The 69,927-nt window shown below is 51.8% G+C and overlaps 2 protein-coding genes across 5 annotated transcripts; both read right to left on the minus strand.

Moving 5' to 3' along the window:
- Nucleotides 1-10,102: 10,102 nt before the first annotated feature.
- DHX34 (DExH-box helicase 34) lies at nucleotides 10,103-44,181 on the minus strand. 2 transcript variants are annotated; one of them, XM_030807798.1, is made up of 17 exons: nucleotides 44,110-44,181; nucleotides 39,732-40,713; nucleotides 38,117-38,428; nucleotides 35,393-35,647; nucleotides 33,420-33,522; nucleotides 30,832-31,049; nucleotides 25,746-25,920; nucleotides 19,564-19,757; nucleotides 18,796-18,897; nucleotides 16,732-16,974; nucleotides 16,338-16,511; nucleotides 15,875-15,992; nucleotides 15,231-15,337; nucleotides 12,393-12,668; nucleotides 11,386-11,562; nucleotides 11,041-11,179; nucleotides 10,103-10,400 (listed from the first exon to the last, which is right to left on the minus strand). In XM_030807798.1, the coding sequence occupies exons 2-17, from the start codon at nucleotides 40,434-40,436 to the stop codon at nucleotides 10,267-10,269; spliced, it is 3,432 nt and encodes a 1,143-aa protein (XP_030663658.1). In that variant the 5' UTR covers nucleotides 40,437-40,713; nucleotides 44,110-44,181; the 3' UTR covers nucleotides 10,103-10,266. The 2 variants fall into 2 exon arrangements, with proteins under 2 accessions (XP_030663658.1, XP_030663657.1); XM_030807797.1 differs by lacking the exon at nucleotides 44,110-44,181 and adding an exon at nucleotides 42,039-42,078.
- A 7,731-nt stretch (nucleotides 44,182-51,912) lies between these two features.
- C5AR2 (complement component 5a receptor 2) lies at nucleotides 51,913-63,392 on the minus strand. Of its 3 annotated transcripts, none has more exons than XM_030807788.1 (2): nucleotides 53,397-53,523; nucleotides 51,913-53,224 (listed from the first exon to the last, which is right to left on the minus strand). In XM_030807788.1, the coding sequence occupies exon 2, from the start codon at nucleotides 53,207-53,209 to the stop codon at nucleotides 52,196-52,198; it is 1,014 nt and encodes a 337-aa protein (XP_030663648.1). In that variant the 5' UTR covers nucleotides 53,210-53,224; nucleotides 53,397-53,523; the 3' UTR covers nucleotides 51,913-52,195. The 3 variants fall into 3 exon arrangements, with proteins under 3 accessions (XP_030663648.1, XP_003277710.2, XP_030663647.1); XM_003277662.4 differs by lacking the exon at nucleotides 53,397-53,523 and adding an exon at nucleotides 63,190-63,392 and having other exon boundaries at nucleotides 52,193-53,224; XM_030807787.1 differs by lacking the exon at nucleotides 53,397-53,523 and adding an exon at nucleotides 57,963-58,046 and having other exon boundaries at nucleotides 52,193-53,224.
- Between the last annotated feature and the right edge of the window lie 6,535 nt (nucleotides 63,393-69,927).

The raw sequence follows: 69,927 nt of genomic DNA on the forward strand, positions 1-69,927 counted from the left end.
GAGCTGTGATTGTGCCACTGCACTCCAGCCTGGGCAATAGAATGAGACCCTATCTCTAAAGATAATACATTTTTAAAAAGAATTCCAGGAACCCACCCCTAACACTAGCCCCTCCCCTCCCTCTGCAGAACAAAGGCCCCATCAGAGGGGACATGCTGGGCGTCAGGGTTGGCTTCCAGGAGGAGGAAGGAGGGTGGCGAGGAGGGGAGGAGCACAGGGAGGGAGGGGCTCATCCAGGGACTGCAGGAAGGTACATAAAGGATATTGGGGCCCAGCACGGTGGCTCATGCCTGTAATCCGAGCACTTGGGGAGGCCGAGGTGGGAGGATCAGTTAAGGTCAGGAGTTTGAGACCAGCCTGGCCAACATGGTGAAACCGTGTCTCTACTAAAAATACAAAAATTAGCCAGGCACGGTGGTGGGCATTTATAATCCCAGCTACTCTGGAGGCTGAAGCAGGACAATCATTTGAACCCAGGGTCGGTGTACGGGAGCTAAGACCTGAAGGATGATGAGGCGTCGGGTGGGTGGAGGGGAGAAACTCAGGAGACGGGGAAGGCAGAGGTGCAGGGAGCCGCCGAAGAGGGCCGGCCTGGTGGAACCTTGGGGGAAGGCAATGATCCTGTGTCCCTCCAGGAGGCGCTGGAGAGCCGTAGATTTCTTTTTGTTAACAGCTTCATTGAGACCTGATTCATACATAAAATTCACCCATTTAAAGTGTACAGTTCAGTGGCTTTTAGTGTATTTATAGGGTTGTGCACCTGTCACCACAATCAATTCTAGAATATTTTCAACATCCCCAAAAGAAACTCTGAACCCCCAACAGTGATCGCCGGCCCCCAGTCCTTGGCAACCACCAATCTTTTCTGTCTCCATGGGTTTGGCTATTCTGGACATTTCACGTAAGTGGAATCACGCTACTCTGCCCTTTGTGACTGGCTTCTTTCAGTAGCATGTCTTCCAGCTGCAGCACTGCTGTAGTGTCTGGCAGTCATTTCGTTTGTGTGTGTGTGTTTTGTTTTGTTTCTTTTTTAGAGACAGGGTCTTGCTCTGTTGCCCAGGCTGAGTGCAGTGGTGTGATCTCAGCTCACTGCAACCTGGATCACCCAGGCTCAAGCGATCCTCCCACCTCAGCCTCTTGAATAGCTAGGACTACAGGCATATACCAGCATATCCAGCTATTTTTTGTATCTTTTGTAGAGATGGGGTCTCACTATGTTGTCCAGGCTGGTCTCGATCTCCTGGGCTCAAGCCTCAGCCTCCCAAAGAGCTAGGATTAAAGGTGTGAGTCACCCCGCCCAGCCTGTCATTCCTTTTCATTGCTGAATGATATCTCATTGTCCTGGAAGAACTTTGAGCAGAGAAGGGACAGAGTCAGGCTAGCGCTTTATCCCTCCAGTGGATTAGAGGGGGTAGGACTGGTTGAATTGTGTCCCGCCAGAGTGTGTGCTACATTCCTCTTCCCAGCGCCTGTGCATGTGACCTTATTTGGAAAAAGGGTCTTTTCAGGTGAGGTCATAGGGTGGGCTCTGGTCCAGTATGGCAGGTGCCCTTCTACAAAGAGGGACTGCCGGCAGCGTGACAGAAGCTGGAAAGAGGCAGGGAAGACTCCTGGCAGGTTCCTGAGGGAGCTCAGCCCGGTCGACACCTTGACTTCCAATTTCTGGCCCCCAAGAATGTAGAGATCTGTTGTTTCAAGTCATCCAGTCTGTGGGGTTTTGGTACACAGGGAGGCAGAGTAGAGGCGAGAGGGTGGCGAGGAGGGGAGGAGCACAGGGAGGGAGGGGCTCATCCAGGGACTGCAGGAAGGTGCATAAAGGATATTGGGGCCCAGCACAGTGGCTCATGCCTGTAATCCCAGCACTTTGGGAGGCCGAGGTGGGAGGATCACTTGAGATCAGGAGTTTGAGACCAGCCTGGCCAACATGGTGAAATGTGTCTCTACTAAAAATACAAAAATTAGCCAGGCACGGTGGTGGGCATTTATAATCCCAGCTACTCAGGAGGCTGAGGCAGGACAATCATTTGAACCCAGGAGGCAGAGCTGCAGTGAGCTGAGATGGTGCCACTGCACTCCAGCCTGCGTAACAGAGCAAGACTCCGTCTTAAAAAAAAAAGAAAGAGAAGGGATATTGGGTAACAGAGCCAGGCATTTTGGAGATGAGGGTGTCACCAAAATGAGCATGTGTCACCTTCCAGGGATGGTCAGTGTGTGGTTACTACAGCAACTGGCAGGGGGTAAACGGCAAAACATGGCTGGATGCAGTGGCTCACGCCTGTAATCCCAGCACTTTGGGAGGCAGAGGCGGGAGGATTGCTTGAGCCCAGGAATTCAAGGCCAACATAGCGAAACCCCATCTTTACTAAAAATACAAAAAGTTAGCCAGGCATGGTGGCGCACGCCTGTAGTCTCAGCTACCTGGGAGGCTGAGGCACAAGAATTGCTTGAATCTGGGAGGTGGAGGTTGCGGTGAGCCGAGATTGCACTGCTGCACTCCATCCTGAGTGACAGTACAAGACTCTGTCTCGAACACACACACATACACACACACACAGCAGAAGATAGAGGGAGAAAGGACAGGGCCTACGGACTCATTGGGTGCAGTAGGTGAGAGAGAAAACCTATACCCATATTTCTGACTTGGGAAGTAGCCCTATTTGTCTCTGATGTCACAGGAGAAGAGTGACCGTCAAATGTTGGTCACTTTTCCTGTTGCCTTAGTGATCACTGTAGCTGATGTTTGCTGAAAACCTGTTATGTGCCAGTCCCTGCTCTAAGCACGTGGACTAATGCATCAACTCTCAACAACAATTTGTGAGGTGGGAACGATCTTTAACTTCCTTTGGCAAATTATAAAGCAGACATATAAAATGAGGATGACAACATTCTCCTTGCCTACTCCCAGCCCATGGGGCTCTCTCTGATTCAGCAATGGTTGGCTCCTGGGGAGGGGAAACTGTGGCCTGGGCGCTTGCACTATGTTTGTGCAAGATCTGTATTCTGAAAATTACGAAATATTGCTAAATTAAAGAAGAACCGGCCAGGCACGGTAGCTCACGCCTGTAATCCCAACACTTTGGGAGGCTGAGGTGGGCAGATCACTTGAAGCCAGGAGTTTGAGACCAGCCTGGCCAACATAGTGAAAACCCGTCTCTACAAAAAAAAAAAAAATAGTTGGGCGTGGTGGTGCTTGCCTGTAATTCCAGCTACTTTTGAGGCTGCAGCATGAGAATCACTTGAACCCAAGAAGTGGAGGTTGCAGTAAGCTGAGATTGAGCCATTGCTCCATTGCACTCCACCCCAGATGACAAAGCGAAAGTGAGAATCTGTCTTTTTTTTTTTTTTTTGAGACAGAGTCTCACTCTGTTGCCCAGGCTGGAGGGCAGTGGCGCGATCTCGGCTTGGCTCACTGCAACCTCTGCCTCCCAAGTTCAAGTGATTCTCCTGCCTCAGCCTCCCGAGTAGCTGGGATTACAGGTGCCCACCACCACGCCAGGCTAATTTTTGCTTATTTATTTATTTATTTATTTATTTATTTATTTATTTATTTATTTATTTATTCTGAGACGAAGTCTCGCTCTGTTGCCCAGGCTGGAGTGCAATGGTGCGACCTCAGCTCACTGTAACCTCTGCCTCCCAGGTTCAAGTGATCCTCCCGCCTCAGCCCCCCAAGTAGCTGGGACTACAGGCGCATGCCACCACACCCAGCTAATTTTTAGATTTTTCATAGAGACAGGGTTTCACCATGTTGGCCAGGCTGGTCTTGAACTCCTGACCTCAAGTGATCTGCCCGCTTCAGCCTCCCAAAGTGCTGGGATTACTGGCGTGAGCCACTGCACCCAGCCTAGTCAACTGATTTTCAGTAAAGGTATCAAATTAATTCAATGGAGAAATGAATACTCTCTTCAAAAAATGGCTCTGGAACCATTAGACATACATATGCAGAAAAATGAGCCATGAGTGTTAACTCACATCATACACAATGCCTAATTGGAAATGGACCATAGACGTAACGGTTTATATTAAAAATCTAAAACTATTAAACTAGAAGAAAACGTAAGAAAAAACTTCATGATCTTGAGGATAGGCAAAGATTTGTTAGATAGAACACAAAAAGTAGAAATGATAAAAGAAAATGATAATTTGAAATTCCATCAAAATACAAAACTTCTCTTGTCCAGGAGCAGCAGCTCACGCCTGTAATCCCAGCACTTTGGGAGGCCAACGTGGGAGGATTGCTTAAGCCCAGTTCGAGACCAGCCTGGGCAACATGGCCAGACCCCATCTCTACAAAAAACACAAAAATTAGTTGGGTGTGGTGGCATGTGTGTCTAGTCCCAGCTACTCGGGAGGCTGAGGTGAGAGGATCGCCTGAGCCCGGGCAGGTCGAGGCTGCAGTGAGCCATGATCACACCATTGCATTCCAGCCTGGGCAACACAGTGAGACCCTGTCTCAAAAAAAACAAACTCTGCTCTGCAAAAGATACTGTTAAGAAAATGATAAAGACGGTCAGGCGCAGTGTTTCACGCCTGTAATCCCAGCATTTTGGGAGGCTGAGGCGGAAGGATCACTTGAGGCCAGGAGTTTGAGACCAGCCTGGGTAACATAGCAAGACCCTGCCTGTCTCTACAAAAAAATAAAAATAGAAATAATAAAATGAAAAGGCAAGTATAGACTTGGAGAAAATATTTACAATATGCATATCTAACAAAGGACTTGTTTCAGGAATATGTAAACAACTTCCCTTTTTTTTTTTCTTTTTTTTTTTTGAGATGGAGTCTAGCTCTGTCATCAGTGCTGGAGTGCAGTAGTGCAATGTTGGCTCACTGCAACCTCCACCTCCTGGGTTCAAGCGATTCTCCTGCCTCAGCCTCCCAAGTAGCTGAGATTACAGGTGCCCACCACCACACCTGGCTAATTTTTGAATTTTTCATAGAGACGAGGTTTCACTGTGTTGGCCAGGCTGATCTCAAACTCCTGACCTCGTGATCCACCCACCTCAGCCTCCTAAAGTGCTGGGATTACAGGTGTGAGCTACTGCACCTGGCCTGGAAAACAATTTTTTTTTTTTTTTTTTGAGGTAGAGTTTGGCTCTTGTTGTCCAGGCTGGAGTGCAATGGCACAATCTCAGCTCACTGCAACCTCCGCCTCCTGGGTTCAAGCGATTCTCCTGCCTTAGCCTCCCCAGTCGCTGGGATTACAGGCATGCACCACCACGCCTGGCTAATTTTGTATTTTTAGTAGAGATGGGGTTTCTTTTTTTTTTTGAGATGGAGTCTCGCTCTGTCACCCAGGCTGGAGTGCAGTGGCACAATCTCAGCTCACTGCAAGCTCCGACTCCCAGGTTCATGCCATTCTCCTGCCTCAGCCTCCCGAGTAGCTGGGACTACAGGCGCCCGCCACCACGCCCGGCTAATTTTTTTTGTATTTCTAGTAGAGACGGGGTTTCACCATGTTAACCAGGATGGTCTCGATCTCCTGACCTCGTGATCCGCCCACCTTGGCCTCCCAGTGGAGACGGGGTTTCTCCATGTTGGTCAGGCTGATCTCGAACTCCCGACCTCAGGTGATCTGCCCGCCTAGGCCTCCCAAAGTGCTGGGATTACAGGGGTGAGCCACTGTGCCCGGCCTCTGGAAAACAATTTTTAAGAGTCCACTAAAACGAAACATATATGCATGTCCTATAATCATGTCCTATAACCCTGGATACATACAGGATGGAAACGTACAATGTGTTCATCAAAATCCAGGTACTGTGTCCTCCTAGTAACATTATTTGTACCTGGAACCAAGCCTGTGCACCTCCACCTTTCCGGCCTCCTGAGCTTCTCCTCTCCACCCACCTGATACCTCATCATCCTTCAGGTCTTGGCTCTGACCTTCCTCCTCCCAGAAGCCAACCCTGACACCCAGCATGTCCCCTCTGATGGGGCCTTTGTTCTCCAGAGGGAGGGAAGGGCTGGTGTTAGGGGTAGGTTTCTGGAAGCCAAATGTCCCTGGACAAAAGAATAGATATATTGTGATGAATTCATAGAACAGAATGAATGAACCAAGCCCATGCAACCTCATGTTGGGTAAAAGCAGCTAGACACAGAGAGCACACTGTTGTGAAGTTTTAGAGTGGCCAGCACTAGAGGATGGATTAAGAATGTTGGTCACGGCCGGGTGCAGTGGCTCACGCCTGTAATTCCAGCACTTTGGGAGGCTGAGGCGGGAGGATCACCTGAGGTCAGTAGTTCAAGATCAGCTTGGCCAACATGGTGAAACCCCGTCCCTACTAAAAATGCAAAATTAGCTGGGCATGGTGGCGGGTGCCTGTAATCCCACATACTCGGAAGGCTGAGGCAGGAGAATTGCTTGAATCCCAGAGGCAGAGGTTGCAGGGAGCCAAGATTGCACTATTGCACTCCAGCCTGGGCGACAAGAGCAAAACTCCATCTCAAAAAAAAACAAAAAAAAATTGTAATCCCAGCACTTTGGGAGGCCGAGGCAGGCGGATCACGAGGTCAGGAGATCGAGACCACGGTGAAACCCCATCTCTACTAAAAACACAAAAAATTAGCCAGGCGTGGTGGCGGGCGCCTGTAGTCCCAGCTACTTGGAGAGGCTGAGGCAGGAGAATGGCGTGAACTCAGGAGGCAGAGCTTGCAGTGAGCCGAGATTGCGCCACTGCACTCCAGCCTGGGCGACAGAGCGAGACTCTGTCTCAAAAAAAAAAAAAAAAAGAATATTGGTCACGGAGGAGCTGGGCTGCAGCAGGTGGAGGGCTGCTGGTGTTTTATTTTTTTATCTGGATGCTGCTGGCACAGGTATGTTTCATCTGGGAAAATTCACCAAGCTGTTTACTTATAATTTGTGCATGTTAGTCTTCAAGAGGAACATTTTAAAAGACTGTTGAGGCTGAGCGTGGTGGCTCATGCCTGTAAACTCAACACTTTAGGAGGCCGAGGTGGGCAGATCACCTGAGGTCGGGAGTTTGAGACCAGCCTGACCAACATGGAGAAACCCCCATCTCTACTAAAAATACAAAATTAGCTGGGTGTGGTGACACTCGCCTGTAATCCCAGGTACTCGGGAGGCTGAGGCAGGAGAACCACTTGAACCCGGGAGGCGGAGGTTGCAGTGAGCCGAGATTGAGCCATTGCATTCCAGCCTCAGCAACAAGAGCGAAACTCCGCCTCAAAAATAAATAAATAAATAAATAAATACTGTTGAATGAGCCGGGTGCAGTGGCTCACACCTGTAATTTCAGCATTTTGGGAGGCTGAGGCTGGCAGATCACAAAACACAAAATTTAGCCAGGTGTGGTGGTGCATGCCTATAGTCCCAGCTGCTCGGGAGGCTGAGATGGGAAGATCACTTGGTGTCAGAAGGCAGACATTGCAGTGAGCTGACATTGTGCCACTGCACTCCAGCCTGGGCAACAGAGCAAGACCCTGTCTCAAAGAAAAAAAGTATATAAACCCCTAGTTTTAGTCAGGGAGATGGGTTTGAGACTGATTTCCCATCTCTTCGGCTGCGCATCTGATTAAAGCCTTCTTCCTTGGAAAGAAAGGAAGCCCGGTGGTTCCAGACCAACCTGGGCATCATGGCGAAACTCTCTCCACAAAAACCAAACAACCTATTCACACACAAAAATTAGCTGGGCATGGTGGCACACGCCTGTAGTCCCAGGTACTTGGGAGATTGATTTGGGAGGATCACTTGAGCCCAGGAGGTGGAGGCTGCAGTAAGCTGAGATTGCACCACTTTACTCCAGCCCGGGCAACAGAGCGAGACCCTGTCTCAAGAAAAAAAAAAAAAAATTGTTGAATGAATCTGTTACCAAAAACCAGGGGTTCAGTCCAGGTCCTGCTGCTGGTCGCACAGAAAGCCAATCACAAAGGCAAGTATTGCCAAGGAAGAAGGTTTTAATCAGATGGGGAGCCGAGGAGATGGGAAATCAGTCCCAAATCCATCTCCCTAAAACTAGGGTTTTTTTTTTTTTTTTTTTTGGAGACAGAGTTTTGCTCTTGTTGCCCAGGCTAGAGTGCAATGGCACAATCTCGGCTCACCGCAACCTCCACCTCCTAGGTTCAAGCGATTCTCCTGCCTCCAGAGTAGCTGGGATTACAGGCATGCACCACCATACCCGGCTAATTTTGTATTTTTAGTAGAGACAGGGTTTCTCCATGTTGGTCAGGCTGGTCTCGAGCTCCTGACCTCAAGTGATCCGCCTGCCTCGGCCTCCCAAAGTGCTGGGATTACAGGCGTGAGCCACCGCACCCAGCCAAACTAGGAGTTTATGTACTTTTTTTCTTTGAGACAGGGTCTTGCTCTGTTGCCCAGGCTGGAGTGCAGTGGCACAATCTCAGCTCACTGCAATGTCTGCCTTCTGACACCAAGTGATCTTCCCATCTCAGCCTCCCGAGCAGCTGGGACTATAGGCACGCACCACCACACCTGGCTAATTTTTGTGTTTTTTGAGACAGGGTCTCGCTATGTTCCGCATCCCAGTCTCGAACTCCTGGACTCAACCGATCCACCCTTGTGGGCCTCCCAAAGTGCTGGAATTACAGGCATGAACCACCATGCCCAGACTATTTTTTTTTTTCTGTTTCTAATATGGTGAATCAGATTGATTTTCAAATGTTAAATCAACCTTGCATTTTTAGAATAAGCCCCAGTTGGCCATGATGCTCTGTATTTATATATTGCTAAATATGATGTGCTGAACTTCTATTTAGGGTTTTTGTGTCTATGTTCATGAGGTGTATTGGCCTAGAGTTTTCTGTTCTTGCATTGTCATAGCCTGGTTTTAGCAGCAGGATAATGCTGGCCTCATAACATCAGTCAGGAGGCGTCCTCCCCTATGTTGTGGCCAAGTGGGTATGGGCGAGTATAATTTCCATGTTTGGTAGAGGTCACCAGGGAGCCCGTCTGGGCCTGTTCTCTTTGTTAACTATGAATTACATTTCCTTAATGGAGTTGCTCCCGTTATCTGTTTCTTCCTGAATGAGCTTTGGGTAGTTTGTGTCTTTCAATAATTTTTTCCATTTCAAATGAGTGAATTTCTGTGCGGCACGTTGTTGATCGTATTCCCTTCTCCTTTTCGCATCTGTAGGACCTACAGGTTGTCCTCCTCCATTCCTATGCCATGCCTCCTTTTTCTCCTGAGTGATTTTATTATTCTTTTCATTTTCTTTTTCTTCTTTTTAGAGATGGAGTCTCTGTCGCCCAGGCTGGAGTGCAATGGCACGATCTCGGCTCACTGCAACCTCTTGGGTTCTAGCAATTCTCCTGTCTCAGCCTCCCGAGTAGCTGGGATTACAGGCACACGCTGCCACACTCAGCTAATTTTTTGTATTTTAGTAGAGATGGGGTTTTACCATGTTGCTCGGGCTGGTCTCAAACTCCTGAGCTCAGGCAATCCACCTGCCTCAGCCTGATTTTTTTTTTTTTTTTCTGAGACAGAGTTTCACTCTCATCGCTCAGGCTGGAGTGCAATGGCGTGATCTCAGCTCACTGCAACCTCTGCCTCCCAGGTTCAAGCGATTCCCCTGCCTCAGCCTCCCCAGTAGCTGGGACTAAAGATGCCTGCCACCACACCCAGCTAAGTTTTTGTATTTTTAGTAGAGACAGGGTTTCACTATGTTGGCCAGGCTGGTCTCGAACTCCTGACCTCAGGCGATCCACCCGCCTCAGCCTCCCAAAGTGCTGGGATTACAGGCGTGAGCAACCATGCCCAGCTCGGCCTGTTCTTTTCTTTTTATATTGTGAGTGGGTCTTATGGTGCAGCCTGTGTCCCACATGAACACCAGTGCCCACAGCCCCCCTGCACAACTCTCAAAGTGACCCAGGTGGATGGGCAAATTCAGGGTCCCCCTACTTCAAGGAGAAGCAGAGACTGAGGATGGACTCGAGAGAGCGGCCGCGGAGGTGCTAAGAACCTGCACCTGGAATCGGGAGACATGGGAGGTCCCTGCTGGCTCTAATGCCCCTCCTACCCAGGACCCCTCAGGCAGCACCCTGCAGCAGGAAGAAGGAAAGCTAGACCCTGGGGAGGAGTAACAGGGCAGCTGCTAATTTCTGGATGGGCAGGTGCAGGCTTAACAGTGCGTGTCGGCAGGTAAGGCTTTATTCACAATCCACGCTCCAGGCCCTCTGCACTGGGACAGGACCACAGGGCTAAGCCCAGGCTGGGGGTTCAGGCAAGAGTCCTGCCCCTAGTCCTGGGCTGGAGGGCAGGCGGGCTGCGGGGAGGTGGGCAGGGCTCCTGGCCCGGCTCACACGTGCTGCTTCCGGTGGCGCAGCACCTCTGTGGGTGTGAACAGGAAGTCCTTCCCGCAGGCCTCGCAGTGGTAGGGCCTCTGCAGGACAGACATCTTCTGGAGGGTTTCAGGGGCAGCTTCCTCAGCCCCTAAGGGAGGAAAAGGAGGAGGCTGTGAGGTGGGTGTTCCAGTGCACAGATCTACCCGCACCCAAATGCCAGGCACTTGTGGGGCTCAGGTTCTCTCCTGGCCTTTGGAGAACTCAGTTTTGCCTCCTCCAGGAAGCCCTCCCAGATTAATAAAAATACACAGGTCTGTCTTTACTCTGCATCCCTGCCAGTGAGAGAGACAGAGAGAAAGACACAAGGAGAGACATGGAGACTGACAGGCAGACAGAGCCAGCCCTGGGGTGGGGGCATGTGGCCCCAGTGCTGTCTCCCCCACTGAACCCCAGTGTGTGGCATCCCTGGGTGACAACAGGGTGGACGTGACCAAGGCAGAGATAGCTGCAGGACAGAGAAAAATAACAAGAGACATAGCCACAGAGAGACAAAGACAGCAACACAGAGACACCACAGGGGACAGGCAGACAGAGGTGGCACTCCAGGCCCTCCCTGCCTTGGGCTCCTGATCTTCAGGAAAAGGCCTGTGTGTGGCACCAGCCAGGGCCAGCGGGTGGAGGTTGTCAGTCCTCAAAGCTCTAGCAAGTGCCCACATGCACAGGAGACCATCATGGGATGGAGAGATGGCCGGGCAGAGGTGGCCGGGTCCCCACAGTCCTGTGCTTACCTGGGGGTCCACCCTGTGGGGCCTGGGGGCAGGTGTTCTCATGGGCAATGCGCTCCAGGGGTGTGAGGGGCGCGTGCAGGCCACAGTGGGGACAGGTCCAGAAGGTTCGGAGACAGTCGCTGTACAGGTCTGTGTCACTCTGCAGCAGGCCAGCTGTCAGGGCTGGGCCCCCACCAAGTGCCACCCCACCACCCAAGTGCCCCCCTGGGACCCTTCCCAGAAGCCCTCAGGGCCACGGGCCCCACTTGGGAACCACGTCCCTCGACTAAGGTGAAACGGGGCGGTGGGGTTAGGGGTGGGGTCTTCCTGAAATCCCACCTTCAGGGAAGGAGGGTTCATGCTCACCGTGAGGCAGTTGTAGGTGAGGAAGTCGGTGACTGCGTAGCCCCCCTTGGTGGGGTGGGGGGACAGGGTGGAGCTGCCAAAGAGGCCAGGAAGATGGGGGGTGGCTGGGATGGTCTGAGGTCCCACATACATGTTCTGGGCTTCTAGCCCTGTGAGCCGCCGGAGGCTGTAAGGAATCTAAGGAAGAAGAGACAGGAAATCAAGACAGAGAGACTCAGGGAGATGCCGTCAAAGCACCTGGATCCAGCTGTGCCTGAAGCCCTCCCTCGGGCTTTGCAGTTATGTGAGCCAAATGCTTAAGCCAATCACAATTTGGTTGCAGACACGCATGACCAGGGGTTTGTCTAGAATATACCTGATAACCCACTCCCATCTAAATTGCCTTCCCCAGGCCCCTCTTCTGCCCCTGTCACTGGTGGGACCCCATTCAGACCTTGAGTCTGACCTTCAAGTCTGGCCGCCTCCCCCCTCCTCCTCCTAGCACGTCAGCCTTGGTCCCCTCTCCATGGCTCACTGGGTTCCTGCCCCTTTGTCCTCAAGCCCCTCTACTCCAGGAAGTCAGCCTGGATTGCACCCTTCTCCCCACCCCACCCACATGAAGTAGAACCAGGAGCAATTTCCACTCCCCACCTAAGAGTCGGGGGCTGGTTTCAAGTCTGCTCAGTTCAGTTCTTCCCATCCAAAAGCAGACACCCAGGGCTTCCCTCTCACACCCTGCCCGTCCTTGACTATTAGCAAGGGGGGATCAGCCACGCTTGCAGAAGGTGCTTAGTAAACAGGGCAGCAGTGGGTAGCGTGGCCTCTGGAACCAGGCTCCTGGGATCAAATCCTGGCTCCACCCAGACCAGTGGAGTGCCCTTGCGTAAGTGACTGAACCTCTGTGGCCTGAAAACCCCCAAATGTGCCCACGTGGAGTGAACGGGAAGCCAGGCCTTCCCGAGGCTCGAGCCCAGTGGCGGACGCCCCTTCTAGCCATAGGCAGGCACGGGCACCCTGGTGGAGGGTACCTTGGATGCTGTGAATTGCAGCAGTTCCTTGCTCAGGGTGGCCACCTCCTTGGGGCTGACTGGCGCATCCTGCTCCTCCTCCTCCAGCCGCCGCTGGGCCTGGTGCGCCAGCTGCCGGTCCAGGGCACTTTCCCAGCGGGCACGGAGCTGCAGGGAAGCTGCCAGGAGCCGGATGGCACTTTCACTGTCTGCCAGCTGCAGCTCCAGCCAGCTGTCGGCCACCAGGCGGGAGCAGTCACCGTTGGTGTCCAAAGACCGGCTAAAAAGCAGGAGGGACTGGAAGAGACAGGGCAGAAGACAGGGAGTAGGTGTGAGGGGCAGGGCGCTGTTGGAGACAGGCCCTGCCCGGCTGGGCTCCTGCCCACCCACCAGCCCTGTCTATGCGAGGCATCCACCTACCCATCTACCCGCTGTACCAGGCACCCCTGCGGGTGCTGGGGATACAGCATGAACAAGGCAGCCGCTGAGTCAAGGAAGGGGGCTGGGGTGGCAGGGCGACAGATGGGAGCGTGCTGGGAGAGAGACAGCTGCATTCTCAGGCAGGGTGGCAGAGGGACAGCAGGCACTCAGACACACATGACGTGCAGGGAGAGCCCAGACCCTGAGCACATGCTCCTCTGTGAGGACAGAAGTCAGCGCTGTAATTACCGGTGCTGTGGCTCATAAGATGTTGGGGAAAATTCTCAGGGCTGGGGCCAGGGCAGAGGAAAGGGCAGGACTGGCCATGCGTGGATGGTTTGGAGGCCGGGGATGGTACAGGAGGGCTCCATATAATGTTCTGCCTGCTTATGTGAATGTGAAGTTTCTCCATCTTCCTTCCTTCCTTCCTTGCTTCCTTTATTTATTTATTTATTTGAGGTGAGTCTCACTCTGTTGCCCAGGCTGGAGTGCAGTGGTGCAATCTTGGCTCACTGCAACCTCCACCTCCCGGGTCCAAGCAATTCTCCTGCCTCAGCCTCCCAAGTAGTTGAGATTACAGGCACTCGCCACCACACCCGGCTAATTTTTGTATTTTTAGTAGAGATTAGGTTTCACCACGTTGGCCAGGCTGGTCCCAAACTCCTGGCCTCAACTGATCCACACACCTCGGCCTCCCAAAGTGACGGGATTATAGGCATGAGCCACCACGCCCGGCTTATTATTTTTTGAGACAGTGTCTCACTCTGTCACCCGGGCTGGAGTGCAGTGTCAACAATCACAGCTCACTGCAGCCTCGACCTCCCAGGCTCAAGCAATCCTCCTGCCTCAGCCTCCCAAGTAGCTGGGATTACAGGCACACAACACCACGCCCAGCTAACTTTTTAAAATTTTTTGTAGAGATAGAGTCTCCCTATGTTGCCTAGGCTGCCTTTGAACTCCTGGGCTCAAACCATCCTCCCACCTCAGCCTCCCAAGGTGCTGGGATTCCAGGTGTGAGCTGGCCAGATTCTCTCAACAAGCGGTCCAGTGCAGGAAGAGAGCGCCTCAGGTAGCAGGTCTGTTCTGCTTCCTGCGGCCCGGCTGGTCGCCAATCCTGTCCCTCGGCCTGCGTGCTGCCTGCCTTCCCATGCTCACATAAGCACCCGGCATCACCCTTTTGGTTTACCATCTGCCTCCACCATCCTATCTGAGCCCCACGAGGGTGGGGAGTTTGGTTGACATTGACCACAGCTGCACCCCTGGCCCCAGAACACTAACAGTGCCTGGCCCACCAGGCGGGCTCGAGGGAGGTGTGGAAAATCTGCGGAGGATGGAGACACTTCTGGACACGCACAGAAGTGACTGAGCTGAGCTGGCTTTTGTGGTGTTGGTGGCAATCACGGTGTCAACAAAACCCTGAGGCTCTGGGAGCCCGCAGGTTCCTCTCTTCCCTCCACGTTCCCTGGGACCCAAGCCAGGGAGTGCTGGTAGTGAGCCGGGAGGCAGGAGAGGGTAGTGTGACCCGGGAGCTCTGGCTTGGCCACCTGCTCGCTGTGTGACTTAAGACAGGTGACGTATCCCCGCCCCTGCCTGAGCTTCAGTCCCCTCTATAAAGGGAGACCCACAGGGCTGCGTGAGGACTCCAAGGCCAGGCCTAGGATCACGAAGACGCTGGAGGAGCACTAGGGGCAGGGCAGTGGCTGCCATGGGGCCCATGGCTCTGCTGCCAGTGCCCATGCAAGGGCATCCATGATCTGAGTTCGGCCTCAGCCTCTACCTGGGCCACACCCTCCTCTCCCTCCTGGCGGCTGCCGGCCCTCCTGGCTGGGACCCTGTCCCCGCTCTGCTGAGAAGCCCCCAGGGCCCTGTCCCCCTCGCCTCTCTGGCCTCATCTCTGCACACTCCCCCCGCTGACTGCACGCCAAGCACATGTCTGCCTCGGAGCCTCTGTGCAGGCCACCCCACTGCCTGGAACACTCTGCCCTGAGATCCACACGCTCTCCTCTTTGGGTCTCTGCCTGGGGACACCAGGTGGCCTTATCTTGTACCACACCCTGTGTCCACCCTCACCCCCACCCTACTCTCTATTGCCCAGCACCACCCTTCCACACGTCGCTCAGGGTGTCACTGTGCTACTGCTGTCACTGTCCCCTGCCACTGGAGCCCGGGAGGGCAGGGGCTGGGCTTCATGCCTGGTTCCCTGCTGCGCCCTTGGCACCTGGCACAGCGCCTAGCACCCAGCAGGCACTCAGCAGGTTAACTGTTGAGCAAGTCCATGAATGAGAGAAAAAGCAGCCACAGCAACGGCCCAAGGCTGACGCCTGCGGCCAGCCCAGGTGCCAAGAGGCCCCTCCAAGCCCACACGGTGCCCCCACCCACCACCCTGGGCAACGCAGCTCTCATATCTGGGCATGGGGGCGGAGTGGGGCAGAGGCCCACCTGGAGGGCAGGGATGCGGACGCAGTTCACCAGGTACGGCTTGTTGGTCTCCAGCAGGGACACGAAGCTGAGGAGCTGGTGTTTGCTGCTCATCTTGTCCTTGTCATCTGAAAGGTTGAGGAGGACCACTCAGGCCCACCCTGGCTCACCCAGACCCATCAGAAGCCCGCCTGTCCCACCCGGTCAATGTACACATCGGTAGAAAGAATATGCTTACGGCATGGCTTTGGTGGCCTGGCTCAGACAAGAAGGTCAGCCAAATCTGAATGTGACTCCCAGCACGCGGCCATGCCTGCAGCGAGACACCCTTCCATGCACACGGGTGCCAGGGGGGCCTCCCTCTGCAGGACCCAGCTGGGAGCTCACAGAGTCCATAGGACAAGCCCCCTGACTGGTGCTCACTCTGGGCACAGCCACACTGGCTCAGGTTGACTATCACCACCATGGGGAGGGTGAGGCCCAGCAGAGGTGAGTCACCCAAGGCTACCCAGGGAGGCCTGGCCCTGGAACTTCCCCTCCTGTGGGCCCCTGTCAATACCAGCCTGGGCCGGTGTGGGAGCTGCAGCCAGAGGGGCCCAGGAGTTCACGGTATCCCTGCCCCTCACATCCCGGATGGGGGTTCCTTCCGCCTGGGCTCACTGTACCTCGGCTTCCATCGCAGCTGCTGGCCTCCAGCTCCTGTGCGTGCAGCACCTGGGGGCTGCCAGCGAAGACGCAGGTGGGGTGCAGCACAGCACCCTGCTTGGCCTGTGTGTGGAAAATCTGCGGAGGATGGAGACAAAGCACAGGCCATCCTATCTGCTGTCTCCTCTGCCCAGGATGCCTCTCCTCCACACTCTGGCCCAGGTCCCCTCCTCCAGGAAGCCCTCCCTGACTCCTCCAAATCTGGGGCAGATGCCCCCTGTGGGCTCCTATAGTGCTCTTGACTCCCCAAGCCTTGCCCACTCTGGGTTGTCTGGGGACGGGTCTGTCCTCCCACTGGGTTGTGAGCCCCATGGGGACAGAACCAGGGTTGTTTCAGTCACCACTGCATCCCCGGCACAGGACAGACACTCAGGGTTTGTGTGTTGGAGGACAAAACATAGGACGGGGCAGAACAGGCCCCACCTGGTCTGAGTCCTTTCGGCTGCTGTTGAAGGCGTCGGGGACGGCCAGCTGCGGGTACAGGCCCCGGCCCAGCACCAGCTTCAGCAGAACCAGCTGCTCGCGGCTCAGGTCCTGGGCTGAGCTGGCGGCAGCCTGCAGCTGCGCCAGGTCATGCCGAAGCTTGAACTTCACATCCTGGGGGGAGCACAGGGAGGCAGAGTCTTAGGAGACCTGAGGGGCTGCTACCATGATCCGCAGACCCCCAGGCTCTGCAGGTATCTAGTACCAAGCACCGTCCATGGAAACCCGGCTCCTGAAATGAGGACAGGGCCATGTCCCCTGGGACCCCCCAGGAGAGGCCAAGGCCCACCTTGGTAAACCCCACCCACCTACCCCCACACCCCACAGCGCCCACCTGGATGTCCACGCCATCACTGGCCCCTGGGAGGGCTGGGCCAGCCCGGTCCTCATCGCTGGAACCGCCATCCTGCTCCTCCTGCAGCCGCAGCACCTTGCGCCTGCGCCCCGCGCCCTCCTCGTGCTGGCGTTTCAGCTGGTGCAGGGCCCGGCGCTCCCGGCGCTGCTGCAGCCGACTGTAGCTGTCCCCCACCTGCGCAGCCTGGGCTCCAGCCAGCAGCCCGTGGTCCTCCAACAGCTCCTAGGGGCAGGTGGGTAGGGGTGAGGGCCTCAGGGCAGGCTCAGTGGGCTCTGGACTCGTATGGAAATGGGGACCCTCCCAGTGGCAGGGCTGCTAGTGCCCAAAGGGGGCTGAATGAGAGCAGCCCCTCACATGGCGCTGGGCATGGATCGCTGCTCCAGAGGGAGAGCTGTCCTCACTGTCGGCGGAGGGAACGCCGGGGCCAGGGGCAGGAGGAGGCAGGCGGGGGCATCCAGTGCCTTTTCCACAGCTGGCTCCAGGCTCTGCTGACTGCCCCACCTGCCCCTCGGATCTGGGGGGCCCTGCTTTCCCACACAGCCCTGGTGGGCGTCCTGCACTAGTGCTTCCAAGTGTAGCCCTGGGGCATCTGGGCACTTGGTGGGAATGCCAAAGTCTTGGGCCTCATCCCAGAATGACCAAGTGGAGAGTGGAGGGGGCTCGGCGGGGTTGGGCATCTGTACCCAACAGACCCTCCAGCTGCCTGTGACCCATAAAATCTGAGACCCCTGCCCTCCCCATGCCCACATCTTGTCAACATTCCTCAAGTGACCCGATTTGGTTGGACCCTCTGTTTCCTGCTGAGCCCTGACCGATGGAGGACATGGGAGATTGTGCATGCATGTGTGTGTGTGTGTATGTGTGCGTGTTTGCACGTGTGTGTATGCATGTGTGTGTCTGCACATGTGTGTGCAAAGGGCTCACACTTTCCATTAGATTCTCAAAGCATCTGGGGACCAATGAAGCCTGAACACTGCTCTAGCAGCCAGAGAGAACTCAGGACCCATGCTCAGAACAATCAGGGCATCTGTGGTCCCCGACACCGGGACCCCAGAAATGGTACAAGAGGTGTTGGCTGGGTGACTGCTCACTCTGGGCCTCAGCTTGCCCATCTCAAACCAAAGAGAATGGGTTACACCAGGAACCCTTTTATTCTATCCTCAATCCATGGATACAACCACAGAAAAGGACCTAACAGCAGGTCTTTCTGCACTCAGATGGAGAACGGCCACAGAGTATCCATGAAACAAGCTGCACAACTATGTGGGCACAGGAGAAACCCAAATCTTTTTTTTTTTTTTGAGACGGAGTTTCGCTCTTGTTGCCCAGGCTGGAGTGCAATGGCTCAATCTCGGCTCACCACAACCTCCGCCTCGTGGGTTCAAGCGACTCTCCTGCCTCAGCCTCCCAAGTAGCTGGGATTACAGGCACGTGCCACCATGCCTGGCTAATTTTTGTATTTTTAGTAGAGACGGGGTTTTACCATGTTGTCCAGGATGGTCACGATCTCCTGACCTCGTGATCCACCCACCTCGCCCTCCCGAAGTGCTAGGATTACAGGCGTGAGCCACCACGCCCAGCTGGCAAGTGCTATTTTTATCCTCTCTTTTTTTCGAGGGGAAGCTGAGGCCCAGAGACAAGCAGTAACACGCCCGGGGCCACGCTGTCAGAAATGGCAGAGCCAGGATTCGTGGCTGGCGTGTCTGGTTCCAGATGTGCCGGCCCCAACCACAACTGTAGGCTGCCTCCAACACCATGCCCATGCAGCCAGCTCAGCATCCCCAGTCTGGAGGGCGAGCTCTTCCCAAGGATGCTGCATGTCCACTGACTCTGTCCACCCCTCCAGGAAGCCCTCCTGGATTTCCACTCCCTTTGCTCTGCCCAGCTGCCCCAATGCCTGGTCACCGGGTGGTGGGGGAGGTGGGTGCAGGGTGGGATTCTGGTCTGACCACTGTCCGGGAGGGGGAAGCAGTGTTCTGGAGTGTGCTTGCACGCGTCTGCCTGGGTGGGGCCGGCCTTACTCCTCCTCCTACCGAGCCTCACCTTGAACTGGCGCCGAAGGTTGGCCATCTCATACAGCCGATGCTCCTCTATGCCCCGGCGGCGGCACCACTTGCGAGAGTTTCTGCTCCGTTCAGATTTCACCTGGGTGGAGGAGCAGACGCCAGGGTGTCAGGGCCCGGCCAGCGCGGGGAGGGAGGGGCTGACCCAGCACCCAGAGCCCCAACACAGGCATCCCTCAGGGACACCTGCTCTCCTGCTTCCAGGTCTCAGCCCCAGTGCCCCCTCCTATGGGAAGCCCTCCCAGACTACCCACAAACTGGGTTAGATGCCCCGCTGGGCTCTCCCAGCCCCTTGGACTCCCCATTCCAGCCCTCTCTGGGTTGTCACTGTCACATCAGTGGTCTGTCTCCCTGCACTGGGGTGTGAGCCCCGGGAGGGCAGGGCCAGGGTAGTTTTGGCACTGATGGGTCCCCAGCACTACACTACAGGGCCAGGGTTAGGGCGAGGACTTAAGGGACATATACTGGATCTCCAGATGCCCCGCAAGGAGTCTGGACTTTCTCCAGATGGCACAGGTTTTCATCAGTGCTTCAGAAATCCCAGGCTCCTCTCAGCCCCGGGCCTGGGCACGTGCTGTCCTGAGCTGAAAGCATGGATGTTGGAGACATGGCCCTCCCTAGGCAGGCCCAGTCTGGGGAGGGCTCAGTGGTCCTCCCAGGGTGGGGCTGAGGGTGGGACACGAGGAGGAGCCACAGGCCTTGACCCTGAGCAGGGTGACAGACAGAGGGGCCCCACCACCAGCCTCACCTGTACCCAGGCATTGAAGATGTTGAAGAGCGTGAAGGGGTCACCCTGGTCACTCTCCAGCGGCCGCCGTGCTGCTGCGCACTCTGGGCTGCTCTGGGCGCTGCGGGTGAATGGCGACTGGACGCTGAGCGCGGCCGCGATGGTGAGCACAGGCTCCACCAGGCTGAACATGGAGCCCAGGATCAGCATCTTCCCTGGAGCGGCAGACACGGGGCTGAGGCTCCTGGGTGCCAGGACAGGCGCAGCCCTCGCCCCTCCAGGCCCCGGCCCGCCCTTCTGCCTGCCCTCCTGCTCCCACCCCCTCCATCTTGCCCACTAAGGGCCTCGTGACCCAGATGGACAGATTCAAACCCACGTGCTGTGCTTTCTGCTCACGTGGCCATGAGCAAGGGCCTCAGTTTCCCCATCTATAGATTGGAGGTGGCCGGTGCCTGCCTCCTTGGACACACAGGAGACACTGTCTAAGCGCTGGCTACTCCTGTCACCAAGTTCCCCACTTTGCTATTTACAACCCGCTCCCCCAGCGCTCTGATGCTTCCCTGGCTTGGTCTTTGCTCTAGGAGCTCATTTTGACCTATCGTGGTGGACATCTCTCCTCCGCGCTAGAGTGTCACCTGTAAGTGAGTCCCTCTCGCTCTGCCCTGGCACAGGCAGGCACTGACTCCTGTGCCTATCACAGGATGACTCTTCTCCTGCCGCCTTTGTTTAAGTCAAGGTGCAAGTGGAAGAGGAAGAGGGGACAGAAGGCGAAGACATGGAGAAAGATGGGGCAGGGGCTGGGAGAGGCAGGGAAAGGGGAGGAGGGGCAGAGGGGAGGCCACAGAGAGGAAAAGTGGCAGGAACCGTCTCCCAGGGTGGCCGAGTCTCACCTGGAGACAGCTGAACCCTGTCTCCAGCTGTGAGCGCTCCACAGCAGGCATCTAAACATCCCCCGGTTCTGGGTACCCAAGCTGATGCTGGACTTCCGGGGACTCCCTTGCCCACCTGTCCTGTAACTAGTGGTCTGTGTCATGTGTCTGACCCGCCCCCACTGTTGACGCTTCGCTGACTTTCCACAGTGCCTGTCACAAAACTGGACTCAAGTAGATCACCTGAGGTCAGGAGTTTGAGATCAGCCTGGCCACCACGGTGAAACCCCATCTGTACTAAAAATATAAAAGTTAGCCCGGCATGGTGGTGGATGCCTGTAATCCCAGCTACTCGGGAGGCTGAGGCAGGAGAATCGCTTGAACCCGGGAGGCAGAGGATACAGTGAGCAGAGATAGCACCACTGCACTCCAGCCTGGGTAACAAGAGTGAAACTCCATCTCAAAAACAAAAAAAAAAAAACAAGGCCAGGCATGGTGGCCCTCGCCTGTAATCCCAGTACTTTGGGAGGCCGAGACGGGTGGATCGCCTGAGGTCAGGAGGTCGAGACCAGCCTGGCAAACCTGGTGAAACTCCGTCTCTACTAAAAATACAAAATTAGCTGGGTGCGGTGGCAGGCGCCTGTAATCCCAGCTACTTGGGAGGCTGAGGCAAGAGATCACTTGAACCCTGGAGGCGGAGGCTGCAGTGAGCTGAGATCGTGCCATTACACTCTAGCCTGAGTGACAGAACAAGACTCCGTCTCAAAAACCAAACAAACAAAAAAAGCTGGCCTCATAAAACAAAGGTGGCAGTAAAGCAGGGCTTGGGGCTGTACTGTGCAGGCCCCTGTCCTATTCCAGGACACCCCAGCTCTGTCACCAGGGACAAGTGGCCCCACCTAGCCGTGCCGCTGCTTCCCCATCTGTAAACAGGGGAACAACAGCATTGGCCTCTCCTCAGGCTGCCAAGAGGGTGCCTTGTGTTTCACCCTGTGAAGCGTTCAGAACTCCAGCTGGCACAGAGGACGCCCAGCACAGGGTCATCCGTGCCTCTCGGTTCTCACTGTGACCCTGAGCAGCGGTTCTCTGAGCCTCGTTTTCCCCACAGGGAAAGTGGGGGCACCTGCCCCCAGCCCTCAGGGAGATAATGTGTGTGAGGCATTTAGCATCACCTCCAATCAAAGCCAGGCTTCCCCATGCCCTCAGGAGCCTCCTGGGCCCAGCCTCAGTTTCCCCATCTACACACTGGGGGCGATCAGAGGCCCTGTCCTCAGCAGGTAAGGATGAAATAATGGAAAGCCCACAGAGCCTTTCGCCGGCACACAGCAAGCGCTCACAGACCATTCTTCTGCTTCTCAGTTCAGATTCTCCCTGCTCTAGCCCTGTTTCCTTCCAAAACAAAAATGAGGCCGGGCGCAGTGGCTCACGCCTGTAATCCCAGCACTTAGGGAGGCCGAGGCTGGCGGATCACTTGGGGTCAGGAGTTCGAGACTACCCTGGCCAATGTGGTGAAACCCTGTCTCTACTAAAAAATATAAAAATTAACTGGGTGTGGTGGCACATGCCTGTAATCCCAGCTACTCAGGAGGCTGAGGTGGGAGGATCACTTGAACCCAGGAGGTGGAGGTTGCAGTGAGCCAAGATTATGCCACTGCACTCCAGCCTGGAGGACAGAGTGAAACTCCATCTCAAAGTAAATAAATAAATAAAACAAAAATGAACCATCTTCTTAGCCTGGGCAGCCCTGAGTCCAGCGGATCCAGCCTCCTGCCCACACTGAAGCCCCGCTGTGCTGCAAGGATGGGGGGCTTTAACGGTGTTAACACACACACAGGTGGTCCTACCATGGTGGGCCACAGGCTGCTGGAAATAGAAAGTCTTGAGTCAGGAGAATTGGGCAAGATGAACAAGCCTCAGTCAGCGAGCTCCCCGGGAGGGGCGAGCATGACTCAGGAATGAGGGAGAGGAAGAGTTTTGACATCCTTGAGCCCGCAAGAGAGGGGCGCGGGGCAGAGCTGGGGACACGCTGTGCAGAGGAGAGAGGTGGGAGGGGTCTGAGCTGTGGAAAAGCCAAGACTTCTTTCTGTGTTTGGGGGATCTTGGGTACCCCACCTGCCTGTGCCTCCCAAGGGAGGCCCTGTCATGACCCCAAGTGCTGGGGAATCCAAGCGAGAGAGCCTGTCTTTCCTGTCACTCACGCGCAACCAGGGCACTTTGCGTCACATTCTCTGAAACAGCCTTGCAAGCCAGACACCACAGGCCACACCCAGCCTCTAGTGGTGGCATCTGCAGCGTCAGGTGAGTGCCTGAGACACTGATGGTGCACCACAGGTGGGCCACAAGAACGACAGGGTCACAGGGTCTGCTGGCCCCAAATCCCTCAAGATTAACGCCCTATTCCTGATGACACAGCATGGGGATGAGGAGCACCACATCTGCTTGTGACTGGCTACTGAAGACCTGAGATCAGGAGGGCCGGGAACTGAAAATGGTCTCCATCAACCTCTGTGGACCTGGCCTTTCCAGATCCTCACAGAACCGCCAGGTCAACTGATCAATTTTCTGGCCACCTTCAGCCATGTAGGACCCAGTTCCACTTAAACACTTCCCATCTAATTCGAAGCTCCTCACCTGACCCAGGGCCAGAGAGACAGCTGTCCCCTCCCCTCCTTCAGGCCTCTGCCCAGATGTCACCGTTCAGTGAGGCCTCCCAGGACAGCCAATTAACACTGCTCTCAGCCCTCACTGTGCCCACCGCGCCCTGCATCCACCTGAGCAGCAATCAGCAGCTGACATTCCATGTTTTCACTCATTTATCTGCCCCTGTCCATCTCCCCTGTTACATGTGAGCTCCGTGAGGGCAGGAGTTTTGTTTTATTCACTGTTGTATCTCTGGCATCTAGAATAGGACTTGGCATAGAGCAGGTGCTCAAGAATTATTTAATGAATGGGGCAGGCACTGTGGCTCACACCTGTAATCCCAGCAGTTTGAAAGGCCGAAGTGGGCAGATCACTTGAAGTCAGGAGCTCAAGACCAGCCTGGCCAACATGGTGAAACCTTGTCACTACTAAAAAAACAAATATTGGCCAGGCGCAGTGGCTCAAGCCTATAATCGCAGCACTTTGGGAGGCCGAGGTGGGCAGATCACTTGAAGCCAGGAGTTCAAGACCAGCCTGGCCAACATGGCAAAACCTTGTCTCTACTAAAAAACAAATATTGGCCGGGCGCAGTGGCTCATGCCTGTAATCCCAGCACTCTGGGAGGCAGGCAGAACACTTGAGGTCAGGAGTTTGAGATCAGCCTGACCAACATGGCGAAACTCCTTCTCTACTGAAAAAATACTGGCCGGGCACGGTGGCTCACGTCTGCAATCCCAGCACTTTGGGAGGCTGAGGTGGGCAGATCACTTGAGGTCAGGAGTTGGAGACCAGCCTGGCCAACATGATGAAACCCCGTCTCTACTAAAAATACAAAAATTAGCCAGGCATAGTGGCGTGAGCCTGTAATATTAGCACTCAGGAAGCTGAGGCAGGAGAATTGCTTGAACCCAGGAGGTGGCAGTGAGCTGAGATCACACCACTGCATTCCAGCCTAGGCAACAGCAAAAACTCTGTCTCAAAACAAAACAAAAATTAGCCAGGTATGATGGCGGGCACCTACAGTCTCAGCTACTCAGGAGGCTGAGGCAGAAGAATTGCTTGAATCCAGGAGGCAGAGGTTGCAATGAGCTGGGATCGCACCACTGCACTTCAGCCTGGGCAACAGAGTGAGACTCCATCTCAAAAAGAAAAAAAAACATATACATATATATGTGTGTGTGTGTGTGTGTATATATATACGTGTGTGTATATATGTGTGTGTGTGTGTGGTGTGTGTGTGTGTGTGTATATATATATACACATTCAATGCGCCGGGAGCAGTGGCTCAAGACTGTAATCACAGCACTTTGAGAGGCCAAGGCGGGCAGATCACCTGAGGTCGGGAGTTCGAGATCAGCCTGACCAACACAGAGAAACCCCAGCTCTACTAAAAATACAAAATTAGCTGGGCATGGTGGCGCATGCCTGTAATCCCAGCTACTCGGGAGGCTGAGGCAGGAGAATCGCTTGAACTCAAGAGGTGGAGGCTGTGGTGAGCTGAGATGGCACCATTGCACTCCAGCCTGGGCAACAACGCGAAACTCAGTCTCAAAAAAAAAAAAAAAGTATTTAATGAATGAATAATGGGACTGTTGGTTACATCTCCCGCCTTCTCCCTCTCACTCCATTGCAGCCACACGGGGCAATGTTCCCGTAGCAGCAGGCATGTGCCCCCACAGGGCCTCTGTACTGGCTGTTTCCACTGCCCAAACGCCCTCATGCTCCATCTGCACTGTCCAATACGGCCGCCTCTGGCCACACATAGCTATGAGCAGTTGAACATGGCTAGTCCAAACCAAGATTTCCAAGATGTCGCATGGTAAAAAATAACATAAAATCTTGCAAAAATGTTTATATTGATTATGTTAAAATTATGACGTTTTAGGTATATTAGGTTAAATCAGCTATTTTATCAAAATGAATCTCACCTGTTTGTTTTTGCCTTTTTTTTTTTTGAGATGGAGTCTCGCTCTGTTGCCCAGGCTAGAGTACAATGGCATGGTCTCGGCTCACTGCATCACTGCAACCTCTGCCTCCCAGGTTCAAGCGATTCTCCTGTCTCACCCTCCCAAGTGGCTGGGATTACAGGCGCATGCCACCACACCCAGCTAATTTTTGTATTTTTAGTAGAGACAGGGTTTCACCACGTTGGCCAGGCTGGTCTCGAACTGCTGACCTCGTGATCTACCTGCCTCGGCCTCCCAAAGTGCTGGGATTACAGGTGTGGGCAACTGTGCCAGCCATGTTTCTCGACTTCTGCAGGCAAGCATGTTCCAGTATTTGCATGGCTCCTAGCCCTCATCTCCATTTCTCTGCACCAATGTTACCTTCCCCGTGAGGTCTGCCTTATACATGAGGCCTGTATTATAAACTGCAACTCCCCATTCCCCAACCCCGTTGTTTCTTCTCTCCAGAACACTAGGCACCATCTGATCTACTATGCCTTTTCCTTATTGTCCTAATTTGTTGCTGGTCTTCTTCACCAAAATGTCAGCTCCCTGAGGCCAGAGATTTGTTCTGTTCTGTCCACTGCTATATGCCCAGCACCTAGAACAGTGCCTGGCCCAGCGAAGAGTGAATAAATGAACGGGACCCAGGGAAGAAAGAGACTTGCCCCCAGGCCACTCAGAGAGTGAGCTGTGCCCATACCCGCTCCTGGTGCCCTGAGTGATCACGAGGGGGGTGGGTACTCACCTATCACAACGTCCACAGGCAGCTGGGCCAGCAGGGACCCAATGGGAGTGAGGGCCTCTGAGCTGTCCAGGGCCCCCTGGTCCCGGAGGTAGAGGATGGCGGTTTCCAGGCTGGCTGGTGGTGGGGGCTCGATAAAGGGGAAGGTTCGGGGGTCCCCCACACTCATGCTCTTCATCTAGAATGAGAAGCAAAACCCCCAATATTGGGGAACACAAGAGCCACCGTGCAGCACAGGGGGGCTCAGAGATCACAAATTCATGACATTTTAAAATTCCTAATGTTGGCCAGGCGTGGTGGTTCACGCCTGTAATCCCAGCACTTTGAAAGGCTAAGGCAAGCGGATCATTTGAGGTCAGGAGTTCGAGACCATCCTGGCCAACATGGTGAAACCCCGTCTCTACTAAAAATACAAAAATTAAGGCTGGGCGCAGTGGCTCACGCCTGTAATCCCAACACTTTGGGAGGCCGAGGCGGGCGGATCACAAGGTCAGGAGATCGAGACCATCCTGGCTAACACAGTGAAACCCTGTCTCTACTAAAAATACAAAAAATTAGCTGGACGTGGTGGCGGGCGCCTGTAGTCCCAGTTACTCGGGAGGCTGAGGCAGGAGAATGGCGTGAACCCTGGGGGGCGGAGCCTGCAGTGAGCCGAGATCGCACCATTGCACTCCAGCCTGGGCAACAGTGAGACTCTGTCTCAAAAAAAAACAAAAAACAAAAATTAGTAGTGGCGCATGCCTGTAATCCCAGCTACTCGGGAGGCTGAGGCAGGAGAATCGCTTGAGCCCAGGAGGTGCAGATTGCAGTTAGTCGAGATCGCGCCTCTGCACTGCACTCCAGCCTGGCAATACACCGAGACTCCATCTCAAATTCCCAGTGTCAGCCAGGCACAGTGGCTCATGCCTGTAATCCTAGCACTTTGGGAGGCCGCAGCAGGTGGATCACTTGAGGTCAGGAGTTTGAGACCAGCCTGGCCAACATGGTGAAACCCCATCTCTACTAAAAATACAAAAATTAGCCAGGTGTGGTGGCGAGTGCCTGTAATCTCAACTACATGGGAGGCTGAGGCAGGAGAATTGCTTGAACCTGGAAGGCGGAGGTTGCAGTGAGCCGAGATTGCACCACTGCACCTCCAGCCTGGGCCACAGAGTGAGATTCTATCTCAAAAATAAAATAAAATAAAATAAAATTCCCAATGTCAAGATCCACTGTGCAGAGGCAGGCAAGGAGGGCTGCTGTCTCTGTATCTGTCTGCCTAGCACATCTTGCCCCAGACCCTGACCATGGAGGAGAGGCACATGACCTGAGCTGGACCAATCAGAATCCTTCCATGAGACTGGAGTCAGGAAGGGCATTCCCAGCATCCTCTCTGGTTGTGGCCAGGATGGAAGCCTATCTTATTAACCCAGAACTGCTGTGACCTTTGACTTTGTCCATTTTTTGGAAATGGGCCCATCTACAGCAGATGGAGAAATTCTTGGATTGTTCCTAAGTTAGACATGCTGCCTCACAAATGCACAAAATGGTAAGATCCCCCTTTCTGCCTACAATAGTTTCAGTTGTTATTTCTCTCACTTGCAACCAAAAGAATCCCAATTAATGCAGCAGCCCAGGCAGGCAGCAGGTGGGGAGAATTAAGTGACAGCATATGTCTACCCCGGGGCCTGGCGTGGCATACGTAAGCAAACAGCACCTCTCTGGTGACTGGAAGAAGGAGAGGCTGGCAAGGCAGCTCATGTGACAGCCAGAGAGTGAGAAGGAAGCTCAGAGAAGTCTGTTCGCCTGGCTTTGATCCGAGGGCACTACAAGTTCTGGCGTCCACTGCAAGCAGCTGCTGCTCCTTCCCCCCTGCTGACCAAGCCTTGATGCCGTCTAGGAGTTCACCCAATACTCATTTAAAAACCTTTATAGGCGGGGTGCGGGTGGCTCACCCCTGTAATCCCAACACTTTGGGAGGCCAAGGCAGGCAGATCACTTGAGGTCAGAAGTTCAAGACCAGCCTGGCCAACATGGTGAAACTCCCTACTAAAATTACAAAAATTAGCTGGGCCTGGTGGCACCCATCTGTGGTCCCAGCTACTCGGGAGGCCGAGGCAGGAGAACGACTTGAGCCTGGGAGGCGGAGGTTGCAGTGAGCTGAGATAACACCACTGCACTCCAGCCTGGGTGACAGAGTGAGACTCTGTCCCAAAAATAAATAAATAACCTTTACATTAGAAGCTCAATTTGAAGAGGCAGGGGGCAGGGCATGGGTTTTTTAAAATTCTCCAGGTGTTTCCAGTATGCAGCTGGGGCTGAGACACTGCTCTGATCAACTCAGGCAATGCCACAACCCTAGACAATTGCTGGGCCTAGGGTGAACACACATGACCCGGTTCTGCTGACAAGAGATGAGAGACTGGCCAGAGGCTTCTAGAAAATGTTCCTGTGGCCTTAAAACTTAGACCCACAGAGAAGGGCAGTTCCTTGCTTCTGCCTCCGGATGGTAAAGGAGGATGAGGTGACGCCCACTGTGCCTGGAGCCAGTGGCCACTCACGAAGCAGGCTCTGACGCCTGGTGGCCTCAGATGGAGCCCTGACTCTACTACTTGCCAGATGTGTGACCTGGGGCAATATTTTATCTCTCTCTGCATCCTTCTTCTGGTCCAAAAATTAGGGTAAGACTACCTACCCCATGGACTTTGTTTTTTATGAAACAGGGTCTTGCTCTATCACTTAGGCTGGAGTGTAGTGATGCAATCAAGGCTCACTGCAGCCTCGAACTCCTGGGCTCAAGCGATCCTGCTGCCTCAGCCTCCTGCGTGGGACCACAGGTGTGTGCCACCACACCGGGCTAATTTTTAAATTTTTTTGTAGAGTCAGGGCCTCACCGTGTTGCCTAGGCTGGTCTCGACTTCCTGGCCTCAAGCAATCCTCCTGCCTCAGCCTCCCAAAGTGCTGGGATGACAGGCATGAGTCACTCATTGTGCCCGGCAGCACCAGTATTTTTTTTTTTTTAAAAGATGAAATCAAACAGAATAGAAAATAGTGTGCACCTCCTGCAGGAAGGCCACTGGTTTGTGCTACACCCACACGTGAGCCTGTGGCAGACACCATCAGCTGCTCCCAACTTTCCTTTTCCTTTTGTTCCTGAGCACAAGGACTACACTTCCCAGCCTGCTTCACAGTTGGGCGTGGCCACGAGACTGAGGACTGACCAGGAGTGGTGAGTGCAAGGCAAGTGCACCATTTGCAGGCTCGACCCGCAAACCCTCCTGTACTCACTTCCCACGCCCTTGACCCTTTGGCTGGCTGGACACATATGCAGGAAAAGCCCCTGGGGAGATTATAGAGCCACAAGAGTGAAGGACCCTGGGTCCCTGAATAAAGAAAATTGCCTGCCAACCTGTAAACCACCATTCCGCTGTTGGCCATTCGTGACCATGTGTATTTGTCATGGCAGTCTAACCTATGCTAAATTAACAAATGAGATACAAGTCATGACATAAAATGTATTGAGAAACCCTGGTTTTAAAAGCCCTTTCCTGCTAGGTTTCCTGTTACAGCTGAAAGCATTCTGATTGAGTCACTGGTTCTTCCTTTGACCCTATGGAATTTTTTTTTTTTTTTTTTTTGAGATGGAGTCTTGTTCTATCGCCCAGGCTGGAGTACAGTGGCATGATCTCGGCTCACCGCAACCTCCACCTCCCGAGTTCAAGCAATTCTCCTGCCTCAGCCTCCCGAGTAGCCGGGATTACAGGTGCACACCACCACACCCAGCTAATTTTTTGTATTTTTAGTAGAGACTGGTTTCACCATGTTGGTCATGCTGGTCTCAAACTCCTGATATCAAGTGATCCACCTGCCTTGGCCTCCCAAAGTGCTGGGATTACAGGTGTGAGCCACCATGCCCAGCTGACCCTGTGGATTTAAGGAACAATTCTCCCCTCAACAAGGGTTTTGACATTTGGACGGGATGGGTTCCCCTCAGTGGCTTGGCTAGCCCTATCCTTCCCGACCCTGACCCTCTGGGGTTGGGTCCTATGTAAATGCTTCCTGGCTGGCCGGGCACAACGGCTCATGCCTGTAATCCCAGTACTTTGGAAGGCCAAGGTGGGAAGATCACTTGAGCTTAGGAGTTTGAGACCAGCCTGGGCAACATAGCAAGACCTGATCTCTACTAAAAATAAAAAAAGTTAGGCTGGGCACAGTGGCTTATGCCTGTAATCCCAGCACTTTGGGAGGCCGAGGCGGGTGGATCACGAGGTCAGGAGATCAAGACCATCCTGGCTAACACAGTGAAACCCCGTCTCTACTAAAAAAAAAAATACAAAAAATTAGCTGGGCGTGGTGGTGTGCGCCTGTAGTCCCAGCTACTCGGGAGGCTGAGGCAGGAGAATCACTTGAATCTGGGAGGCGGAGGTTTCAGTGAGCCAAGATCGCGCCACTGCACTCCAGCCTGGGCGACAGAGGGAGACTCTGTCTCAAAAATAAATAAATAAATAAAATTTTAAAAGTTAGCCAAGGCCGGGCACAGTGGCTAATGCTTGTAATCCCAGCACTTTGGGAGGCCGAGGCGGGCGGATCACGAGGTCAGGAGCTCGAGACCACGGTGAAACCCCATCTCTACTAAAAATACAAAAAATTAGCCAGGCGTGGTGGCGGGCGCCTGTAGTCCCAGCTACTCGGAGAGGCTGAGGCAGGAGAATGGCGTGAACCTGGGAGGCGGAGCTTGCAGTGAGCCGAGATTGCGCCACTGCACTCCAGCCTGGGTGACAGAGCGAGACTCCATCTCAAAAAAAAAAAAAGTTAGCCAAGCGTGGTGGTGTGTGCCTGTGGTCCCACCTACTTGGGAGGTGGAGGTAGGAGGATCATTTGAGCCTGTAATATGGAGGCTGCAGTGAGCCGTGATCACAGCACTGCACTCTAGCCTGAGTGACAGAGCAAGACCCTATCTCAAAATAAAATAAAATAAAACATAAAATAAAATAAAATAAAATATAAAATATAAAATAAAATAATAAAATAAAATAAAATAAAATAGGCCTCCCAGGTTCCTCCCTGTGCCAGCAGTTAGGATATAGTCCCCTTTCTGCCCATGCCTCACCTGCAGCACCAACGAGTCCAGGGCCACCCTCCGAATTTCCGGGACGGGGTAGGGGGCGAAGGCATCATAGTCCGATTCAGCATAGAGGCGGAAGCAGACTCCGGGGCCTGTGCGGCCCGCCCGGCCCTTCCGCTGCTCTGCGCTGGCCTGACTGATCCAGAACTCCTGCAGCCGCTGTAGCTTGGCCTGTGGGTCGTAGCTCATCTCCTTCACCTTCCCTGGATGGGAGCAATGAGGAAAGGGAGTCTGTGTGTGGCAGCCACGTGCGGCTGGCCACGCGCCTGGCTCTAGCCACTCACCAACACCCTCACTTACTCCTTTATTCTGTTAATGCTAACTGAGGGCTTATTCTGGGCCTAACTCTGACATTTTGTTCATTTATTCTTTCATTTCCTCACGCATCTTTTTTTTCTTTTTTGAGACAGGGTCTCACTGTCTCCCAGGCTGGAGTGCAGTGGCTCAGTCACAGCTCACTGCAGTCTCAACCTCCCAGGCTCAAGCGATGATCCTCTTAGCTCAGCCTCCCGAGTAGCTGGGACTAAAGGTGCACGCCAACACGCCCGGCTAATTTTTTGCAGAGACGGGGTTTCACAGGCTGATCTCAAACTCCTGGGCTCAAGCAATCTGCCTGCCTCAGCCTCCCAAAGTGATGAGGTTACAAGCGTGGGCCACTGCACCCAGCCTTTCACTCACACATCTTTTCATTTATTTTCCCAAGTCTTTGTTTCTTCAGAGGTTCATTTATCCAATAAATACTTATTAAGCACCTACTATATGCCAGGCACTGCACTAGGCACTAGGGGAACAGCAATGAGCTAAACAAAGGCTCTAGTCTCACAGGACTGAACACAGCACCATATTTCCTCCAGTGTCAGAACAACCTTTTTTAACATTTTCTTTTCTTTTTTTGAGATGGAGTTTCGCTCTTATTGCCCAGGCTGGAGTGCAATGGCACGATCTTGGCTCACTCCGCCTCCTGAGTTCAAGTGATTCTCCTGCCTCAGCCTCCTGAGTAGCTGGGATTATAGGAACCCGCCACCATGCCCGGGTCATTTTTGTATTTTTAGTAGAGACGGGGTTTCACCATGTTGGCCAGGCTGGTCTTGAACTCCTGACTTCAGGTGATCCACCTGCCTCAGCCTCCCAAAGTGCTGGGATTATAGGCGTGAGCCACGGCACCTGGCAGACATTATTTTTTTAACTTCTCATTTTTTTTTTTTTAAACAGGGTCTCGCTCTGTTGCCCAGGCTTGAGTGCAGTGGCACAATCACAGACCACTGCAGCCTCGATTTCCTGGGCTCAGGTGATTCTCCCACTTCAGCGTCCTGAGCAGCTGGGACTACAAGCACGCACTACCATGCCTGGCTAATTTGTATTTTTAGTAGGGGCGGAGTTTCACCATGTTGTCCAGGCTGGTCTCAAACTCCTAACTTCAAGTGACCTGCCTGCCTCGGCCTCCCAAAGTGCTGGGATTACAGGTGTGAGCCACCGTGCCCAGCCGGGACGGCCTGTCATTGTCATTTTTCAGATGAGCCAACTGATACATGAAGTGTCAGTCACATGACCCCAGCCACACAGCCAGCACTAAACCTGGCCAGGCAGGCTTCAGTGTCTCCAAATACTATGCTATGCTGACTTCCCAGCGAACGTTCCAGTCAGGAAGACAGAAAGTGAGCAAACAGAGCAGCACATAAAATAGAATGCCAGGCTGGGCGTGGTGGCTCAAGCCTGTAATCCCAGCACTTTGGGAGGCTGAGGCAGGCAGCACTTGAGGTCAGGAGTTCGAGACCAGCCTGGCCAACATGGTGAAACCCCATCTCTACTAAAAATACAAAAATTAGCCGGGTGTGGTGACGCATGTCTGTAATCCCAGCTACTTGGGAGGCTGAAGCAGGAGAATCGCTTGAACCCGGGAGACGGAGCTTGCACCACTGCACTCCAGTCTGGCAACAGAGCAAGACTCCGTCTCAAAACAACAACAACAACAACAACACAGAATGCCGATCCCCCTCATACGAGAAGCAACAGTGGAGACGGAGGGGATATCTCTTAGATAAAGTGGACAGCATGGGTCTGACGGGGGGGGACATTTATGCGGGCCCTGAAATGAGGTGAGGGCCTCACCTGTGTGGATACCTGGAGAAAGACAGCTCTCAGCAGAGATAACAGTAAGTACAAAGGCCCCAGGGCAGAAGCAGGCTTGGAAGGTGTGAGAAAAATTAAGATGTTGCCATTGGTCCACGGCCCCACACATTGTCTTCCAGCATCCCAATTCCGGAAATCCAAAATCTGAAATGCTCGAAAATCTGAAATGTTTTCAGCACTAACGTGACCCTCCAATGAAATGCTCACTGGAGGATTTCAGATTTCTGGATTTGACATACTCAAATAATAAAATAGATGCAAATATTCCAAATTCAAAAAAACCCGAAATTCCAAACACTTCTGGTCGCAAGCATTTTGGATATGGGAAAGTCAACTGTACTTCCCACTCCAAGCTGGTGCGCCCCTGCCACATGCGCACACCTCCGGACCCCATGCTCCTAAGTCCTTGGGGGTGGTGAGCAGGGGCTCATGGTGGTCCTTACCAGAATCTACTACAAAGCGGATCCCGTCAATGGTGACTGAGGTCTCAGCGATGTTGGTGGAGAGGATGCATTTCCGGACTCCAGGGGGTGCCACATCAAATACCTGAGAGGAAGGGAGGGGGTGGTGTCAGAAACTAACTCAGCCCCGACTAACCTATGTGTCCAATTTCTCGCCCACCCCCGTGTCAGCAGCTTCCCTGGAACCCTTTCCTCCTTCAGAGACCTCCCTTTTGGAGATGGCTCACCATCCACCCCATCACCTGGGCCATCCTGGGCCCTCCCCCACCCTCAGATGGAGTCTTGCTTTGTCGCCCATGCTGGAGTGCAGTGGCATGATCTTGGCTCACTGCAACCTCTGCCTCCCGGGTTCAAGCAATTATCTTGCCTCAGCCTCCTGAGCAGCTGGGATTACAGGTGCCTGCCACCATGCCTGGCTAATTTTTGTATTTTAAGTAGAGACGGGGTCTCACCATGTTGGCCAGGCTGGTCTTGAACTCTTGACCTCAGGTGATCCGCCTGCCTTGGCCTCTCAATGTGCTGGGATTACAGGCGTGAGCCACCACACCTGCTCCCCCGACCTGAACATCATGCAATTTTTTTTTTTTTTTTTTTTTTTTGAGCCAGGGTCCCACTCTGTGGCCTACATTGGAGTACAGTGGCGCGATCACAGCTCACTGCAGCCTTGACCTCCCGAGCTCATGCGATCCTCCTGCATCACCCTCCCAAGTAGCTGGGATTATAGGCACATGCCACCACGCCCAGCTAGTTTTCTTCTGTTTTGTAGAGACAAGGTCTCACTGTGTTGCCTAGGATGGTCTCCAACTCCTGAGCTCGAGTGATCCTCCTGCCTCAGCTTCCTGTGCTGGGATTATAGGCGTGAGCCAATGTACCAGGCCATCTGGAACTTTTCTTGAAATCCTTCCCTCCTCCCACAGCCCAGCCCCTGCCCTGGTCCAGGCCTCTCCTCGCCCACTCTGATCCTGCTCCAGCTTCCCCTCAGATCTCTGGCCTGTAGACTCACATGGCAGCCAGAGGGATCTGCTGAAGCATAAACTGGCACTGCCCCCGCTAGGGGAGGATCGCTTGAGCTCAGGAGTTTGAAACCAGCCTGGGCAACACAGTGAGACCTCTTTGCTACTAAAATTCAAAAAAAAATTAACAGAGGCCTGGCACAGTGGCTCACACCTGTAATCCCAGCACTTTGGGAGGCTGTGGCAGGCAGATCACTTGAGGTCAGGAGTCCGAGACCAGCCTGGCCAACATGGCGAAACCCCATCTCTACTCAATATACAAAAGATTAGTCGGACGTGGTGGCAGGTACCTGTAGTTCCAGCTACTCAGGAGGCTGAGGCAGGAGAATCGCTTGAACCTGGGAGGTGGAGGTTGCAGTGAGCCATGATCATGCCACTGCACTCCAGCCTGGGCGACAGAGTGAGACTCTGTCCCAAAAAGAAAAAAAACATTAACGGAGTTTAGTGACACACACCTATAGTTGCTACTTGGGAGACTAAGGAGAGAGGATCACTTGAGCCCAAGAAGTCAAGGCTGCAGTGAGCCCTGATCGTGCCACTGCACTCCAGCCTGGACAACAGAGCAAGACCCTGTTTCAAAAAAAAAAAAAAAAACTATTTTGGAACACAGCCTCACCCACTCAGTTTATGGCTGCTTTCATGCTGCAACAGTGGGGCTAAGTAGCTGTGACAGACAGAGAGCCCAAGGTCCCTAGGACTGACATTATCTACTCTGACCCTTTATAGAAAGTTTGCCGACCTCTGGTTTAGAGCATGGGCTCCAGGGCCAAACTACCTGGGTTCACAGCCTGGCTCTGCCACTAGGTAGCTATGACTTTGCACAAGTGCAGCCCCCGAGCCCTGTGTTTGTGGAGTTACAGGAGTTACAGACGTCCTGTGCGCAGCCGCCCCTGACTCATGCAGACCCCCCCCCACCTGCCCCACTCAGGCTTCCTGTGATACCTTGTCCTGGTCGGCCACAGACAGGGCGCTGTGCAGCGGCAGCACCACCCAGCGCTGGGTGTGACTGGCATAGGTCTGGGTGGCCTCCAGCACGGCACTGATCTCCGCCATGCCGCTGAGGAAGACGAGGAGGTCACCCCGCTCCTCAGGTGGGTACTTGTGGTCAATGGACTCCAGCACCCTCAGGAAAGGCCGCGGGTCCAGCTTCTCTGACTTGGACGTGGTCGGCTCCACCTCCTGCGGCTGGTACACGACCTGAGAGGAGACAGCCCCCGGTAGAAGCACACCCTGTCCCTCTGGCTCAGAGCAATGGGCTGGGGAGGCTGCAGGCTGACGGGGGAGACCACAGGCTGACGGAGAAGACACAGTGCAACGGGTCCAGGCTGGTGGACAACTCTGTTCCATGTGGTCATTCAGGGATCCAGGCTCCTCCTTTCTCATTACTCTACCATCTCATTGGGCAGGATTTCTCAAAGTCAGCAAGATTGACATTTCAGTCTGGATAATTCCTTGTCATGGGGGCTGTCCTGTGCATCATAGGATATTTAGCAGCATCCCGGGCCCCTACCCACTAGATGCTAGTAGTCTTCTCCGCTGCTTGTGACTATTAAAAATGTCTCCAGACATTGCCATATGTTCCCTCTGGGGCAAAACCACCCCTAATTGAGAAACAGTCAGGTGATAGACAGCACACTCCAGCTAGATAATTTCTGAATGATGTAATAAAAAGACAAAGTAACAATGCAACTGCAAGGCTTGTGGGGTGCTGGCAATGTTTGACTTTTCTAAACCTGGGTGCTAGCTACGTAGATGTATGTAACTGGTGAAAACTAATTAAGCTATATACTTACAATGCATGCATTCTCTTATGTTTAGAGTAGCTTCAACAAGAAAAATATTCTAGGTGATGGAACCAGGATTAAAAACCTAGAAATCAGGTTGGCTGGCTGACCAGGAGAGGACCTGAGCCTGAGTCAGGTTGGCTGGCTGATTTCCCGGCATAGTTGGCTCACGCCTGTAATCCTAGCTCTTTGGGAGGTCAAGGCGGGAGGATTGCTTGAGCTCAGGGATGCGTGACCAGGCAGACAACATAGCAACAACTCGTCTCTACAAAAAAAAAAAAAAAAAAACACCCTAGAAAACATTTCTCAGGAAGCAGCCTCATTCTTTTTGAGACAGGGTCTCACTGTCACCCAGTGGCATGATCTCGGCTCACTGCAGCCTCCACCTCCCAGGTTCAAGCAATTCTCCCACCTCAGCCTCCTAAGTAGCTGGGATAACAGGGGCGCACCACCACTCAAGCTAATTTTTGCATTTTTAGTAGAGATGGGGTTTTACCTTGTTGGCCAGGCTGGTCTCGAACTCCTGACCTTAGGTGATCCACCTGCCTCAGCCTCCTAAAGTGCTGGTATTATAGGCATGAGCCACCACACTCGACTCGCACTCTCTCTTTCTTTTTTTTTTTTTTTTTTTTTTTTTCTGAGGTGGGACCTCGACCTCCAGGTTCAAGCAATTCTGCCTCAGCCTCCCAAGTAGCTGGGATTACAGGCATGCGTCACCATGCTCGGCTAATTTTTGTATTTTTAGTAGAGATGGGATTTCACCATGTTGGCCAGGATGGTCTTGAGCTCCTGACCTCGTGATCTTTCTGCCTTAGCCTCCCAAAGTGCTGGGATTACAGGTACCAGCCACCATGCCCGGCCCATTCTTTCTTTTTTTATGGCTGCTTAGAAGGCAAATTGATGGGCATTTGGAACCAGAAATCACAAGAGACAATGAAGTTCTTCCTGTAAGTCTTGACTATACAGACAAGGATAACTCACTAGGACAGTGTTTCTCAATTAGGGGTGGTTTTGCCCCCCAGGGAACACATAGCAATATCTGGAGACCTTTGTAATAGTCGCAACCAGAGGAGAAGACTACTAGCATCTAGTGGGTAGGGGCCCGGGATGCTGCTAAATATCCTATGACGCACAGGACAGCCCCCATGACAGGGAATTATCCAGACTGAAATGTCAATCTTGCTGACTTTGAGAAATCCTGCCCAATGAGATGGTAGAGTAATGAGAAAGGAGGAGCCTGGATCCGCGAATGACCACATGGAACAGAGTTGCCCACCAGCCTGGACCAGCTGCACTGTTATATGGGAGAAATAAACTTCTCTTATTTGAGACTTTACATTTTTGGGTCTTTTTTTTTTCTTTTTCTTTTTTTTTTTTTTTTGAGACAGAGTCTTACTCTGTCACCCAGGCTGGAGTGCAGTGGCGCCATCTCACCTCACTGCAAGCTCCGCCTCCCAGGTTCACGCCATTCTCCTGCCTCAGCCTCCTGAGTAGCTGGGACTACAGGCGCCCGCCACCATGCCTGGCTAATTTTGTTTTTGTGTTTTCAGTAGAGATAGGGTTTCACCGTGTTAGCCAGGATGGTCTCAATCTCCTGACCTCGTGATCCACTCACCTTGGCCTCCCAAAGTGCTGGGATTACAGGCATGAGCCACGGCGCCCAGCCATTTTTGGGTCTTCTTGTAACAGCTTTTACTCTAACAAGCACTTAGCACTCTAACCATCTGATTATGAATGCTCAGAAAATGGTAGCTTTAAAAAAAGAGAACATCTTTAAATAAAAGAGATAGGAGATACAGCAGCAGAGAGAAGAGGCATGTCCAGGTTTGGACAGAGACCAGGTTGGAGGTCTCGGGATGTGGGAGGCGGGGGAAGTACTCACCGTGATGGGGAACAGCCTCCCAGGCACCTGTACCACGGGGGCATTGCTGAAATAGCTGGAGAAGAGCGAGATGTTGATGGTGGCCGACATGAGGATGACCTTGAGGTCAGGCCGTGTGGGCAACAGGCGCCGGAGGACACCCAGGAGGAAATCATTGTGGAGATGCCGCTCATGGACTTCATCCACAATCAGGACCTCATACTGGGGCAGGCTGGGTTCCCGCTGGATTTGTCGCAGGAGCAGCCCCACTGTCAGGAATACAATCTTGGTGGCTGCCGAACGTGTGCTCTCAAAGCGGATCTGGTAGCCGACCTGGGGTGGGAGAAAGAAAGGATCAGGAGAGGACCCTGAGCCTGGGTACCAGTCCCTGGCCCTGCCCAAATTGAAAATCTAAGCAGGCCGGGCGCGGTGGCTCACGCCTGTAATCCCAGCACTTTGGGAGGCAGAGGTGGGCGGATCACCTGAGGTAGGGAGTTTGAGATCCGCCTGACTAACAGAGAGAAACCCCGTCTCTACTAAAAATACAAACAAAATTAGCTGGGCGTGGTGGCGCATGCCTATAATCCCAGCTACTTGGGAGGCTGAGGCAGGAGAATCACCTGAACCCGGGAGGCGGAGGTTGCAATGAGCCAAGATGGCACCATTGCACTCCAGCCTGGGCAACAAGAGTGAAACTCCATCTCAAAAAAAAGAAAAACCAAAAAGAAAATCTAAGCAGATGCCATGCCTACGCATCAGACTCTGGAGTCCAACAGCTTGGGTTTGAATCCCACCTCTGCCACTTAGTGCCACTGACCTTGGGCAGGCAATGCCATCCCTTATAGTTCTCCTCCTAGATGCTGTGAGAATTCCATGTGACAATGCACAGAAAGTATCTAGCACCGTGCCTCGTGTATATATATTAACTATATAGCAATAACCTTTTCTTGAGTCCCTGCTATGTGCCAGGACATTACATGCCACTCTAAGTGTTTTATATATATCAACCCATTTCATCCTCATGACCACCATGAGACAGAAGGACTATTACTGGCCTTCCAAGATGGCAGTTTGCATTGCGGTGATCGCCAAGAATTACCCTTGCAGCCCGGCGTGGTGGCTCACACCTGTAATCCCAAAACTTTGGGAGGCCGAAGTGGGTGGATCACCTGAGGTCAGGAGTTTGAGCCCAGCCTTACCAACATGGTGAAACCCCGTCTCTACTAAAATTACAAAAATTAGCTGGGCATGGTGGTGGGGGCCTGTAATCCCAGCTACTCAGAAGGCTGAGGCAGGAGAATTGCTTGAACCCGGGAGGCAGAGGTTGCAGTCAGCCAAGATTGCACCACTGCACTGCAGCCTGGGTCACAGAGCAAGACTCCGTCTCAAAAAAAAAAAAAAGTGATGAGCCTTTAGGACATTTCCCATTGTTTTGCTGTTAAAGTGCTACACTGGTAATGCTAGCTCCTTTGTCATGTAGATCAGAGACAAGCCAATCTGTGGATAAAGTTCTAGAAGAATCATCGCTGGGTCCAAGGGTAAGTGCTTCATTTTTACTGATACTGCCATATGGACAAGCAATCTATTCCCTCAAGGTCACGCTGGAAAAATCAGAAACCTGGTGCGTCCCACTCACCTGTGAGCCATACTGACTGAGGCTCTCAAAGCCGACACGCTTGGCCAGTGAGATGCAGGCGATCCGCCGGGGCTGGGTGCATGCCACATGACTGAAGCCAGCAGCCAGCAGGTACTGGGGCACCTGAGTGGACTTGCCACAGCCGGTGTCACCGGCCACTACCACCACTTGGTGCTCCTCCAGCGTCTGCAGGATGCGGTTTCCATACTGGGCGATGGGGAGGGCTGCCCGCTCATGCTGCAGCTTGGCCAGACGCCCAAATGCCTGCTTCTGGCCAAAGTCCAGGTAGTGCAACAGGGCTCGGCGGAACTCAGCCACTCTCTCCGCGGGCAAGTGCCTGCTCAGTCCCTGAGAGCCCCGCGTGTCAGGGCCAAGAACAGAGAGGTTGATGCGGTAACGTGGGTCGTAAGTGCGAGGTAGGTCGGCCAGCGCTGGGATGCTGTGCTTGGGCTGTCCAGGGTCTTTCTCCTCCTTCCTGGAGGTCCTGAGATTCTGGAATCTCTGCAGGCGTTCAAAGAAGGTCCAAAACTTCTGACATTCCTCAGAACCCTGACGGATGTAATCCTCTTCACGGAAGAAGGCATCTTCCAAGAGGCGACGCGTCTCTGGACAATTCCAGTCCCATTTCTCTAAGGCCTCTTCCTCGCTGGGAGCCCGGTGGTGGTCTCGGCGATCCCTGCCCTCCCTTGTTCTAGGAGGAGGCATGTTACTAACCCACAACAGGAGTCTCAGTTCTGATCACCCAAAACAAATATTCTCATCCGTTCCCCACCTGCAACAATTTAAGAGGCCAGTGCCTGCAATAGAGAACCACTTTCTCTTCAAAGAGCTAATTTTTCCTCCTGGTCACGGCACAGGACCACCACAGATGATAAAATGGCCAGAGGCCTGCTTGAGCTGGTGACACAAAGGGTACCTTATGACATCTGCAGTGATCTCTGGGATGGACACAAGTTCATTCTGGGTTTTCAGGCCCTGGATTCTTAGGAGAGAACAGAAGACATTAATTCTCTTTTGGGAACATTGCTGTTTTTTGTTTTGCTTTTTCTTTTTGAGGCAGGGTCTCACTTTGTTTCCCAGGCTGGAGTGTGGTGCCATGATCATGGCTCACCACAGCCTCAACCTCCTGGACTCAAGCGATCCTCCCACCTCAGCCTCCCGAGCAGCTGGGACTACAGGCACATGCCACCACACCCAGCTAATTTTTTACTGTTTGTAGAGATGAGGTCTCACTATGTTGCCCAGGTTGATATCAAACTTCAGGGCTCAAGCAATTCCCCCACCTTAGCCTCCCAAAGTGTTGGGATTACCAGTGTGAGCCACCATGCCCAGCCCATTTCTAGAAACATTTCTAACAGCCTGTTTCTTAAGCACTGAACTAGAAAAAGGAGGTAATGAATATGACCACCAGAGTCCTCACAGATGGCCATGATCACGATCTCTCATGTGACACACACGTCATCAGACTGTGACAATCCAGTGATGGGGACTGTGATAACAGAATCCTAGGGAGCTGTGGGACACCAAAGGAGGTTCCTCTTCCTTCCCATGCTTGGGAATCATGGAAGGATCCTGGGAGGAGGAGATGTTTGACCTGAGACCTAAAGGAGAGATGTAGGTCACATGGCCAACCAACAGCAGAACCTTGTCTCCAAAGGCAGTAACAGGAGAGAGGTGTGATACAATGAAAAGAATAGGGCAAGGGTTCTTCACCCGGGGTCCAGTGAGATTCAGAACACTGAGATAAAAGGCAAAATTTTGCAAGCGTTATATATTATTTTTGCCTGCCGGGCACAACCCTTTACTTCTTTTCTGAGGACAGTATCCACCTTCCTTTGGACAACAGCCCTTCCTCGATTATACATGGTTCTGAGGGCCTTTAAGACAAATAACCCCTATTGGGTAGGCAAGTGACAAAGACCTGGCCAATCTTGGTACTCTACTCCCCCTCTAACCAATGATCGGTCTGAGAAGCGGACACATGATCCAAGAAAGGCCAATCAGGGCCCTTTTGTGGAATTTACACTCAGTTGCTAGGACAGAAAAGCTCTAATTTTATCCATTATAATCAGGCAAGTTTGATATAAGCCTGGAGCTGTTCATGGTAGCTCTGGAACATGACAGTCGTTCCTAAAATCTATCCTAGAGAAATAACTAGATACAGGAACAAGGATGGTCACTGTGCATCACAGGGAGAGGTGAAAGAGGGAGAGGAAGAGAAGCTTGGCAACATCATTTAGGTCTTGAAGCTTAGTTCCCTTCAACCCCCCACTTCTCAGCTACACCAGAAAATGCCTTTTTGCTTACAGTTGGAGTCTTTTGTTTTTGTTTTGAGATGGAGTCTTGCTCTGTCACCGAGGCTGGAGCAAAAAAATTAGCTGGGCATGGTGGCAGGTGCCTGTAGTCCCAGCTACTCGGGAGGCTGAGGCAGGAGAATCACTTGAACCCTGGAGGCGGAGCTTGCAGGAAGCCGAGACTGAGCCACTGCACTCCAGCCTGGGCAACAAAGCGAGACTCTGTCTCAAAAAAAAAGAAAAAAAAAGAAAAAAAAGAAAATGAGAGCATTCCTCTGAGGCTACAAACTGCTTATGAATGCTGGGCCCCACTGACAGCATCCCGCGCCTCTCAAGGTGTCTATCTCTTTCAGCTTTTAGGTTGTCTGTATCTTCTGGTTTCTGTATAACTGTGTCTCTGACCATCTTTTGGTCTCTTGGCCTATTTGCCCTGGGCTCATGGCCTTTAGTGGGTTTGTTTCCCCCTCTGTCCCCTCCATCTCTCTCCACTCCATCTTCAGGCCTCTGTCTCTTTTTCAGTCCGTCTTGCTCATCACCCTCATCTCTCTTCCCTGTCCTAGTCAGCTCGCATCTCTCTTCATTTATCTGAGTCATTCTGTACTCTGATTTTTCTCTGTAATCCAACTCTTCCTTTCTCCATCTCTCTTAAGTTCTCCAATTGACTTTCTCCATCTTTCTCATTAAAAAAAAAAAAAATGCTTTTTCAGGCCGGGCACGGTGGCTCACACCTATAATCCCAGCATTTTGGGAGGCTGAGGCAGGCAGATCACCTGAGGTCAGGAGTGCGAGACCAGCCTGACCAACAAGAAAAAATCCCGTCTCTACTAAAAATACAAAATTAGCCGGGGGTGGTGGCACCTGCCTTAATCCCAGCTACTCTGGAGGCTGAGGCAGGAGACTTGCTTGAACCCAGGAGGCAGAGGCTGCAGTGAGCCGAGATTGTGCCACTGCACTCCAGCCTGGGCAACAAGAGTGAAACTCCATCTCAAAAAAAAAAAAAAAAAAAAATTATTTTTGTTTTTTTGAAACAGGGTCTCACTCTGTCACCCAGCCTGGAGTGCAGTGGCACAATCACGGCTTACCGCAGCCTCGACCTCCCAAGCTCAAGTGATCCTCCCACCGCAGCCTCCCAAAGTGCTGTGATGACAGGAGTGAGTCACCACGCCCTCTTTCTCATTTTCTGTTTTAATCTTATTTTCCTCCCTTTTGTCCTTCCAATATTCACTCTCCATCACCACCTCTCTCCATTTCCCCATCTAATACTTTATCTCCCAATATCAGAAGCTTCAATAATAGCTCATGCTTACTTACTGCTTACTCACATTAACACACAGACCTATCCTATCTGCATAATCTATTCCTATCCCACACCTGTGTACATACACACACACACTTTTCCCACGACTGTAAGGCACTATGATCACCCCCTATTTTACTGAGCAATAGAGAGGCTAAGTGAGTAGCCAAGTGTTAGATGAGGCACTCAAATCTAGGGGTTCGGGCTCCACTCCCTCGCTTTTCCATTTCTCAGCATCATTTTCCATTATCTCCAGCTTTTGTGGGGTTCTCCCTACTTCACTCTCTCCATCCTTCCGTATCTCTCGGTCTCCCCCGTGATTCAGTTTCTCGTTTTTCTCCATCTAAATTCCATTTTTTCTGTTTCTGGCGTCCACGATCAGTTTCCGACTTTTCCCTCCACTCCCCAAGTTCATGGGCGACCACGCCTCTCGGCCTCGTGGGCTCTAAGACTCTCGCTGGAACCCATCTGCATTCTCGCCCACGCTCTCTAGTTTTCAGCTTCCCTCCTCTCCCAACACCCTCGTCTTTCAGTCCCTCAGTTTCTCGAAGCTTCTTTTCGTGCCTCCATTTCTTTCCGTCTCTGGCCTGTCACCCAGGTTCTCCCAGGGACGCTCAGCTGCCATCTCCGTCCGCGTCTGCCGGCCCTTCGGCTGCCTCCTACATTTCTCCTCATCTCGAGACTTCCCTAGCCCCTGGACTCGCACCGCAAACTACCCCCAATCGGCCCAACTCCGGCAGCCATCGCCGCCACAACCCGGTACACCCTTCCCGCCCCCCTCACTTACTACACGCCGCGAACGCCTTAACTTCCGGTCCCAAGAGCCCTAGCCTTGCCCCTGCGCACACCGCCATCTCGTTCTGACCCCGCCCCGCCACCACAGAGGAGCCAATCGGAAGCTCTGGGCTGCCCAAGACCCATCCTGCGCCTGTGCACAGCACGCTTCCGCCCCGCCTCGCTTGGGGCGGGGCCTCGAGTGATTGCGCTCTCTAGAGGCCAGTAGAGGCATTGCAGTACAGACTTGCAAGCACCTCCTCCCCGGCCCCGCCCTCTCCTCCCCAAGCATAGCCACGTGCATGCACCTCAGCTCCCGGACGCCGGGGTTTTAACCCAAAGAGAGAGCTGGCCTGGGGCCCAGGCACTTTTTTTTTTTCCTTTGAGACATAGGCTCACTCTGTCTCCCAGGCTAGAGTGCAGTGGCGTTATCTCAGCTCACTGCAATCTCCGCCTCCCAAGTTCAAACCATTCTCCTGCCTCAGCCTCCCGAGTAGCTGGGATTACAGGCGCACACCACTACACCTGGCTGATGTTTGTATTTTTAGTAGAGACGAGGTTTCACGATTTGGGCCAGGCTGGTCTCCAACTCCTGACCTCAAGTGATCCACCCGCCTTGGCCTCCCAAAGCACTGAGATTACAGAAGTGAGGCATTGCACTCAGCCTCTACCTCTTTTCTTTTTACAGCCCCATTTTCTGTTACCTTTCTCTGCAATAAACTCAATCACACACATTCAGGAAGACCCCCACATATAGAAACAATCTCATTAGCCAGCAATGCACCCTCTCTTTTATTAAGTGAAAGAAGAAACAGCTGGGCACGGTGGCGCACGCCTGTAATCCCAACAGTTTGAGAGGCCGGGGCAGGTGGATCACCTGAGGTCAGGAGTTCCACAACAGCCTGGGCAATATGGCCAACCCCTGTCTCTACAAAAACATACAAAAGTTAGTCGGATATGGTAGTGTGTGCCTGTAGTCCCAGCTACTCAAGAGGCTGAGGTGGGAGAATCGATTGAACCTAGGAGGCTGAGAGACTGAGGCTGCAGTGAGCCAGGATGGTACCACCGCATTCCAGCCTGGGTGACAGAGTCAGACTGTCTCAAAAAAAGAAAAAAAAATTTTTTTTTTTTTTTTGAGACGGAGTCTCGCTGTCGCCCAGGTTGGAGTGCAGTGGCGCGATCTCGGCTCACTGCAAGCTCCGCCTCCCAGGTTCACGCCATTCTCCTGCCTCAGCCTCCCACATAGCTGGGACTACAGGCGCCCGCCACCTCGCCCGGCTAATTTTTTGTATTTTTAGTAGAGACGGGGTTTCACCGTGTTAGCCAGGATGGTCTCGATCTCCTGACCTCGTGATCCGCCCGCCTCGGCCTCCCAAAGTGCTGGGATTACAGGCATGAGCCACCGTGCCTGGCCAGAAAAAAGTTTTCTGTCTAAAAAAAAGGACTCTAAAGTTTTTGGCCTGAGCATTTGGAAATATAAGTCACCATCTACTACCATCAGGAAGACGTGGGAGAGAGGCTAGAGAGAAAATCCGAAGTTCTGTTTTCAGCATATTGTTTGAGTTATGAATTGGACATCAACTGGGGATGTCAAGTGGAAAGTTGAATATAATTATCAAGCCTTTGGAAAACAACTTAGAGAAGCCAATTCATACATTATTATCAAAAGAAGAAGAAGAAATGGACTAAGCATTCTGCTTAAAATTGCCAAACAAGGCCAGGTGCGGTGGCTCACACCTGTAATCCCAGCACTTTGGGAGGCCGAGGCAGGTGGATCACCTGAGGTCAGGAGTTCGAGACCAGCCAATCCAACATGATGAAACCCCATCTCTACTAAAAATATAAAAAATCAGCTGGGCATGATGACGGACACCTGTAATCCCAGCTTCTCGGGAGGCTGAGGCAGGAGAATCGCTTGAACCCAGGAGGTGGAGGTTGCAGTGAGCCAAGGTCGCATCATTGCACTCCAGCCTGGGTGACAAGGAGAAACTCCATCTCAAATAAACAAACAAACAAATAAATAATCCAAACAATAATTATAATTTTTAAAAAAGGAAAATTGGAGGAAATGAACAACAAATGTGAAATCAACAAGAAAGCCACAGTCTATCAACAATAGGGTTGTCTAGCAAGCTTGAGACTAGTTCTTAGAGAAATTATTAATAACTTGGTTCTTTGAAAACTTAGGGAAGTCAATATTTCTATGGTAAAAAAATAGCAGAAATAAACAAACTTTAGAACGAAAAAAGGGAAGTTATAACAAAACAGATGGCTTTTAATAATCAAAGGGATTTTATGTAACATTGCACAGACTTACATTTGAAAACTCCCATGAAATGTATTCTAGTTCAAAAAAGAAAGGCTAATGATCTACAAAATGAAAACATTTCAAAAACCACAAAAGATGTTTGGTAAAAGTTATCAAAGAAGGCTCCTAAGTGGCACCTGGTCCCAATAGATTAATGGGAGGATTTTGCAAACTTTAAACCCCAAAGTGGGATTTTAGCCCACGAGGGTTCTTGGCTTTGCCCAGAAAAGAATTCAAAGGGGAGCAGGGGCAAGGTAGAGGAAAACAGCTTGCTTTCTTTCCTTCCTTCTTTCTGTCTTTGTGTCTTTCCTTCTTTCTTACTATTTTTTTGTTTTGTTTTTAGACGGAGTCTCGCTCTGTCACCCAGGCTGGAGTGCAGTGGTGTGATCTCAGCTCACTGCAAGCTCCACCTCCTGGGTTCATGCCATTCTCCTGCCTCAACCTCCCAAGTAGCTGAGTCTAAAGGCGCCCGCCAACACGACTGGCTAATTTTTTGTAATTTTAGTAGAGACGGGGTTTCACTGTGTTAGCCAGGATGGTCTCGATCTCCTGACCTTGTGATCCACCTGCCTCAGCCTCCCAAAGTGCTGGGATTACAGGTGTGAGCCACGGCACCCGACCTCTTTTTTTTTTCGAGAGGGAGTCTTGCTCTGTCGCCTAGGCTGGAGTGCGGTGGTGTGATCTCAGTTCACTGCAGCCTCCACCTGGCGAGTTCCAGCAATTCTCCTGCCTCAGCTTCCCAAGTAGCTGGGACTATAGGCGCGTACCACCACGCCCAGCTAATTTCTGTATTTTTAGTAGAGATGGGGATTCACCATGTTGGCCAGGCTGGTCTCAAACTCCTGACTTCATGTGATCCGCCCGCCTGGGCCCCGCCAAGTTCTGGGATTACAGGCGTGAGCCACCACGCCCAGTCGAAAATAGCTTTATTGAAGCAGCAATGTTACAGCTCTGTGACTGCTCCTGCACAGCAGTAATACCCCATAGGCCGTGTGCTGAGAATAACTGCTCAGGCAGGTCTGTAGTTATATTTATACTTTTTTTTTTTTTTTTTTTAGATAAAGTCTCGCTCTGTGGCCCAGGCTGCAATAGCGCAATCTCAGCTCACTGCATCCGCTGCCTCCTGGGTTCAAGTGATTCTCCCGCCTCAGCCTCCCAAGCGGCTGGGATTACAGGTGCCTGCCACCACACCCGGCTGATTTTTGTATTTTCAGTAGAGACGGGGTTTCACCATATTGGCCAGGCTGGTCTCAAACTCTTGACCTCAGGTGATCCACCTGCCTTGGCCTCCCGAAGTACTGGGATTACAGACATGAGCCACCACGCCCAGCCTATACCTATTTTTAATTACATGTAGATTAAGGGGCAGTTTATGCAGAAATATCTAGGGAAGGGGTAGTAACTTCTGGGTCATGGGGTCATTGCCATGGAAAGGGCAGTAACTCCTGGGTGTGTTGCCATGGCAATGGCAAACTGACGTGGCACACTGGTAGGCGTGTCATAGAAAGTTGCTTTGGGCCAGGCGTGGTGGCCCACACCTGTAATCCCAGCACTTTGGGAGGCCGAGGTGGGCAGATCACCTGAGTCAGGAGTTCAAGACCAGCCTGGCTAACATGGCGAAACCCCATCTCTACTAAAAAATACAAAAATATTAGCTAGGCATGGTGGCATATGCCTGTAGTCCCAGCTACTCGGGAGGCTGCGGCAGGAGAATCACTTGAACCCGGAAGGTGGAGGTTGCAGTGAGCCGAGATCGTGTCACTGCACTCCAGCCTGGGTAACAGAGCAAGACTCCTTCTCCAAAAATAAAAATAAATAAAAATAATAAGTTGCTTCGGCCTCCTCCCTGTTTTAGCTAGTCCTCAATTTGGACCAAATTTGAGCCGAGCCCCATCTCCAGAGTTGAGTCCTGCCTCCTACCTCAAAGGAGCTGTATAAATTGTTCCACAACAAATTTTATTTTACAAGACAGCCTTGGTCTTAATTCACGCATGATAATTCCGAGTAAAATACTAACAAAATATGTGATACCAATGCTTTCTGACTGAGCTCATCTCTACCCTGAATCCAATAGACCCTAATAGTTAGGCAGGAATATCGTCACCCCTGTTCAGCCTGAAGAAGTTACAGAAGTTGGATCTTCCTCCCTCTACAACCCTTAGGATTAAAGATTCTCTTATAAAAGGGAGGGGGAAAATGTCAGAGGCATGTGAACCAGAGTGACTCCATCTTGAATAGGAGATGGGTGAAATAAGGCTGAGGCCTATGGGCTGCATTCCCAGGAGGTTAGGCATTTTAAGTCAAGGATAACGCCGGGAACGGTGGCTCATACCTGTATTCCCAGCACTTTGGGAGGCCAAGGTGGGTGGATCACCTGAGGTCAGGAGTTCGAGACCAGCCTGGCCAACACGGTGAAACCCTGTCTCTACTAAAAATACAAAAATTAGCCAAGTGTGGTGGCAGCGCCTGTAATCCCAGCTACTCGGGAGGCTGAGGCATAAGAATCGCTTGAACCCGGGAGGTGGAGGTTGCAGTCAGCCAAGATCGTGCCACTGCAATCCAGCCTGGGTGACAGAGCAAGACTTCGTCTCAAAAAAAGAAAATAAAAATTTAAAAAATTAGTCCAGTTGTTGCCCTTGGGGAATTTACAGTTTAGCTGGGACCTTGTGTTCCAGAGACTCAGAGAAAGGAAGAGCCCATTGTTTCTGGAAGGAGCATAAATCAGGGAGGGCTTCCTGGAGGAAGTGACATTTGAGGGAGGCCCTGAAGGAAATTATTGATGATGAAGAGCAAGAGCATTGGAGTCAAGTAAAACTGGGATCAAATTCCAGCTGTCTGGTGTTCTTGCTGTGTGATCTTGGGTAAATGACCTTCCCTCCCAGGACCTCAGCTTATAAAATGAAGCAGGCCACCCTATCTCCCTGGGCTGTTGTGAGAATAACCTTAAAGGAGAAACTGTGTGAAGCGCTGTTCTGGAGTAATGACTGCAGACACAGGTACCACTACTATGTTATTTATTTATTTATTTAGCAGCAGTCTCGCTCGCTCCGTCACCTAGGCTAGAGTGCAGTGATGCGATCACGGCTCACTGCAGCCTCAACCTCCCAGGCTCAAGCAATCCTCCCACTTCAGCCTCCCTAGTAGCTGGCACTACAGGCGTGTGCCACCAAACCAGGCTAATTTTCTTTTTTTTATTTTTGTAGAGATGGGGTCTTGCTCTGTTGCCCAGGCCAGTCTCCAACTTCTGGGCTCAAGGGATCCTCCCGACTGGGCCTCCCAAAGTGCTGGGATTAATAGGCCTGAGCCACCATGCCTGGCCTACTATGTAATTTAAAAGATCTGAGCAGGTAGAGTTCAAGAGTAAATTCTAGAACAGCATTTTGTAACAGAAATCTCTGTTATGATGGCAATGTCCTATAGCCGTGCTGTCGAATATGGCAGTCACCAGCCATACGTGGCTACTGGGCACTTGAACTATGGCCAGTGTGCCTGAGGAACTAAATTTGAGGTGAAAATTTATTCTTTCTTTCTTTTTTTTTTCGAGATGGAGTCTCACTCTGACACCCAGGCTGGAGTGCAGCGGTGTGATCTAAGCTCACTGCAAACTCCACTTCCCCAGCTCAAGCAATCTACCTGCTTTAAGGAGGATGGAAGCAGAAGGATTCAAGCAACTCCCTCCTCAGTAGCTGGAACTACAGGCATGCCCCACCACGTCTGGCCAATTTTTGTATTTTTTGTAGAGATGGGGTCTTGCTATGTTGCCCAGGCTGGTCTCAAACTCCTGGGCTCATGCAATCCTCCTGCCTCGGCCTCCCAAAGTGCTGAGATTATAGGCATGAGCCACCACGCCCGGCCAATTGATTCTGATTTGAATAGCCACAGATGGCCCTTGATTGTTGAACTGCACACCATAGATCAGAAGGACATTCCAGCCAGTGGCACAGCTTCAGGAAAGATGCAGAAGCATGAAAATAATATAGCCCAAAGGGTGTGTATTAGCTTCCCACGGCTGCTGTAACAAATCACCCCAAACATAGTGACTTAAAACAATACAAGTGTATTTCCTTAAAGATCTGCGGATCAGAGGTCTAAAAGTGTCAGGAGGTCTGTGTTCCTTCTGGGAGCTTCAGAGAGAATGTTTCCTTGTCTGTTTCAGCTTCTGGAAGCTGCCTGCATTTCTTGGCACCTCCTCACGTCACTATGACATCTGCTTCTGTTGTCACCTCCTGCGACTGACCCTGACCCTCCTGCCTCCCTCTTAAAAGGACCCTTGTGACTCCATTGAGCCCACCCAGACAATCCAGGATAACCATCCCTTCTCAAGATCCTTTACTTAATCTCATCTGCAAAGTCCCTTTTGCCATGGAAGGTCACCTCTTCACAGGTTCAGGGGATTAAGATGTGGACATCATCAGGGGTCATGATTCTGACTGCTACAGGGTCTGAGAAGCTAGAGAGTACGTGTATACAGTGGCGGAGGGGAGCCTTGAATGCCGAGCTAAGGAGCCTGGACTTGGCCTTTCCTTCAAAATAGATCCATGACCTGTCAACCTCTCACCACCTGTTGAGAGGTTGAGGCTCTGTTACCCTGATCGAAATCGCTATCACCTCCTGCTTGGACCATTGCAGTAGCCTCCTCTCTGGGATCTTCACTGCCCCTACACCATACTCTCACCTCCACCAGCAACCAGAGGGATCCTATTAACATCTTTTGGCTGGGCGCGGTGGCTCACGCTTGTAATCCCAGCACTTTGGGAGGCTGAGGCGGGCGGATCACGAGGTCAGGAGATCGAGACCACGGTGAAACCCCGTCTCTACTAAAAATACAAAAAAAATTAGCCGGGCATGGTGGCGGGCGCCTGTAGTCCCAGCTACTCGGAGAGGCTGAGGCAGGAGAATGGCGTGAACCCAGGAGGCGGAGCTTGCAGTGAGCCGAGATCGTGCCACTGCACTCCAGCCTGGGCGACAGAGAGAGACTCCGTCTCAAAAAAAAAAAAAAAAAAAAAAAAAGACCATCATAGCTAACAAGGTGAAACCCCTTCTCTACTAAAAATACAAAAATTAGATGGGCGCGGTGGTGGGCGCCTGTAGTCCCAGCTACTCAGGAGGCTGAGGCAGGAGAATGGCGTGAACTCAGGAGGTGGAGCTTGCAGTGAGCCGAGATTGTGCCACTGCACTCCAGCCTGGGTGACAGAGCGAGACTCCGTCTCAAAAAAATAAATAAATAAAAGATTTTATTTTTTTATTTTTTTGAGACGGAGTCTCGCTCTGTCGCCCAGGCTGGAGTGTAGGGGCTCGATCTTGGCTCACTGCCACCTCTGCCTCCCGGGTTCAAAATGATTCTCCTGCCTCAGCCTCCCAAGTAGCTGGGACTACAGGCATGCACCACCATGCCTGGCTAATTTTTGTATTTTTAGTAGAGACAGGGTTTCACCATATTGGCCAGGCTGGTCTTGAACTCCTGACCTCAAGTGATCTACCTGCCTCAGCCTCCCAAAGCACTGGGATTACAGGCGTGAGCCACCACAAATGGCCCTATATATCTTTGTTTATAGTCTGTCTTCCTCCACTAGAATGTCAGCTCCCTGAGGGCAGGATTTGTGTCTGTTTTGGTCACTGCTATATCTCCAGTGCCTAAAAAGGCCTTGCACATAGCAAGTGCATGATGGATATTTGTTGAATGAAGGAAGGAATAAAATGAAGACCTCATTGAGCTCCTGGATCCAGCTATGCCTGAAGCCAGTCTTATGAAATGAGATAGGAAGATACACATCCACAGTGTCTCTCCAGCCTACACCTCCAACTCCGAGACCAGGTCATGGCTGGTGGATTTCTTGCTGTCCACACTTTCATCCCGGCCCTGGGACTCCCTCAGGGCCCAATGACAGGCGGCTGGCAGTGACCAGCAGAGTCGAGCCCTCCCAAAATACAGGAAGAGCATGGGATTGAGGCAGCTGTGAGCGAGGGCAAGGCCCACGATGAGGGGTTCAGCCCGCAGGGCCCTGGCCAGGAGTGCAGAGTTCGGGGCCGCCACAGTGAGCATCAGCCCCAACAGGTGGTAGGGTGCCCAGCAGACAAAAAACCCCACCACAATGGCCATGCCCAGTGGCCAGCAGTGTCGGGCTGCCCGGCACAGGAGGGCACCGTGGCAACTGGCCACGGCCACCAAGGGCCCCAGGAAGCCAAAAAGAAACCGGACGGCAGTCACTGCATTCTCGGTGCTGGAGGAGCCTCCGTAGTCCACCACACACTGCAGCCGGGCAGGGAAGTGCTCCTGGTGCAGCCGGCGGTAGATGGCGGAGGGCACAGTGAGCAGCAAGGCCAGTGTCCAGGCTGCCCCACAGGCCACCTGCACCCTGCACGCCCGCTGAACCGTAGACCACCAGGCAGGCCCGAGAGCCAGGAAGCAGAGGTCGGCACTGAGAGCTGCCAGGAGCAGGACGCTGGCATACATGGTCAGCAGGATGACGGAGGGCAGCGCCCGACAGCCCACTGCACCATACGGCCAGTGGCCTCCACGGGCAATAGGCACTGCCAGGATAGGTAGAGACAAACAGCACAGCAAATCCGCCACGGCCAGGTGGAGCAACCAGGTGGCACCCACCCTCCGGCGGGCCTCCTTCCCAGCCACCCAGGCCACCATGGCATTGCCTGGCACCCCCACCAGGAAGATGGCGGCATACAGTGGGAGCGGGGCCACGCGCAGCGGGTCGATGTCCAGGCAGGTGCCATCCAGGCAGTCCACAGGGAGGTCCGAGAGGTCGCTGTAATCCCCATACTCGTAGCTGACAGAATCGTTCCCCATTCAGGCTCCTGGCGTCTGGGAAGGAGAGAAAGACAGTGAAAACTCAGAGGAGGAATCTCCACGGCCCTGGAGATCTAGGGTGTCCACCAGCCCGGCCCACCAGCACCTTGCAAACTGGAATATTGCGGCATAAAGACTCCAGTGCTTTAGAATATTGGAATTCTAGGCCAGGTGTGGTGGCTCACACCTGTAATCTTAACACTTTGAGAGGCCAAGACAGGCGGATCACTTGAGGCCGGGAATTCAAGACCAGGCCAACATGGCGAAACCCTGTCTCTACTAAAAATACAAAAATTAGCTGGGTGCGGTGGCGGGCACCTGTAATCCCAGCTACTTGGGAGGCTGAGAATTTCTTGAACCCAGAAGGTAGAGGTGGCAGTGAGCTGAGATCGCACCACTGCACTCCAGCCTGGGAGACAGAGTGAGACTCCATCTCAAAAAAAAAGGAATTCTAGAACTTAGTGCTGTTAGAAGTAGCTTGGTGGCATCTTGGAATTCTAGAATATTACAATGCTAGAACCCTAGTACATTGGAATAGTGGGGCTGGGCACGGTGGTTCAGGCCTGTAATCCCAACGATTTGAGAGGCCAAAGTGGGAAGATCGCTTGAGGTCAGGAGTTCTAGACCAGCCTGGGCAACATAGGGAGACCGCATCTCTACAAAAACTTTTTAAAACGTAGCCAGGCCTCCCTCCCTCCCTCCCTCCTTCCTTCCTTCCTTCATTCCTTCTTTTGGGATGGTCTCCCTCTGTTGCCCAGACTGGAGTGCCGCAGCGTGGTCTCGGCTCACTGCAACCTCCCTGCCTCGGGCTCCCGTGATTCTCCTGCCTCAGCCTGCCGAGTGCCTGGGATTGCAGGCGCACACCACCACGCCTGGCTGGTTTTTGTATTTTTGGTGGAGACGGGGTTTCGCCGTGTTGGCCAGGCTGGGCTCCAACTCCTGACCTTGAGTGATCTGCCCGCCTAGGAATCCAGAAGTGCTGGGATTACAGACGGAGTCTCGCTCACTCAATGCTCAGTGTTGCCCAGGCTGGAGTGCAGTGGCGTGATCTTGGCTCGCTACAACCTCCACCTCCCAGCCGCCTGCCTTGGCCTCCCAAAGTGCTAAGATTACAGCCTCTGCCCGGCAGCCACCCCGTCTAGGAAGTGAGGAGCACCTCTGCCCGGCCGCCCCGTCTGGGAAATGAGGAGCATCTCTGCCCGGCAGCCACCCCGTCTAGGAAGTGAGGAGCGTCTCTGCCCGGCTGCCCATCGTCTGGGGTGGGGCGCTCTGCCCGGCCGCCACCCCGTCTAGGAAGTGAGGAGCACCTCTGCCCAGCCGCCCCGTCTGGGAAATGAGGAGCATCTCTGCCCGGCGGCCACCCCGTCTAGGAAGTGAGGACCGTCTCTGCCTGGCCGCCCATCGTCTGGGATGTGAGGAGCGCCTCTGCCCGGCCACCCATCGTCTGGGAAGTGAGGAGCACCTCTGCCTGGCCGCTGTGCAACCTTCCAAGTGTGAAGTGACAGCCTTCGTTGTAGAATGAATGAAGACACTGGCACTGATTATATAACACTTTGGCAGCTATCTCAAGTCGTTGATGGTGGAGGTATTGGAATTTTAGAAGAAAGCAAACACACAAATTTGACTAAAGGCGATTTTGTGACTTCTTTCTATTGGCCCTGGCAAACCAAGGTTATTCTGGATGGAAATAGCCTTGAAAAGGTGATATATATATGAACGTATCTGATTTTTTTTCCTCGTATAATTCTTACTTTGTGCATTTGATATTCAGTTGTGTTTGTAATCACAGAAAAATAAAAGCATATATTTTCTTTAAAAAAAAAAAAAAAAACGTAGCCAGGCATGGTCATGCGTGCCTGTAATCCTAGCTACTGAAAAGGCTGAAGTGGGAGAATCACTTGAGCCCAGGAGACTGAGTGAGCTTGATCATACCCCTGCACTCCAGCCAGGATGACAGAGTGAGACTCTGTCTCAAAAAAGAAAAAAAAAAATAGGGAAAGAAAGAAATGAGCAAAATCCAAAATCCACAGTATTTTAGAAGATGATAAATACTATGGGAAAAACGTCACAGAGGGAAGCTGGCTATGTTGGAGTTTTACAGGCATAGTCAGAGAAGGCTTCTCTGAGAAGATGACATTTGCATACAAATCTGAAGGAACGGTGGGAGAGATGCATGGAGATCTGGAGGAAGAGTGTTTCAGGCATCGAGAAAGGCCAGTGCAAAGGCCCTGAGGTGGGAACATGACGGTCGTGTCCGAGAACAGCAAGGAGCCCAGTGTGGCTGGAGTGGAGTCTGCCAGCGGGAGAGGGTGGGAGGCAATAGCAGAGTCATCAGGGGCCGGGCACAGTGGCTCACACCAGTAATAACAGGACTTTGGGAGGCCAAGGCAGGTGGATCACCTGAGGTCAGGAGTTTGAGACCAACCTGACGAAATTGGTGAAACCCCGTCTCTACTAAAAATACAAAAATAAGCTGGAGTGGTGGTGGGCACCTGTAATCCCAGCTACTCAGGAGGCTGAGCCAGTAGGGATCACCTGAACCAGGGAGGCGGAGGTTGCTGTGAGCTGAGATCATGCCACTGCACTCTAGCCTGGGCAACAGAGCAAGACTCCATCTCAAAAAAAGAAAGAAACAAAACAAAACAAAACAACAGTTATCAGGGGCCACGGCATGTAGGGCCACATGGGCAAACAAGGACATCATCATTTATTCCAAATGAGACAGGTGCTATAGGAGGGTGCTGAGCAGAGAAGCAACATAATCTATCATAGCAATAATTTTTTTTTTTGAGACAGAGTTTTGCTCTGTCACCCAGGCTGGAGTGTGGTGGCGTGATCTCGGCTCACTGCAACCTCCGCCTCCCGAGTTCAAGCAATTCTCCTGCCTCAGCCTCCCAAGTAGCTGGGATTACAGGTACATGCCACCATACCTGGCTAATTTTTGTATTTTTAAAAAAGATGGGGTTTCACCATGTTAGCCAGGCTGGTGTTGAACTCCTGACCTCAGGTGATCCACCCGCCTCAGCCTCCCAAAGTGTTGGGATTGCAGGCATGAGCCACCACGTCCGGCCACAATATTATTATTATTACTATATTATTACTATTTTTTGAGACAGGGTCTCGCTCTGTAGCCCAGACTGGACTGCAGTGGCACTTTCTCGGCTCACTGCAGCCTCCACCTCATGGGCTCAAGCACCCTCCACCTCACCCTCCCAAGTAGCTAGGACTACAGGGGCACACCATCATGCCTGATTAATTATTATTTTTTTTTTTTGGAGGTTATCTGGTTTCACCATGTTGCCCACGCTGGTCTTGAATTCTGGGGCTCAAGCAACCTGCCTTGCCTCAGCCTCTCAAACCGCTGGGATTACAGGCATGATTGCCACTGTGCCTGACAATAATAATTAAAAAATTATTATTATTATTATTGGAAGCCACCTTTTATTGAACACTTTGTTTTGTGTCAACTTTTTTTTTTTTTTTTAGGGACAGATCTTGCTCTGTCACTCAGGCTGGAATGCAATGGCACTATCATGGCTCACTGCAGCCTCGAACTCCTGGGCTCAAGTGGTCCTCCCACCTTAGCCTCCTGAGTACGTGGGACTACAGGTGTGCACCACCACACCTGGCAAATTTATATATATATATTTTTAGAGACAGGGTCTTGCTATCTTGCCAAGGCTGGAGGGCAGTGGTGCAATCACGGCTCACTGCAGCCTCAAACTCCTGTGCTCAAGCGATCCTCCCACCTCTGCCTCCTGTGTAGCTGGGACTACAGACAGTGGCCAGCATGCAGCTTTAAACACTGTATCACTGAAACCTTATTTTATTTTATTTATTTATTTTTTTTGAAACAGAGTCTCACTCTGCTGCCCAGGCTGGAGTGCAGTGGCGCTATCTCGGCTCACTGCAACCTCTGCCTCCTGGGTTCAAGCAATACTCCTGCCACAAGCCTCCCAAGTAGCTGGGATTACAGGCGTGCATCACCATGCCCAGGGCTAATTTTTTATATTTTTAGTAGAGATGAGGTTTCACCATGTTGGCCAGGCTGGTTTGGAATTCCTGACCTCAAGTGGGCTGCCTGCCACGGCCTCCCAAAGTGCTAGGATTACAGGCATGAGCCACCGTGCCTGGCCTCACTGAAACCTTATAATAACTGTCTGAATTTGACACTACTGTTATATTTATTCTACAGACAAGGCACAGAAAAGTTAAGTAACTTACCTAAGATCACTCAGCTAAGTAGGTAAAAAATTTTTTTTTTGAGACGGCTCGCTCTGTCATCCAGGCTGGAGTGCAGTGACGCAATCTCGGTTCACTGCAACCTCCGCTTCCAGGGTTCAAGCGATTCTCCTGCCTCAGCCTCCTGAGTCGCTGGTACTACAGGCACCCGCCACCATGCCCAGCTAATTTGTGTATTTTTAGTAGAGACAGGGTTTCATCATATTGGCCAGGCTGGTCTCGAACTCCTGACCTTGTGATCCGCCCTCCTCAGCCTCCCAAAGTGCTGGGATTGCAGGCGTGAGCCACCGCACCCAGCCCTAAGTAGGTAAATTTCAAAGTGTGTTGGTCCCCACTGCAGAACCCCATGCCCTAGAATATTATCATCTCCAAATCTCAGGCTCTGGAGAGCTGGCAGGCAGTACGGCAAGTGACCCTGAGCATCCCCGGCCTCCATGACTGTGGGTGTCAGTTGCAGCTGGCTGTGCCTATTTCCTCATCGGGGAAACAAGAGTCATCGAGGTGAACCTACCTCTCTGGTTTTGGGAGTCCTTGAAGAGTTAAGATGTGTCCAGCACGTGGCACACAGGCTCCGGTAGACAAAGCTGTGGGTAGCACAGGACCCAGGCAGGAGTCCCCACCCCCCCACCCCCATAATGTCAGAGTGACCCGGCCCTGCGGCTCTCTGCTGGCTATTATGGGTTGGCTGGCACTATTCGGCACTCCAGCTGGTGTTGAGGCAACAGGAAGGAGAGAGAGGAAGTTGGGGCACTCCCCTCCCTCATGCCAGATAGCAGTGAAGAGGCCAGGCCACTTGGTGTGTGTATTTGGAGTCTGGCATTCCACTTTCATATTATTTTAATCCCTAGAGTAAAAGGTGTGCAGAATTTAGCCAGGTGCAGTGGCTCACACCTGTAATCCCAGTACGTCGGGAGGCTGAGGAGGAAGGATCGCTTGAGGCCAAGAGTTCAAGACCAGCCTAGGCAACACAGTGAGACCCTCTGTCTCTACAAAAAATTTAAAAACTAGCCAGGCACAGTTGTTCGTGCCTGCAATCCCAACCTTTTCGAAGACTGGGGTGGAGGATCATATGAGCCCAGGAGTTTGAGGCTGCAGTTAGCCGTGATCGCGCCACTGCACTCCAGCCTGAGCAACAGAGTGAGACCCTGTCCCTTGAAGGAAAGAAAAGAAGGAAGGAAGGAAGGAAGGAAGGAAGGAAGGAAGGAAGGAAGGAAGGAGGGAAGGAGGAAAGAAGGAAAGAAGGAAAGAAGGAAAGAAAGAAGGAAAGAAAGAAAGAAAGAAGGAAGGAAAGAAAGAAGAAAGAAAGAAAGAAAGAAAGAAAGAAAGAAAGAAAGAAAGAAAGAAAGAAAGAAAGAAAGAAAGAAAGAAAAAAGAAAGAACAGCATTTAAAAACTGAACCCCCCTAGCCGGGCACAGTGGCTCACATCTGTAATCCCAGCACTTTGGGAGGCCAAGGCGGGCGGATCACTTGAGGCCAGGAGTTCGAGACTAGCCTGATCAACATGGTGAAACCTGGTCTCTACTAAAAATACAAAAATCAGCCAGGCATGGTTGTGGGCTCTTGTAATTCCAGCTACTCGGGAGACTGAGGCAGGAGAATCGCTGGAACCTGGGAGGCAGAGGTTGCAGTGAGCCAAGATCATGCCACTGCACTCCAACCTGGGCGACAAGAGCAAGACTCCATCACAAAAAACAAACAAACAAACAACAACAACAAAAACCCTGAAATTCCCACCAGCTGTGTGGCCTTGGGCAAGTCACCTAACCTATCTGTGCCTCAGTAAAATGGGAATAATAATATACTTGCTTTAGGGGATGTCGTAAGAATTCAATGAGTTAGAAGCGTAGAGCTCAGTGTATAGAGCTGGTTTTCAGTGGGTGTCATACGTATGCTAGCTGCTGTTATCACTGTCCACACGCATCCTCTCACCCTGCAAAGACTCCACCCTTCCTGGCACTTGTTGATTACTATCCAGGAAACTTTCTTTTTTTTTTTTTTTTTTTTTTTTTGAGATGGAGTCTCGCTCTGTCACCCAGGCTGGAGTGCAGTGGCACGATCTCGGCTCACTGCAAGCTCCACCTCCCGGCTTCACGCCATTCTCCTGCCTCAGCCTCCCGAGTAGTTGGGACTACAGGTGCCCACCACCATGCCCGGCTAATTTTTTGTATTTTTAGTAGAGACGGGGGTTTCACTGTGTTAGCCAGGATGGTCTCGATCTCCTGACCTCGTGATCCGCCCGCCTTGGCCTCCCAAAGTGCTGGGATTACAGGCGTGAGTCAACATGCCCAGCCCAATCCAGGAAACTTTCTGTGCCTCGTAATTTGCCCAGCTGTAAGCCCAAAGCGATGGTATCGTAGATGGCATTTCCTTTGTAACGTCTTAACCAGAAATGAGAGCTTTCAACACACATTGTTCCATTTCTTCATCTTTTCCGCTTAACATGCCCGATATCTGTTTTCCTGTCTATCTGTACAGATATCAACCCCATTCGTCCCCAAAGCATCAAAAACAGTCCACTGTCTGCCCAAGTGGTGCTTATTAACTAAAGGCCATTCAATAACAATGGTAAGGAGAATAATGAGAAACAGGGCCAGGTGCAGAAGCTCACACCTGTAATCCCAACGCTTTGGGAGTCCTAAGCAGACGGATCACCTGAGGTCAGGAGTTTGAGACCAGCCTGGCCAACATGGTAAAATCTCATCTCTACTAAAGATAAAAAAAAAAAAAAAAAAAAAAAATTAGCTGGGCATGGAGTTGAGTGCCTGTAATCTCAGCTATTCAGGAGGCCGAGGCAGGAGAATCCCTTGAAGCTGGGAGGTGGAGGTTGCAGTCAGCTGAGATCACACCACTGCACTCCAGCCTGGGTGACAGACCGAGACTCCATCTCAACCAAAAAAAAAAAAAAAAATCGGATTTGGCTTAGATGATTTTGTCTTGCTGTTGGGTAACGTAAGTGTTCTAAACACATTTGAGGTAGGCTATGCCCATGAGGTCAAGGCTGCAGTGAGCCAAGATCGTGCCACTGCACTCCAGCCTGGGCAACAGAGTGAGACCCTGTCTCAAAAGAAAAGGTAGGCTATGATGTTCAGTAGGCTAGGTGTATTAAATCCAATTTGATTTACGATATTTTCAACTTACGTTGGGGTTTTTGTTTTGTGTTTTTTTCTTGTTCAGTCACCCAAGCTGAGTTCAGTGGTTCAATCTTGGCTCACCACAGCCTCTACCTCCTAGGCTCAAGTGATCCTCCTGCCTCAGCCTCTGGAGTAGCTGGGACTACGGGTGCATGCCATCATGCCCAGCTAATTCTTTTTTTTTCTGTACAGACAGCTCTCACTATGTTGCCCAGGCTGATCTCTAAACTTCTGGGCTCAAGCAATCCTCCCACCTCAGCCTCCCAAAAGTGCTGCCATTAACGGCGTGAGCCACTGTGTGCGGCCTTATGATGGGTTGATAGAGATGGGACCCCATTGTAAGTCAAAGAGCATCTGTACTTATATCTAGATTCTAAAGCATAGGTACCCTTCTTATTATTTCTTTTTTTTTTAATTTTTTATTATACTTTAGGTTTTAGGGTACATGTGCACAATGTGCAGGTTTGTTACATATGTATCCATGTGCCACATTGATTTCCTGCACCCATTAACTCGTCATTTAGCATTAGGTATATCTCCTAATGCTGTCCCTCCCCCCCTTCTTATTATTTCATAATAATTAAAATAATAGATGGCTTTTATTGAGCACCTATGATCTACAAGATATAACCCTCAACACAAACCCTTGAGGTCAATATTATCATCCTCATTTCCCAGAACATCAGCTCCTTCCGGCCTCGGGTGCCACTGTGTCCCCGGCATCTGGGACAGAACCTGGCACACAGCACAGGCACGGTCGATATTTGGTAAGTGAAAGGGTAAAAGAGTAAACTGAGGCACAGAGAGACTAAGTGGTCACTTAGGTTTCTTTTGTTGTGTGCCTCTTGGTGCATGCCTGTCTGTGCATCCAGTCTTGCTGGGTCCTCTGCTCTGGAAAACCCTGGAGCAGAATCAAAGAAGGCTGGCCGGGCGCAGTGGCTCACACCTGTAATCCCAGCACTTTGGGAGGCCGAGGCGGGTGGATCACAAGGTCAGGAGATCGAGACCATCCTGGCTAACACGGTGAAACCCCCGTCTCTACTAAAAATACAAAAAATTAGCTGGGCGTGGTGGCGGGCCCCTGTAGTCCCAGCTACTCGGGAAGCTGAGGCAGGAGAATGGTGTGAACCCGGGAAGCGGAGCTTGCAGTGAGCGGAGATCGCACCACTGCACTGCAGCCTGGGTGACAGAGCAAGACTCCATCTCAAAAAAAAAAAAAAAAAAAGAAGAAGAAGTCTGAACATTCCTTCTTCCTGAACATCCATCTTCTAGGATTCCTCCCTCATGACCCAGCAATCAGCCTCCTTCCCAGAAAAGCACACATATGCTCACCAGAAAACATGTGCCAGAATGTTCACAGCAGCCCAAGATGAGAAACCATCCAAATAGCCACCCACAGCAGAATGGATAAACACATCATGGGGTGTTCACCTTGTGGAATATTCTACACGATGAGAATGAACAAACACCACGCAAGAATGTGGACGGATTTTGTGATAGAACATTGAGGGGGCCAGGTGCAGTGATTCACGCCTGTAATCCCAGCACTTTGGGAGTCCAAGGTGGGAGGATCACCTGAGGTCAGGAGTTCGAGAGCAGCCTGTCCAACATGGTGAAATCTCGTCTCTACTAAAAATATAAAAAAAATTATGGCCAGATGCAGTAGCTCACGCCTGTAATCTCAGCACTTTGGGAGGCCAAGGTGGGTGGATCACCTGAGGTCAAAAGTTGGAGACCAGCCTGGCCAACATGGTGAAACCCTGTCTCTACTAAAAATACAAAAATTAGCTAGGTGTGGTGGCAGCACCTGTATTCCCAGCTACTCAGAGGCTGAGGCAGGAGAATCACTTGAACCTGGGAGGCGGAGGTTGCAGTGAGCCAAGATCGCGCCACTGCACTCCAGCCTGGGCGACAGAGTGAGACCCTGTCAAAAGAAAGAAAGAGAGAAAAGGAAAGAAAGAGAAAAGAATTGGAATTGCTGAGTTAAAAGGCTTGCTCGCTACGCATGCTATAATTTGGTGGATTTGCCGGAAGCTGTAGGAATTCCTGCAGGTTTGAGAGAGGCTGTTTCCCGTACATCTGTGTGTGAAAAACCATTTGGGCGGGGTGCGGTGGCTCACGCCTGTAATCCCAGCACTTTGGAAGGCCAAGGCGGGTGGATCACCTGAGGTCGGGAGTTCGAGACCAGCCTGACCAACATGGAGAAACCCCATCTCTACTAAAAATACAAAATTAGCCGAGCATGGTGGCGCGCGCGTGTAATCCCAGCTGAGACAAGAGAATCGCTTGAACCTGGGAGGTGGAGGTTGCGGTGAGCCGAGATGACACCATTGCACTCCAGCCTGGGCAACAAGAGTGAAACCCTGTCTCCAAAAAGAAAAAGAAAAACAAGTTTAGATCCTTTGACAAGAGCTTTGCTGCTGGGCTGCCCAAGTTAATTCCAAGAGCCCAGGACTCTGACATGCGTTCCAGTGTGGCCGTAATAAGACTGCACTTCTCAAACTCTAGTTCTGCTTACAAGATTCTGAAAGTAACGATTCCGAGAAGCCAAGATCATGCGATCTCTCTCTCTCCCTCCTTCCCGCCCTTGTTGCCTCCATCCTTACCGTCTCTTCCAAGAGTATCCCCACGTGAGTCAAACGCCACTTGGGAGCCCAATCCGGGCCCACAGCCAGGACCCAGGAGGTCTGGGGTCTCTCCCCGCCGTGTCTGGCAGCTGGTCGAGTCCTGGAAATCCGTCCTGTTTGCCAGGGCTCCTGTCGGATGCCGCTGAGCACTGCCACCTCACCGGTCCCAGTGACTCTTTATAAGCAGTACAAAATAGGAGTGGCCTTGTCTCGTTCTCAGGGTGTGTTTGTCCTGTCTTCTTCCCGTGACTCACAGAACCCAAAATTACGGGGTGGCTGGCAGGGCCGGAGAGGGCTCGGTTGGGTGGAGGGCTGATCCCAGGTCCCCAACTCCAGTCTCGAAGTTCCAGCTTCCTGGAAGCCAGACCTGCATGCAGTTTGCTTTTCAACGCCTTAGAGGTCTTGGCCTGGATTCTGTTTCTCCACAACATGCCAGCTGCCCCCAGCTACCTCCAGGCCTCTAACTGTGCTCAACCCCTCCCTTCTGCAGCCTCAGGACAGACAAACATCCCTCCCTCCTCCTTGGCTCTGAGGAATACAGCCTGGGGTCACATTCTCCACAAAAAGACCACAGCAGCTCAGCGCAGGGCGCAAGGCCTCAGTGGTAGAAAAAGCACAAACAACTCCTTTCTTGGGCCTCAATTTTCCATCTGTAGAATGGGAAGATGTTGTTGGCCATAGCGATGCTTTACTTTTTTTTAGAGATGGAGTCTTGCTCTGTCGCTCAGGCTGTCGTGCAGTGACAGCATTATGCCTCACTGCAGCCTCAAACTCCCAGGCTCAAGTGATCCTCCCACCTCAGCCTCCTGAGTAGCTAGGACTACAGGCATGCACCAACATACCTGGCTAATTTTTTAAAATTTTTGTAGAGGTGCGGTCTTGCTGTGTTGCCCAGCCTCAAGCCAACCTCACACCTCGACCTCCCAAAGGGCTGGGATTACAGAAGTGAGCCAGTGTGCCCAGCCATGACAGCAATTCCTAACCTCTCCCAGCATACGACAGCGGCTGAGAACAAGGATTCAAGGGCCAGAATGATGAGATTCATATTCCAGGTCCACACACCCTCATCAAAGTTCAGGGCCTCAGCCCCTCTGAACCTCAATTTCCTCATCTGTGCAGTGGATGGTTGCTATGAGCACTGGATAAATTTAAAACGCACAGAACTGGCTGGGTGCGGTAGCTCACGTCTATAATCCCAGCACTTTGGGAGGCCGAGGCAGGTGGATCACTTGAAGTCAAGTGTTCAAGACCAGCCTGGCCAACATGGCAGAACACCATCTGTACTAAAAATACAAAAATTAGGCCGGGCGTGGTGGCGCGTGCCTGTAATCCCAGCTACTCAGGAGGCTGAGGCAGGAGAATCATTTGAACCCAGGAGGCGGAAGTTCCAGTGAGCCGAGATCTCACCATTGCACTCCAGCCTGAGTGACAGAGAGAGACTCTGTCTCAAAGAAACAAAAACAAAAAAACCAGAGCAGGGCCTGCACATAGTATATGCTAGGTTCACGCAACAGCAACAAGACTGTAACGAATTCTTCAAGTACACATCGCATGCAGGCTTAGCAAGAGGAAGTGGCTCCAGCCCCAGCTTTGGAAACTCTTTATTCGGCAGTTCTTTCTGTTTGTGCTTTTTTCTGTGCATGCTTTAGGGATTCAAGGGATATATTTACACACTTCTTCTGTTATTGTTTTAGAGAATGAAATCACTTTGCTAGAGGAAGTTGTTCGTGAGACAAGGAGCTGGGACTCACTGTTTGACCCAGGGCGTCCTCCACTCTGTCTTCCTGACTAGGTGACCCTGCGTTGGCTGACCCTCACCCCGGACCCTCAGAGAGAAAAACATCCCCCAAGTCCCCTCCCCTCCTCTTCTGTCCCGGGAGGCCCCCTCCTCTCCCACATCCTGCCAGCCCCAATCTCCTGTGGGAATCTGCCCTGGCCTGAAGAAGAGATTAAGAGGAAAGAAACCAAGGTGGAACCTTCCCTTTATCAGCTCAAACTTTCTTTAACTTGAAAAGTTTACAATGGTCTGTTCCTCAGATGCTTCATCTTGATAAACTCCTGATCCGGCCACTAAGTTTCTCAACATACATTTCTTAGGATTCCAGCCGGGCAGGATGGCTCACACCTGTAATCTCTGCACTTTAGGAGGCCAAGGTGTGAGGACTGCTTGAGGCTAGGATTTTGAGACCAGCCTGGCCAACATAGTGAGATGCTGTCTCTGGGGGAAAAATATCTTTTTTTTTTTTATTTTTAATCCAGGGTCTCACTCTTCACCCAGATTGGAGTGCAGTGGCGTGATCCCAGCTCACCGCAGCCTTGACCTCCTGGGTTCAAGCAATCCTCCCACCTCAGCCCCCAAAGTAGTTGGGACTACAGGCTCAAGCCACAACACCCAGCTAATTTTTTAAAAAACTTTTTGTAGAGATGGGGTCTGTCTCTGTTGCCTAGTCTGATCTCCAATTCCTAGGCTCAAGCAATCCTCCTACATTGGCCTTCCAAAGTGCTGTGATTACATGTGCAAGCCACAGCATCTGCCCCCCTAGATTTTGTTTTAATTAGCCAGGCGTGTTGGAGCGAGCCTGTAGTCCTGCTACTCTGGAGGCTGAAGTGGGAGGTGGAGGCTGAGGAGGGAGGATCACTTGAGCCCAAGAGGTCAAGGCTGCAGTGAACTGTGAATGCACCACTGCGCTCCAGCCTGAGCAACAGAGAAAGGCCCTGACTCGAAAAAATAATTTAAAATTTAAAAAAAATTGCCAGTCACGGTGGCTCACGCCTGTAATCCCAGCACTTTGGGAGGCCAAGGTGGGCGGATCACCTGAGGTCGGGAGTTCAAGACCAGCCTGACCAACATGGAGAAACCTCCTCTCTACTAAAAATACAAAATTAGCCAGGGTGGTGGCACATGCCTGTAATCCCAGCTACTTGGGAGGCTAGGGCAGGAGAATCACTTGAACCTGGGAGGCAGAGGTTGCAGTGAGCCGAGATCACGCCATTGCACTCCAGCCTGGGCAACAAGAGCAAAACTCCGTCTCAAAAAAACAAACAAACAAAAAACCAAATTTTTAAGTGTCTTAGATTTGAGGCTGGGTGCAGTGGCTTGCTTCTGTAATCCCAGCACTTTGGGAGGCCAAGGCCAGTGGATCATTTGAGGTCAGGAGTTCCAGACCCACCTGGCCAACATTGTGAAACCCCGTCTCTACTGAAAATACAAAAAAAAAAAAAAAAAAAAAAAGAAAGAAATCAGTCAGGCTTGGTTGGGGAGTACCTGTAATTCCAGCTACTCAGGAGGCTGAGGCAGGAGAGTTGTTTGAACCTGGGAGGCGGAGGTTGCAGTGAGCCGAGATGGCGCCACTGCACTCCAGCCTGGGCCACAGAGCGAGACTCCGTTTCAAAAAAACAAAAACAAAACAAAAATCTTAGATTTGGGAAGGCGCTGAGGGCTGTCACTTGGAGGTCTGGGGGTTGCTATGGGCCAAGAACAGGGTCTCTATAGGCCTCGGAAGGCAGGAGGGGGGCCAGTGTGTATGTGGAGGGATTCTCTCTCAGCCACCCTGTGAAAAGCCGAGCACCACCCCCTCAACTCACCAGCCATTTCCTCCTGGGAGAAACTTTGAATGAGAACCTCCTACAAGGATTTTTTTTGCTTCTTTGTTTTTGAGACGGAGTCTTGCTATGCCACCCAGGCTCGAGTGCAGTGGTGTGATCTTGGCTCACTATACCCTCTGCCTCCCAGGTTCAAGCAATTCTCCAGCCTCAGCCTCCTGAGTAGCTGGGATTACAGGCACCTGCCACCACACCCAGCTAATTTTTGTATTTTTAGTAGAAACGGGGTTTCACCATGTTGGCCAGGGTTATCTCAAACTCCTGACCTCAAATAATCCACCTGCCTCAGCCTCCAAAAGTGCTGGGATTACAGGTGTTAGCCACCACACCCAACTATCCTAAAAGGTTCTTAAGTCAATCCATATGAAATTGTGATTTTTCTAGGTCAAAAAAGGTTGAATTTCTTTTTTTTTCTTTTTTTTTTTTTTTTTTTTCAAAAGAGACAGGGGTCTCACTATGTTGCCCAGGCTGGTCTCGAACTCCTGGCCTCAAACAATCCTCCCACTTTGGCCTCCAAAAGTGCTGAGATTACAGGCATGAGATACCATGTCAGGCCACAAGGGCAAATTTCAGCAAATCTGTAGAGTTAGAACGTACATGGGTGGTCGCCAGGGATTGAAGGGGCAAAGAATGGGGAGTGACTGCTTAATGGATACTGGGTTTCCTTTTGGGGTGATGAGAATGTTCTGGAACAAGATAGCGGTGATGGATGCACAATACTGCACAGGCATAAAATGCCACTAATGGTAAATTTTATGATATGTGTAGTTTACTACAATTTTTCTTTTACTCGTTTTCTTTTTTTTTTTTTTTTTTTTTTGAGACGGAGTCTTGCTCTGTCACCAGGCTGGAGGGCAGTGGCTCCATCTTGACTCACTGCAACCTCTGCCTCCTGTGTTCAAATGATTCTCCTGCCTCAGCCTCCTGAGTAGCTGGCACTACAGGCACGTGCCACTACACCCAGCTAATTCTGTATTTTTAGTAGACTCGGGGTTTCACCATGTTGGCCAGGATGGTCTCAATCTCTTGACCTAGTGATCCACCCACCTTGGATCACTCTGTCACCCAAGCTGGAATGCAGTGGTGTGATCTCGGCTCACTGCAACCTCTGCCTCCCGGGCTCAAGTGATCCTCCTGCCTCAGCCTCCCAAGTACCTGGGACTACAGGTGCATGTCACCACACCTGGCTAATTTTTTTTTTTTTTTTTTTTTGTAGAGATAAGGTATCACTATGTTGCCCAGGCTGGTCTCAAATTATTGGGCTCACGTGATCCTCCCACCTCAGCCTCTCAAATTGTTGGGATTACAGACATGAGCCACTGTGCCATGGCACCACAGTTTTTCAAAAGCAACAAATAAATAAATTGTTACACACCCCCCCACCCCCAAAATGACTGAACCTTGGCAATTTCGTAGGGTTCAACCTAATGGAATTACAGGGCTGGACAGGATGAGTGACTAAGATGGGGAGGACCATAGACTTTTTCTCTTTTGAACTATATATATGAAACAATATTTATGTGATATTTGATGCATAGGAGAGAATGTCTTAACATATATGAGAGTCATAAAACACAATCGCAGCTGGGCACGGTGGCTCATGCCTGTAATCCCAACACTTTGGAAGGCCGAGGTGGGTGGATCACGAGGTCAAGAGATTGAGACCATCGTGGCCAATATGGTGAAACCCCGTGTCTACTAAAAATACAAAATTAGCTGGGCGTGGGGCGGTCGCCTGTAATCCCAGCTACTCAGGAGGCTGAGGCAGGAGAACCACTTGAACCCAGAAGGCGGAGATTGCAATGAGCCGACATTGTACCATTGCACTCCAGCTGGGTGACAAGAGCAAAACTCTGTCTCAAAAAAAAAAAAAAAATTAGCCGGGCATGATGGCGGATGCCTGTAATCCCAGCTACTCGAGTGGCTGAGGCAGGAGAATCCTTGAACCCGGGAGGCAGAGATTGCAGTGAGCCAAGATCGCACCACTGCACTCCAGCCTGGGTGACAGAGGAAGACTCCGTCTCAAAATCAATCAATCAATCGAAGACTCTGGAGACCAGAGTATTAGAATCACAGACTCTTAAAATGTTGGAATCACAGACTATTGAACCTAAAAGATCCTATAATGTGAGTTACAGGCTATTTGAATCACGGGATCCTAGAATATCACACCAGAACCTCGGAGGGTTAGAAGCACCGCACCAACAGTTAGATGTTCAAATTCTGTAGACGCTCTGTACATTAGTCAAGGAAGTCTGGCCCCGAGCGGTCCAGCACTGCAGCCGCCAGCCACAAGAGACTACGGACCACTTGAAATGTCCTCGGGTCCGAGATAAGAAGTGCTGTGAGTGGAAAATACACACCAGATTTTGAAAACACAGTACCAAAAAAACAGAATATGAAGTCTCAAGAATTTGTTTCTATTGAACACATGTTAAAATGATACTCTCTTAAATATATAGTGTTAAATAAAATGTATTACCAAAATTAATTTTACCTGATTCTTTTTGTTTCTTTTTGTCTGTTGCTTGCCTGTGGGAAAATATAAATATCATTCTATTTCTTTTTTTTTTTTTTTTTTTGAGACAGGGTCTTACTCTCTCACCGAGGCTGGAGTGCAGTGGTGTGATCTTGGCTCACTACAGCCTCAGTCTCTCCTGAGCTCAAACAATTCTCCCACCTGAGCCTTCTGAGTAACTGGGACTACAGGTGCACACCTGCGCACCCAGCTATTTCATTTGTTTGTTTTTATTTTTTGTAGAGACAGGGTCTCGCTATGTTGCCCAAGCTGGTCTTAAACTCCTGGGCTCAAGCGATCCTCCTGCCTCCTGGCTCACAGTCTATTACTTTCTCTTTATTTTATTTTATTTATTTATTTATTTATTTAGAGACAGAGTCTTGCTCTGTCGCCCAGGCTGGAGTGCAGTGGTACGATCCCGGCTCACCGTAACTCCCGCCTCCCGGGTTCAAGTAATTCCCCTGCCTCAGCCTCGAGTAGCTGAGACTACAGTCATGCGCCACCACACCCGGCTAGGTTTTGTATTTTTCGTAGAGACGAGGTTTTGCCGTGTTGGCCAGGCTGGTCTCGAACTCCTGACCTCAGGTGATCCACCC

The sequence above is a fragment of the Nomascus leucogenys genome, unplaced genomic scaffold, assembly GCF_006542625.1.
Source record: "Nomascus leucogenys isolate Asia unplaced genomic scaffold, Asia_NLE_v1 Super-Scaffold_241, whole genome shotgun sequence".
Lineage (NCBI taxonomy): Eukaryota > Metazoa > Chordata > Mammalia > Primates > Hylobatidae > Nomascus > Nomascus leucogenys.

Excerpts from the sequence above, each read along its gene's own strand:
- DHX34 (XM_030807798.1), bottom strand. The coding sequence starts at position 40,436 with ATGCCTCCTCCTAGAACAAGGGAGGGCAGGGATCGCCGAGACCACCAC. Across the intron at positions 33,523-35,392 it reads CTGTGGCCGACCAGGACAAG|GTATTTGATGTGGCACCCCC; the intron begins GTATCACAGGAA and ends CCTTCCTCTCAG. Across the intron at positions 15,993-16,337 it reads GCCGAAAGGACTCAGACCAG|ATTTTCCACACACAGGCCAA; the intron begins GTGGGGCCTGTT and ends CATCCTCCGCAG.
- C5AR2 (XM_030807788.1), bottom strand. The coding sequence starts at position 53,209 with ATGGGGAACGATTCTGTCAGCTACGAGTATGGGGATTACAGCGACCTC.